General features: G+C 36.1%; 2 long non-coding RNA genes across 2 annotated transcripts; one reads left to right on the top strand and one right to left on the bottom strand.

The window, feature by feature from the left end:
• Nucleotides 1-40,759: 40,759 nt before the first annotated feature.
• Nucleotides 40,760-42,410, bottom strand: LOC137474968 (uncharacterized). The gene is made up of 2 exons (XR_010999592.1): nt 42,324-42,410; nt 40,760-40,836 (listed from the first exon to the last, which is right to left on the bottom strand). It is a non-coding gene; the product is annotated as an uncharacterized lncRNA (long non-coding RNA).
• A 4,927-nt stretch (nt 42,411-47,337) lies between these two features.
• On the top strand, nt 47,338-47,812 carry LOC137474944 (uncharacterized). Its single transcript, XR_010999568.1, has 2 exons — nt 47,338-47,581; nt 47,689-47,812. It is a non-coding gene; the product is annotated as an uncharacterized lncRNA (long non-coding RNA).
• The last annotated feature ends 24,277 nt before the right edge of the window (nt 47,813-72,089 follow it).

Here is a 72,089-nt window from a genome sequence, read left to right as displayed (position 1 = left end):
CTAGGAAGAGCTTTTGGTAAGATAGTCTTTCCTCACATGTTAATCTACTTTTCCAGTTTCACAAATGTGTGTATCATTTGCAGTAAATGCACAGGGTAGTATTTGTATAAACAAGTTGGCTTAATACAGTAGAATATTGCTGTATTTTTCAACAAAGACGTGTATTGGGAGGTATAAAATTACAAATTTCATAATTACATAAATTATAAATTTAATTTTTATTTCACTTCATCTTTTTTGCATTAAACGAGTCATTAGAACAGATGCATAAGTCAACAGATGTGTAAGTCATGCATGAAGAAATATGATTTTGTATTTTTTGATCAAACAAAGACTTCCAAAACAATAGGGAAAACCACATTGGCTTTGTAAATAATGGGAATGCCGTATGGGAAATGGAAAAAAATAATTTGAAGAAATTTTATGATCTAATTCAAAATGACCAACCTATTTATGCCTTGCCAACTCAAACACTGCACAACATATGCAATTCAGTTGGGAGAAATAAATTAATTTCCTAATGTTTATGCTTCATAACAGTTGCAGAACTTCAGCAGTGATTCTGTCCTTTTAATCTATCCATCGGTTCAAACCCCACTCCAATGAACTTTTAACTGAAAAGAGAGAGGCTGGATCAAAGAGGATTTTTGAAGAGTTCTCCCACCTCAGCATCACTTTTATTCAGTGAAATCGATGTTGTCCTCTTAACAAAAATTTCTTTGACAGCACCGACTCTTCTGAACTTCCTCAGAATTCTTTGTGCATGTATATTTAAGCTTCTGGTATGCTTATGTTTGGAAACGTATTTGTGATGATGGGTAAAAATATCTTTTTTCTGATTCATTCATGGGCAGAAAAAATGAATCTGTTTTAAGGCTTGATTGTGCAGACACACAACAGAAGCACAGTTATGTTCAAGTTTATTGTAAAATACATATTTTACAATAAAGTGGCTACTGACTGGACAACTATTTGTCAGGACACATCTGAAAACACAGAGTTACTTCTTGTAATCTGGAGTAGCTGTTTACCTAAAGTCTTCCAGAAAATATTGGTTGGATTCATTTGTGGCTATTAACTATTAGAAACTTCAAGGTATGTGGAAACATTATGAACATTACAAAGACTAACAGATCACCTAATGAGATTTTCTTTGTTGTTTTGGGGGAATTTCAAAGAAACTGAAAGTAACAGGTATCTTAAGATTTAATAACTTTCAGGGGATAGAATAGGAAGATCAAATAATTTAGTTTGCTTTGTGAATTAAGCATGGTTTCATTGCTATCTTTTGTTTAACACAGAATGTTAATAAAGTGAAACTGATACATTAAAACACAAGTTAGATTTTGATAAAAACATATATGCATAAGGGTAGACATATGTATACATACGTGCTTGAATGTTTTGTTATGATCATGTTTTGATGCAACTATGATGATTTCCTGACAAGCTTCAGAGTCCCTCATCTTCAGTTTTCTATTAAATAAGGGTGTCAAAGAGTTTTGACAAATGCCCCAAATAATCAGAATGTACATGTACGAGAATCATCTCATTATTAAGGTAACTCTTTAGACCGGTGGCATTACTGGATCTGGTATATGAAGATGCAGTTATATAAATTTGTCTATCCATCTGTGCCCCTGGACTTTACTACTTTACTTTTTTTTTCTTTCCCAAAGGAACTGTATACCCAGTTTACATGTACATTTCTATTCCTTTGGGCTTCGTTCTTGAAATTAATCAGGATTTGCCTCCTTAGGATAAAAGAAAGACTAATTTGGTTTTATATTTTAATCTCTTTTTATCCTAATAGCTGATTGCACAGTAGTCAGCATTTCTTATAACAAGTTCAGCAGGGCACCAGTTGAAGGTATCTGGCAGCAGGTTGAAAACAAAAGAAAGTAGTGTTTCTTTCCATCAAATAAAAACTTAAATTACTAAGCTGACTGTCACAGTCTTCTCAAAATGAAAATTCTAAACTAGTTACAGAAGGTAATAACCACTGTTCCACAGCAGCAAAATTTTTTGGGGGCTGCCAAAGGCATCTGCAGTGCAGAAGCCAGGGGAGGTGCCAAGGGGCACCTTGTGCTCCCACTCCTGGAAGTGTCTTCAACTGAGTGCAGTCATGGGCTGAACTTGGCACAGTCTCAAATCTTTGCTGATCTGAACAACTACCCTCAAATTTTTATCATATCTATTGAAGTTAAAGGTAAAAGTACAATGGCTCTGCTCATTCCCTGTATAGGATGAATGTATTAATATCCAACATGAGAGACAGATAGGAAAACAATTCAGTCAAATGAAAAGAGTTAGTTAAACTGGTGCAATGGCTATAACTGGTACAGAACCAGGTGTGAGGTAACTCCACCTGCAGCCTCCATTCTACACTGATTTGAAGAAATTACTTCCCCACATTTCAAAATACCTGTGTTTTCTAAAGTATCTAATGGTTTTGTTCAGCACTTTAATTGACATTTAACCAAATCTAGTAACAAGACTGTGTTTTCTAAAAGGCCCTACTAAACGATGTAATATTACTTCCTGTAGCTATGGAGACCTTTGCTCTCGTTAGTGCTGCTATTCCATTTGACTATAACCTTGAATAATCTTTAAAGAATGTTTTTAGTCATGGGCCCTTCACCTTCTGGTGATTTCATCCAGATACAATTTCCACAGGCTTTACTGGGTTAGGCAGAATAAAAGAAAGGACCATCTGAATAAAATAAAATGTCACCATTAAATTGGCTTTCGTAGCTTAAGGTATAATGTAATGATATTTTCCCAACAGCTGCTTTCAGTTGAATTTGAAGTTTTGAAAACCTTTGCATCTGATTCAAGTAATAAAATGCAGGTTGTGTTACTTCCTCCTTCTGTGTCCTATACAATAATCAAAACGTTGATACTTTACATGGAATGGGTGGTCATTAGTAATTTTTACTGTATGTTAATGTTATTTGCTGACCTCAACATTTTACAGATGAGTCACCCAATGAAAAGTTTGTTTAAAAATAAAGGTGTGGATGGGTGTTATTTTGGGATTAAACAATTCAGTAATTTTTCCCAATAACTCTTGCTCATAGAATTTTATTATCTGCACTTTTTTTTTGTAATATCATATCTTTCCATTTTTTTACAGCTAGATTGGAATGAGTGCAATTCTACATATCTTCATGTGTTACCTTTTATCCCAAGAGATTTTAAATAGAAACTAGACAAAGGGATTACTTCATCAAGCACTGAAGTACAGAAATCCCTGAGGTGAAATGTAGCAACTGCCTGTCAGTATATATACCAATATGCAAGAAATTAGGACTAGGAAGGAAGAATAAGAATATTCTTAGGTATTTAGTGAGGCAAAACCAACATTTGAGGCTGAAGTAATATGCCACAGTTCTGTGAGACAATCTGCCACAGTTCTTTGAGACAATCTTTTGTGAAGTTCAGTTCTCAGTGCATCTAAATGAGTCACTTTGTCCATCATATGTTCCTTACTATTGCTGCAACCATAGTAAATATTGTGCAAACACTGAGCATTTTCTAAACAAGGAAGACAAAGAGTTTAAAGGAGAAACTAGTCCAGAGACATGAATTCAGTCATTACACCTGTCTCATCTGCACCTTCCCCTTATGGTAATACCAACATCCTTGATTTTAAAGAAATACTTTAACCATTTAACTTATTCAACATCTGCTGCAAATTCTTCACCACAAGATATTTCATGGCATAAAAAGAATGGAAAAGATACTAAAATGAAGGCTTTAAATAGTAGAGGTTAGAAAGATAAAGATGTTTTTAGAGGTATCTGAAAAGCAGGGGAAGAACCACGGAATAACATAAGAAAGCAAAAACCCTGACAGCAAGATCTCATCCAAACTATGGGGAAAACCAGGAAAACAGGGAAAAAACTGCCCGGTAAGGTCAAAGCAAAGAGAAACAGAAGGAAACTCGGAAAGAGCATGAGGAAGAAAAAAAAAAAAAAAAAAAAAAAAAAAAAAAAAAAAAAAAAAGGATGTCAAAATATGCAAAATATGTGAGAATGGCAGTAAAGTATAGATGTAGAGTCCAGAAAAGTGGGAGAGACAGAAATTAAGAAGGTGCATGAGACAGAGTGGAGGAAGACTGGGAAGTCCGTGAAATGTGATAAGAACAAAAAAATAATTAAAGAAAAAAACCCTGATTATGTTTTCCTGATCCACTTTTGACCCAAACTGTTGAAATGAAAAGCAAAAAGCAGACTTGTTTTCATGGAGAACAGCTTGTCTGTTGAGGTGACTTTTCTCTTTCTTTTGCTCTTACCTGATGTTTCCTGGAGGACATGACAGGTTAATGCTGCTTCAGGTCCTTCTAAATGAGCTGATGCATTTGCAGCACTGTCAGTTCTTCACTCCAGAGAGAATGCCTCTGCATGAGGCATTGTCATTACAGAAATTAGCATTCACTGTGACTCAGCTATCTTCATCTCAGAAATAGCTGGAAGAGACACAAGTCTGTAACAGACACACTGGTACCCCTAAAGGAGCTCTTCAGGGAACTTCTTGATGACTGTGGTTTTAATTAGGCATTAGTAACTGCTGAATGATGCTTATGCTGCAGAAATTCAAGAAACTTTCAGAGAGAGAATGCAAGATCAAGGGAATAAAGAATTCTGAAAGTCAAACATATATCGATGCTTTTCAGAATTTTCAGGCTTAGATTTCAAAAAATTTTATGTACAAATTCCTGTCCCTCACCTCACCCTACCTTTAGTTTATATTTGCTCATAATCTCCATGGATATTTGAGTTTCTTTTGTATCTGATGACAGAAAGTGAAACCAAGTAATGTCTCTTTGCATTGCAATCATAAAAAAAAAAAAAAAATTGTCTCAGGGACAATGCCTTAGAATCTTGGAAGATTTATTAGACTTTCACAAAAAAAATTATATCCTGTATTGTTCCAAATTTGATATGTTAACAGGTACATGACTGTAGTCTGATATTCTTTCAGATTTAAGGAAATATAACTTAAAAATTTTAATTTTGATTTTGCCATAAAAGTTTTGGAATTAAAGCAATTCATCTTATCAAACTAATCCCTGCATAATTAAAAATATCTAAAATGAAGTGAAAGAATTAGGATAAGAATTTGCTACAGCCATTTTTACTGAATTTTCAGGAATGCTTGAGGTCACATACGTCTGCCCAAGGATCTATCTCTTTTTTTTTTGCTTGTTTGCATTTCTCCTTCACTTATTAAACTGTCTTTATCTTAGCCAATGAGTTTCTCCCTTTTATGTTTCTGCCTTCTGAGTGAGGAGCTGCTTGGAGATTAGCAGCTCACTGGGGATGAGCCACACCAGGCATAAAAATATTTCCACTGATCAATAGGAGTATTCTTGTATTTAAGAATTACTGATGTTGATTATGCTCATCATGCACAGCAAAAAAATAAAATCACTTTCCTTCTAATGATTGGAGTTTTTAATAATCTTCCTATTAGTACAAATATTCATCATTTTAATTACCAAATAGATCTTATTCTTCATTTAGCTGATTGTTTCCTGTTAAACATTTGCAATACATCCAGGTCCTGCTGTGATGTTCCACTGTCACAAAAGAGGGTAAATCATACCATATTTATTTATCTTTTTAAGGGTTTTGTACTTTTATACTAAAAAACATTCAGCCTAAACAAAGTGTCTCTTTTTTCTATAAGAGATCAAGATAGAAGTTTTAGAAATTAGCACATCTGCTCATCAGGTTGGCACTCTACTTGGTAAGGGGCAATCTAGGAATGGTATTGGTTGAAAGAAAGCCTCAACAGAGAGGGATAAAGACTGGAGGATCCAAAATATAGCTTAAACATCTGGAAAAAAATTCTCACATAGTAACACCCTCACACAAAAGTCATGGAATTCTCAGATCTTTTCCTTCAGTGATTTCATTCCACAATGTTTCAGGTCAAAAAAGATTAAATTCCCAAACCAAAGCATCCAAAAGCAATTCCAGAACCAAGAAACCCTTGTGTAACGTCCGTGATAAACACAGATTAAGCTGTGAGTTGCTTTCTTCCATAACCAGCCTGAGCTGAGGGATGTCAGGATGGACAGAATGGACACCCTCACCCAACGCAGACTGTGCTCCAGAGGCCTTTGGCTGGGGGAATGAAAGTTGTCTCTGATCCTCTCACCTGAAGAGCAGAAATTTCAGCAGTTTGAGCAACATCCTAAAGAGAGGAACTGACACAAAAAAATTGTGTGAGTTTCTCTATCTCTACATTTGTGCTCCACACAACCTCCTGTCCTACCCTTTACTTTGAGGGATGGGTTCTGGTTAGACTATCACCACCAGTGACATGTTCCTCTCAAAAGTACCTGTGAGAAGTTGCCATTTTCTTCACACAAAAAAAAACTCTGTCAAAAAGTTCCTGCCAACCTTTGTGCTAAATCATCTTAAAAACATTGTGGCAAGCTGCTGCTAAACCATGAATGTGTATTAAGCAGTCAAGTGGTTATTAATGATATTATTACAGCTGCTGGTATTATGGAAAGATTATGTTATTAATTTTTCAGGAAAACAACGTCTGCAGAAAATGCCTCCTTTGTGATCAGCTAGGAAAAACTTTCCACAGGTGTTAAAAATGGCATACTACCATTTGCAGTGGCTAACCTCATCTCTTTAAAGGCAATATAATGCAATTGCCTCATTGCCAAGTTCTGTAATGAACCAGGAATAAAATAGTTCAAAGAAGGGAAAGGATTGATGGTGGATGCTCAAAACTGTCTCTGCATATATCACTCAAATTTAAATATCCCTCCTCATCTATTCACCCACCCTACAGGAAGTTGTCTTCTGTCTACATGATGCAGAGAATACTTTCAAAATTTTTATCCAAAACTTGCTGAAACACATGGAAAAACTAATTTTATGGAATTTCAGGGAGCTTTTGACTAAACCTAGAAGTGAAAATCTGAAAGTTTAATTTCAAACAGCAAAAAGAGTGAGGAAGTTCCCTGTGAATATTATTTTCTTTCTGTGCCCGTGCATAAAGGAATCTGATCGAGTACCCATGCTGCTGCTTATTTCTTTCTCTTAGCACAACCTTGTATTTCTTCTAATGTATCAGATTTTATCATTTGTCCTCATATCTCTTCACTTTATTCTCTTGTTTTAAGATATGCTTTCAGCAACCGCATTTCATTCAGTGGCTGTGACTCAGTGAAGAGTACCGCACCTTAACTGATTTAAAATTTCTCTAATATTTCATTGCTTCTCAGCTGGTCTCTTACAAGACTGACCACTATATCCTCTGTCACATGCATGGATTTTGGAATGGCGTGCTGATCCTCACTTTACACACTGACCTTTATTTAACAATCCAACATTAATGAATTATGGTTATCCTTGACAATAATGCCAATTCAGATTTCTCTGGATTTTCTCTGAGATTAAAATGTATAAACTTAGTAAATGCTTCACTAAAGTTATATACATTATTTGATGACATAACAAACCTGTAAGAAGAATTGCCTTTTACAAATATATGTAATGAACATTTTGTACCACATAAATCAACTGGAGGAGCATGTTGTTGATGAAGGATCCTTCCTAAATTGGATTAATAGCACTTTTCTATTTCAAAAGTGAGGTGTAGATATAAATACATATTTGTGATAAAATGGCGTAATAGAGAAACTAGACCCACAGAGATATTCACAGTTCTGTCATCAAAGCATGTATATTGATATTGTATTTATACAATGATCTGCAGCCACCCATAGAAACGATGATGAGAAAAATAAACACTGAAAATTGTCTTCCCAAAGTTGGCACTACACGTGCAATGCAAACTCTGAAGGGGAAGTGAGCAAGTGACACTGATTCCAGATATTGCAACAGAGAAGTGATTAACTCCACCATAATAACAATAATAATAATGTTCTTTTACTGCATCTTTCAGGGGTGTAATTATAAATAATATTGCTAAAGTGCCAGCTGAGACCTATTATTGATGGTTCCATGTGCTATGTGCTACAGACACAATAAAAGTGAGCTACTTCATACAAGATCTGGATACAAGTCATCCCCTGCCTGTCTGTGTTTCTGTTTGTGTGGGAAAAGCACATGCTAAATAAGGACAGTCATGAACTTTAACTAGTTGCAGAATCTGGAAACTAAGAGATCAAGGTTGTTCTACAGAGCACATTTGAACTGCTGCAGAATAAAACAGTTTTTTTTTTTTTTTGCCCAGCTCCGTTTTTCATCTTTTACAAAGACTTAGATACTAGTTTTCCTTTTTCCATCAAAGCAGTTGTATGCTAATGTTCATTTTTCTCAAGCTTGCAGAGAAACACTGTGAGATTAAAACCTAAATGCTTTCATATGTAAAATAAAGGAGAAAAAAAAAAAGAAGGAAAAAATATCCAAGGGTCCAGTTAGTCAGCCAACAAATCCAGCTGGGGTTCCTCCTCTGTGTAAATGCTTCCAGCAGTCCTACTGAAGGTAATAGCAACTCTTCTGTGCCAGCTGGGGATCCAGCCCATGAGGACATAAAGCAAACAGGGCAAAAAATCCCATCAAACTAAACATAATACATGTAATTTAGGCTACCTCCAAGGGTTCCCAAACTAATAAAATCTGAATTGAGAGCAAGGACATAATTAGCTCTATTTGTGTCATATATAATTTTATCAATAATATAACTAATTGGCCCCTTTTCTATCTGTTTTCATTGTTTTCAGGCTTGACTCTTGCTTGTTCACCTGTCAGGGGTTTGATGGCATTGCTGTTCTCTGGCATTAATCACTGCAGGAAAGAAAACTACATTTATACCAGGGTGACTGAGAACACAAGGATGGATTAATTGTTCCTTACTGACCTGCTTCTACACTGACTGTAGCCATTGGAAAATTAAATATTAGCCTACCACACTATTTACATTTTTGCTTGTTTTTCGATATTCTGAAGTAAGCTTTACTGATTTTTCTGTGTCCATAAGTTTTTCAGTACATGACTATAGTGAAATAGTAACAACTGTTAAACATACCTGTCTGAAAAACAGGAAATTTATTTTCTGTGTTAAGATCATATTGCTGCCTTGAATTCACCATGCTCTTTCCCCCTCTCCTACTTTATAGTGTGTGTAAAATCCATACTGTATTTGAAAATTTGCCCCACTGCTGGTTTGCATTCCAGCATTCTGACAGTAATGAAGAAATTATTTATAAATTTAGTCAGCATCCTTGTTACAAGTTAGATTGCTAGATTGCTTGGTAGGCATTCATTTTGAATGTGAAATATATAGGATTTTACTATATTTGATTTCACCTAATATATATCATGCAGGAGAAACACAATATCCTCTCATGAAACTAGCTTAAAGATTGAAATATTATGCTGCATTATGTAGTATGGGTATAATACAGTTAATTAAAGGAAAAAGTTAGGACTAAATGAAATATGAACTCATTGAGACCTAAAATTTTATATATACAGAGCCTGATTCTAATTTACATGATCTGATGTAAAATGCGAGTCACACGAAAACCAATCAAGCCACACCTCTACAACAAGCAGAACTGATAGGATTACTATTTTCATTGTCTTGAAATGAAAAGAAGGGTTGTAATCAAAACCAAAGGAAGAAATACGGGTTACTGAAATTAAATTACTTCTGTACTTTTTTTTTTCCTTTGTGTAACTGCCATTGGATGTTGTTTCCAGTTGTGGTGCCCATGCTTGAGGATTTCCATGACTGAGCAAAGAGATGGAGAATATAATGTATAACATTATACTGAATCCATCTCCAGATTTATCATGTGTGTCATTAGGCACCTAATACAGGCATCTCCAGATTGGAGAGAGTATTACAGAGCCCTTCTACAGTTACTACTGGTCTTTCAGAGGAAGGAAAGAGTTATGTCCAGAGGGCAACAGTGTCAGCCTAAAAGATTAATCATTCAGAGGAGGTCCTTACCTGCCTTTGGTGAGTATAGAAAGGAAGCTACACAACTAGAAATTTATAGGAGATCAGTATCTGTAAAAAACACCATAATATTTTAGGAAAAAATAAAAAGGTATAAAGACTTTAAATTGCATGGGCAGTAATGTTACAAAAATGAATAGTTGAAACTGGAGTTAGAAAAATTAAGATCAGTAATTCAGCAATGGTAATTAACTGTTGTAGTAATCTGGAATTTTTTATCAAGTTTTCTAATTCTGTGACTATTAGATCTGAAATACTAATGAACTCAGAATGAATGTAATCCTATATCCCATAAGTTTGGTTAAACAGCTTTATAACTGACTGCCACCAAGTTCTTCCCCTTCCTTCCAAGTAATTAAAAATTGAAATTAAAAATATAAAAATATAATTAAAATAAGAATAAAATAAAATTAAAAATAGACCTCTTCTGTACTTCTCTCAAGACATTAAACCATGCCGAAACCAGATGGGACCTAAATATTCTTTTGAGCCAGCAACAAACTATGTTCTTGTGTGTTCCTAACACTTTTAATGTCTGTGTTATCTGAATGCTAGATCCTCTTTACATGTCGTAGAGGGTAAAACCATGCAGAATTTTGAACACAGCAGATATAGAAACAGCAATAATTCCTATATTAATTCCTATTTTTTACAGGCGAAGCAGATTTCTTCTCTGCCTCTTTGTGCTGTGCTGAGCACTCCACATAATGCCTTGGGAGCTGGCAGCTCTCCAGGTGGATGTTCCCAGAACACGGCACAGACCTGGCTTGGGGAGCCCAAACCAGCACCTCATGGCTTTTGGCTCCAGAGTGTGTCCTGGGAGCGGGGCCCAGGGCACTGCTGTTCTCTGCCTGCCCTTGGAATCACCTGGAATCACCTCACAGCTCAAACCATACCAAGGACAATGCAGACCTCATCCCAGAAAGGGAACCACAAGGGAACTACTTCATTCAACCATTCATTCAACTATTCGTTCAATACAACATTCCACACTCATATGTTGAGAAAGTGCATGCAAGCCTTAGACTTCCCAAAAAGAGCCATTTTCATGAAGTTGTACCACCACTGAAGAAACAAAAAATAAACAAACAAACAAACAAGCAAACAAGTAAAAACAGAGGAAAAAACACTGACTTCTTTAAAATGGATCATGCACATTACTAAAATAGTGTAGAGTTCACAGAAATCCATTATTTCTCATAGGCCTTTCAGTTTCACTAACAAATCCAGCCTAGAGATTGGTCTTTTGTGTGACTGAGTCAATATCCACTCTAACATTCTGTGCTTACAACCTTGGAATATATTTTAGCAATCCTCTCTGGTTTGTTTTTTGATTTTTTGCAAAGTTTTCCAGCTTTATGTAATGAAATTGACATTAAAAAATTATTTTCTGAAATTTCTTAATACTGATTTCCCTGCTTCTTCTACAATTCTGGTTAATTAAAAATAAATTAAATCCAACCATGTCACCCAATTACATTCACATTGCCCATTTTATTACATGTGTCTAGGTTGACAGGATAAAGAATTGCCTTCAATAGAAGAAAAGCAAATTATTCTCAATTTAAACTGCTGGGACGGCATTTTAATTCTTTAACACTTGATAAGCACTTAATAGAAAAGGACAAAATTACCTTAAAGAATCAAACCTTCTGTTTTTCAATCGACTTCAGTAACATGAAGCTTTTTAATTAAGCACACCAGAGCAGTTTATTGCTTTAGCTGGTTCTCTGTACCTTTGAGTCTTCTAAAGTATAAACCTTTTATGTGGTAATAACATTCCATGTAGGTTTTCAAACAGCATAAAGGTATTGCTTTAGCCCATTTATGCGTAGGTCTCTACATCTGCTAAGTAATTGCTTTTTTCTTACATGAAATATTAGAACACTAGAGCATGTGCTTTGTATGTATAGACACTGTGGATAGTGTATAATAAAATCATTCACGCTGCAATAATTAAAGCTGTGTCAGCATTTTCATTTCAAACTCCATTTTTCAGGTGTTTATAATTCAGCCATAAAAAATTGTCTTGGACTCTTTCCACTATAACTGAAGGCCAAGAATATAAATCCATAAAGAAGTTTACAAGTTTTGAACACTTGTTTTGCAGGTGTAGGACTGAAAAACAGTTTTGATTTACAAATGAAGTTTGACAAGTAGCCACTGGCATTTTTAAACCCAAACAAATCCAAAACACTTGAGATTGTCAGGTTCATAAATCCGTGTTTTCTGTGAGATTGTATTAATTGCTGCAAATGGGTGTTGTCAACCCTCATCAAATTTGTGATTGGTCATGAAAATGCTGATAAATGCTAACAATAAGTAAATTTGTAGCCTACAAGATCTTAAATCTAGTAATGTGAAGTGTGATTGACATATTATTTTATGAATGCAAGTATATATAGATTTAAATTTTTATAAAGGTGCTAAATAAAAACTGTGTGTTGAATTCATGCATTATGGAAGCCAGTGTGTATTTTGGCAGAAATTTCCTACTGGAGAGAGCAGTTATCTGTTTTTTTCACAGATCGAATCCTGCATGGGCATCAGCTGTGTCTGGTCTCCCTGTTAATGTGCCTAAACTTGGTGTGAGGGGAGCCATGGCAGTGATAACAGAGTAGCTCATTTAACATGTCATTAATTCTTTCTTCTGCTAAAAGAGCTGCCAAGTAAGGTCACCTGGAGAAATGGTGAAGCACAAGAAGTTCCATGAAACAACAAACAGGGTTTATTTAGCTTGGTATATCCCTGCCACCTCATACATGCGCTCATCAGCCCCAAATTTGGCCTGTGAGGAGGTGGAAGCGCTGATCCATGGACCATCAAGCTTTGCTGGCATGCTGTGCTCTTGTGGATGCCTAAGGAGCCCTGACAGAGCTGTTCTCTGCAGTGCTGGCCATCTGCACAGCCTTCTCAAATCTCTATTTCATCGAAGGGAAATTAACACCATCACTATTAAATTAAGGCTGGGTTTTTTTCCCACTAAATAGTTGGAATTGTGATTATCTTTTACTTCTGTTCTATCTCATTCTTCTCCATCCACACCACAGCGCTGGATCACTTTTCAGCTGTGCATTAGACAATGGAAGATTTGTTAGGGATGAGTCTTTGTCTCTGTGATCAAAACAAACCATAACATGCTTTTCCCTACAGAGCAAAAAGCTCTGCAAACCATTGCCTTCAGGCCCTGTTCATATCCCTTCTGCTTATTAGTTGGCTTGGAGAGGCAGAAGTCTTCACATGGTAACACTATGACCCTAAAAAACATTATTCTTTGTTTTGTTTCCATCTCGATTCATGTAAACTAATGTGAAGGCTCTGTTTCAGCTGCTTAAATGCAGCTGGGATTTTAATGCATGATGTCTGGGATCACAAGGTGAATGCCCCATTTTGTGTTAGGACAGGTTGGACTAGGAAAGCTTTCTGGACCAATGCTGAAGGACTCACATAGGACAGAGATGGTATTGTTGGTGACATACTCTTCTGTAACTCTTGTGTCCTTACAGAGAGCCTTTTGTCTTCAGAATCTTTTCTAGGAGAATAGGTCTGCCAGGCACTGCCCTCCCTCAGCCAAATACAAGACTTCCTATTGAACAGTAATAGACTTAAATAATAAATTAGTTCTTTAGGAATTTTATAAAATATGATTTAGAAAAACGGGGGGGAGTTTCCCCTCTCACTGTCAGAGAATTGAAAAGAAAGTCCATGTTTGTGTGGATGTATAGGGTCTTTGATTTATAAATCAACATTACTAAAAGTGTGTCATGTATCAGTTCTCCAGAGGTAAGGGTGTATTTGCACTGTAAAAAAACCTACTGTGGTAAAAAAACTTCCAGTGGAAATCACATTACCTTGTACAATGCCTTTCATTTTATTCAATGTAAATTTTGAGGATAACACTAACATTATTATACAGGTATGACCAGCCTCTGTGGCAGGCACCATGTGAATTTGCTGGGTGAATATTTCAAAGACTGGTTTACATTCATGGAGCTTTTAAAGTCCCGTACAACATTCTGGAAATGTAGCAAACTAATTTTTGACCTCAGTCCTTCCTTTGTGCAGTACTGTTGTCAATTTTATCCCAATTTTACAGGTTTTTGAATTTCAAAGTTGTCAGAGTAACAAAACTCGTAGCTGGTGTTACTTTAAAACCAATCAAAATAAAAATTGTGCCCTGCTGTTAACTCCAAGGAAGAAACTGAGATAACACCTAAACTGAATTTAAAATAGCAAATCCAAAATAAAATTTGGTAAAAAAACACAGAAGAATCTAATCTAGTTGAATATTTTTTTCACTCTTAAATTTAAAGGAAAGAAAAATAATGAAAAATAAATTATTCTGATTCATGGTTTCCTTACCACTGTTTTCTGAGGTTTTACACCAGAGTGCAAGCTACTGAATCAAACTCGTAGTCATTGTGCATGGGATTTGTGCATATCATGGGGTTCATATATCTTTATCACCCTTTAAAGAACAGCAGTAAAAAAACCCAGAAAGCCTTTCCCATTAATCATTTCAAGTGAAGTCACATTTTTAGAAGAAGGAGAGAGGCATGTTGCTCTTAAAATGCACTCCTTTGCTGTTTGTTTTAATGACATTTGCACTCCAATGCCTCATAGGAGGAAAAGGGTAGTATGTAGCTTGTCTCAAGAAAAGCATGATTTTCTATTTCTTCCTGAAGTTTAACTTACATTATTTCTGAATATTTGTACCTGCTGCCATCAGCATCTAAGCTCCTTTGAAGATCAACCTACCATTAATTATGAGAAAAACCACTTCACGAACTGGTACTAAAGTATCAGAATGATAAATCAGAATGACAGCATTATTTCATGCAAGCACTTTATGTGAACATCTGCAAGTCTATATATTAGAAGCAAAATTATCAACAATCAACAAATCAACACCTCTTTACTGTGATACCAACGAGTTAAATAAGCAAAAAGAACAGCTTTATGGTATTTAAAGGCTTTCATGTTGATATGGAGCAGCAAGACATAAAAAATAACATTGTCTGAATCCACTAGAAATTTTGAAAACCATCTTTTTATAGTTGAGGTGATTTAGTTTTAATATAGACATCAGCAAGAAATCTTATTGTATCCAGATTCCTAAAGTATTTGTTTATCTTTAAATCAGACCTACTTGGTATTAAACCTTATTTAAAAAGCATGTGTCATACATTCACTACCAAAAACCTAATTATCACTGGACTTAAGCTTTCTGGATCAAAGGCTTAGTTTCCATGGCAGTACCCAAAATGCCCTCTTAAGTAGCAGTTCATGCATCAAATCAGCATTGATATTTACTTAATGTAAGAAGAAGGAAAATCAAACTGTGTTCACTCCTACATAAATTCACAGAAGCACCCAAGACTGCAAAATAAAATTTGCAAGTTTGCTGTTCATTGGTGCAAGTGACTGGTGAGATTTTAATAGCACTAGCTAGCAATGCTTGCTGACTACACCTGCAGCACATTGGACTTAGCAGAAAAAGGATCTGAACTAGCTTAGAACTGATGCTTTATATGAAGAATAATAATACAGAGGAAGAGAAACTTTCATCAGTGATTGCTTATGGAAAATATTTTAGATTTGTGGAACATACATGATTTGAGGTTTTCCTGTTACCCTAGCTTATGTCCTGGTAATCTTTTGATGCTCATCAGTAACACATTGTTATGCCTATAAGCACTTTTTCTACATCTTTTTCAGTTTAAGACTCATTAAATCTTTAGCAACCATGAGTAATAGTATCAAGGAAGATAAAACAGGATTAATTTTGTCATACAATACCTATAGCTTCCACTACTCTAGCAAGTGGGAGTGAAATTAAAGCCTTCTGCTGAAATGCTGGTTATAGAAAGAAAAAAGATGTGGTTAATATTTCTGTCTATAGTGGTTTAGTTAGTAAACAGTATGGTAAGATTATGTTTATAAACAAAATTTTCAAAATTACTACTGAGTAGTTAACAAATTCTTTGTTACTACAGTTAACTGATGTGTTAGGCACTATGCTTCCATTATAAATCTGAAGTATAACTGACAATTTGCCATCGGGCTCTTTTTTGAACATGGAACTCATACAGCAAAAAATCTCAAATGTCTTTGCCTAAAGTAAGACACCCAGGGCTTTAAACATCATCCCTTTAAACAAAAGGCTTAGTAAAGAAAAATTTAGGTCTGAACAATTAGGTAAACAACATGTGCTTTTTGACCTGGATGTTTTTTTCAGATCCTTGCTCTTTTTTGAGTAATGGTAATAAGGGCATAAACCCAAAACTCTGTTAGTCATGAGTTGTGGCTGAGGTCAGGATTCAGCTTTATAATACAGAGATGCCATATTTTCTTCTTGTTGAAATTTTTTTGGGAACTGAAGCCAACAGAAGAAGTCTTGAAAGATCCCACATTCCATTTCAAAATGTGGAGAAGCATAGGACATAGTGTTTCTTGATTATATGTGTGTATATGTACATGCATATATCAGAAAGATGATAAAAGAGAGAAAGTAGGTTAGATTGTTACTCTGCACACACTCAAAACTCATAATCATGGTAAACAAACAGGAAGAGGAGGAATCACAATGCTTATGTATAATATTTAAAAGTTGTTCTGTTGAAAAAATGCACTGAGAAGTACTAAATGGTAGTGTAACTTAAATGCAAATATGTAATGTCTGAATTAAAAACACGTTAAAGCACAATAGCTAACACAGCACATATGATCAAAACACATGATGATTTTTTAGTTTTCTTGAATTAAATAAACAAGGAAACTGGGATAAATTTTGTCAGGTATGCTTATATAAATTGAAACATAAATTGATAGCATCATCATCCTTTTTTCTTCCTAGCCCTAAACGCCTTACAGAGCAATGGGTTGCCTTGAAAGCCAGTTATGAATTACCACTCAAAATTTGTTAGAATAGATGTGAATTTGGCCCAAACAATGTGTCCTGTAACTCTGTCACTTCACTTGTACTTGGTTGTACCTTAACTTCATGTCTATAATGCCACTTCTAGGGCCATGTTTTACACAGTAATATTATCTGTGCCTTGTTGCAAACTTGTATTCAAGATCCATACATTATGCAGCTGGCTTAAAGTAAGCAGAAATGTTTTGTGAACTCATTCTTGCAGTTTGTAACTATGAAAGAAGGCACTGCTGACTATGGGTTTTACAGTCTAAAAGCCATTTTCCACTGGGTTCAATTTAAGAGAGAGAAAATGCCTACTGTTATTCATTAGTTATGCTATTTATTAGTTCTTTGTAAATGACTTTCTACTAATCATAGTCTGTCCCAGCCATTAGGAGGCAGTTGTTGGAGGCAGGGAAAACTTCAGTACTTGAGCATAAGAGTTGGAACTCATACAGTGCTCACGAATGAGGGAAACAATGAAATTAGATTCTCTCCCTGTAGGGGGTAGACATTGACCACTGCCTGATGCCAGCATCCACGGGTCAATATATTTCATCTGGAATGGTTATTTTACCTTCCCAAACTCTCAGCTTTTGAATTGCCATATTCAGAATCTTGGTGTTAACAGACTGGATGTTTTCAGCAGCACATCAAGCTAATGGCTGTCATGCACAAAGGATAACTGTAGCAGACCCAAGCCATGGCTAATTAAAAGAACCATATATAATTGTCTGTTCAAGAGCAAAGAGAATAACTCTTCTGAAGAAAGGAAGACTACAGAAAATATTTTACAGGCATAACTGTGCAGACTCATTTCTTCCACTTTCAGTGTTGACAACAGCCTCCAACCTGAGTAATATTTCAGAATAAATTAAGTCTAAAGTGACAAGTGTCATCTCATTGGATCGCCCAGAAAATAAATTCAGACATACTTTTGTGCATTCTTATAGTGTATCATCATCTGCTTGAGGTGCTGGCAAATCCCTTTTATAATGCCTGTGTTTATTTCTCAGAGAGAACATTCCGTATATGCAACGGACACATTCTTTTACATTTTACATTCCACCTGAAAGTCCATCACAGAAATCTTGTTAATGTCCTTCAGGATATACAGTACAGTAGTAAACAGACTCCCAATAGCAAAGTAAATCTCTGGTAGGAGGCTCGAATAATATGTGCTTGCTAAGATCAAATCTGGACTTCAAGTTCAAGTGCAGTTTAACAGCGAATCCAAAGTTGTAAATGCAAAGTAAAGGCAATTTTAAGGCTGCTTTAAACCAAGCATGAAAGACTGAGTATTCGAAGTTGAGATTCTGTACATCTGGTTCTAATATGCCTCTTGCATTTTAGACAAGCAACCTTCTTTTCTTGTTTCGAGCATTACTATCACTGTAATTTATACAGTTTGTGAGTTTGGCAACATTCTTAGTATGTTTGAATTAATGATTTGGTAAACAAAATAATGCAGCTTTCTTTTTCACATTAAATGACTTCCCTTTTTAATAACTAATATTTCTAATTCTTGTTTCCTCCTTTTTCTCCTCACCCCCCCCTACCCCCCCCCCCCCAAAAAAAAAAAAATAGTAGGTTTGGAGTATTTCACTTTCTTAGTTTAAACATTTTAATTTATTCATTTTTTAATAAAAGTGATTAAACCCTACTTCTGCTCAGAAATCAGATGTTGTACAGATGCATACCCTAATAGAGAAATAGACCCAGTGTTACCAATACAATTATATAGCTCAGTTTTAGATAAGAAAGTTGCTTCAGCCCAGCTGTAAGGGCTGAGTAATCAGGCTGAAGTAGCAGGATAAGGGCACAGTATAAAATGATACAGGAAGATAAACACAAGGGAACTGCATGCAAACATTATTCTGCTTCGTGTCTGCACCAGCCTTTGGAGGATTCCCTCAAAAGTAAACACAGTTAATTAATTCCCAAGTAAAATAAGTAAATACAAATTTTCCACTTACTGTGTGCTGTGCTTTGTCCGTGCACTGAAGAGAAAAGGCAGTTCTGCAGCGCTCACCTAGATCCAGGTTGCTTTCTAAATTAGTCATACATGTGAGCCGGAGGAGGCACATTGACTTTTTAACTGTGCAAAGAGCAACCCATCTCTGTGCTGCCAGACAACCCTTCAGGACACGGGGCTGAACTTCAGCACAAGAGCACGGCATCTATTACGCTTGAGGCTCTACCATTTCACCTACACCTGGGTGGATCTATCAAGCTTCATCTCTATTAGGGCGGTTTGACTATGTGGTTGAAAGAAAAAAAAAAAATAAAAAGAGAGAGGGGGAGAGAGGGAAAGAGAGAGAGAGCGAGAGAAAAAAGGCTTGCCGTTGTCACACTTGTTTCCTATTAAAGAGCCTTACGGTGGATTGAGTAATTGTGTACGAAGGTAATCTGGCTGGCAGATGTGTGCAGCCCCAGTGGAGCACTCGATCTGAGGCAGATGGGTTGTACCAGGGCGCAAACAACATTGGAGAAAGAGAGGCGTGATTAAAACAGCAGGCCGCCGCTTTACGGCTTGGAAGTGGGGATAGTGTGAAAGCTCCCAGGAACTACATCTCCCCAAAATGGGAACTGCACAGGCAGAAGCAAACTGCAATAAACCAACCTGATAAAGCCCAGAGGATGATCGAAATGACCGAGTTATGCAACAATACTGAAACCATCATGATTATTAATGAACCTGTCTCCCCTCCTCCTCACAGGCACTTACATTAGAAATACTGAGTTGCAAAGAGCATGAGCATGAGTTTATTCAAAACAGAATCCTGGGCTACCGTACAATCTGAAGCATCTTTTGGAAATGGATTAGAGTTACTTTGAGGGTTTTACATTGTCTCTCATGTCTGGTTCAGTTTAAAAGAAAAAGAGAAGCTGAACAGTGGGAGTGAATCTGCCGTTAGCAGTTATTTCTGAGAATGGTTGAAGCAGATTGTCAGAGAAGTGAACAAGGAAACCTTATTACAAACTTCTGTCTGACATGCATAGGGCCAAAATCAGCCTAACCGCACCAGTATATGTCAGGGGTGATTTTGTCATGTGGCTTCTCCCAGGTTATTGAAACTTGGCCGCAGCAGATGGTTGGAGAATCCCTGTTATCACAACAATGTTTGTAATAGTACACGTTACACTCCTACGCAGACAGGAGAGAAGGGCTACTTGCGCAGTGCTGAAATGATCTCAAGTGCAGGGCTCCCATGTGTGAGCTCATGTGTGCACCGGCTGTCTACTTTGAGGTTTAAGTAGAACTTAAATAATGCTTACCTGCTCTTTGCTGGACTTCTACTCAGAAATAATGAGTCTGATACAATTCTCTCAGTGAATCTCGAATTAATTTTTTTCCACTTACAGTAAAACATACCACAGTGTAGATGCCTGCATTTGAGCTGATCACCCTGGGATGCCTTCATGGTCAAAGGTGAGAAACAGGCACTGCAAGATGGTGACAAGTCTGAGCCTATGGAGGTATCTAAAAGATCTGCAATCTAAAAGAGGCTGAGCAAATTGCATCTTGTTCCTGGTGATTATTGTGGCATCTCCTTTTGAGTTAACTAAGGTAAATCCACCTCTCCCTTTGTCTGATCCACAACTGGTTTAAATCAGCATTGATCAATATAGTAATGACATCTTATAAGAACTGAGATTATCCTCATGCAGCCCAAAACAATGCTACTACAGTGTTCTAGGATACCAGTGTAGGATACTATAGTACTTCTTATTTATTGTGTATAGGGAGTGCTGGTCCCTAATATCTACCAGCTGTTTGATCAGGACCTTTAGACAAGAGTGGTTTATATACAAAATCCTATGGATATTTCCCATCTAAGCTCTTGTTATTAATTTTTCAATAAGGCCCATTCATATCCAGGTAACTGAAACAGCAAAGGAAACATAAAAAATGGACAAATATTTTTCTTTTCATAGCAGTTTCTTTTTTTTTCCACCCCATAGAATTGTTTCACAGAGGTGTATTTTTCACTGCTCTCTCAGTATAAGAAGGTAGATTGTTGGCATGTTCTTTCCTCTTAATGAAATTTCTTAGTCACATGAAAGAAATTAAGCAAGATTTAGGGATTGATGAGCCTTAAAACACATATATGAGAGTTGCCTGTACCTAAAGTTAGAAGACATCTGCATATAAAGTTCATCAAACATTTTCAGTTCTGAGTCTGGCAGTAACAGAATGCCTCAGGCCTCATGACACTGAACAGTTTGCAATCCTTTTCATGCTTAATTTTTGGGATTCTTGGAAAGTGAAGGGTTTATCTTCAGTCTTGAAGCATTTTCTTAGAATTCTGGCAGAGTAGCCTTGTACAAAATGGACTTCCAATTTCCAAGGCAGCAAAACCAATTCTATTTCACCACCCTACTGTACAGTTAATAGCAACAAGCTATCTGCAATTAGATGCTTTTAATGTCTGCACTTTGGGTGAGATAGGAAAGGATTACCTGGCTCAGATTTAGCATGGGAAAGCTACGCTCTTTAGCCTGGTAGCAGAGACTCACCTGAGGTAAAAGTGATGGAAAATGTAAGTTTTTGTATTTACCAAAAACTGTTTAATCAAAGAGAGTTTGACAAAAAATATATTGACCATCTGTTACAGTATGGATTTGATCCCTTCAGGAGGAGAAACACAGGACCAAGTAAAAGGATATTTATATTTCCAAAGAGGGTTTCAACAGAAACATTTTAGAATGAAAGGCATCTCTGTTACAGGCATCAGTTTTTGCCTTTTTTTCTGCCTTTTCTGACCTTCTGAAGTGAAATAAGCTGACATAGACTTTCAGGAAAAAAACGAAAAGAAGGAAGACACAATCTGACAAAAAAAATGAGGCATCTCAGATACACAGAAGGAAGTGTTAAACAATGATCTCTTCTTCTTCTGTTTCCTGTGGCATCTCATGTTCCTGGTATTTTTGGAACTGTGGAAAGGGATATAGCTCCACTAAGGTCCCTCAATAGTCAGTGAAGGTAGATGTGCCTACAAGTGGCAGCAGACTGGGGACAATAGCAGTGTTTAGCTCTTGTAGTGTCTATGCTCTTAGTGTCAGGACACCCAAAATTATACAGTGTTTATTTTCTGTGCTAATTCTTTACCAAGGTGACTGACCTGTGTAAGGTAAAAACTATCAGGGTGTGTGCCTTCCCTGTGCTCCTCATCCAACCATTGGGAGATACTGGTAGATAGCACTCTGCTGCCTTGGGAAGCCAGTGACATATCTTGAGTCTCTCTCATGTATTTATGCTGCAGCTATTATTTTAGAACTGTTGTGGAGTTCTACTTTGTACTTTAAATTTTAAATAAGAATTTTTCTGGACAACCTGTCTTCTGCTATGTAGTTTCTGGCTTGTAGTTTTCCTCAGCTTCTGAGAAGAGAACCTTCCAGAACAGTGGGGTCTACTTTTTTCCCATTTACAACTCTCTGACTTCAGGGTAAGTCCCTTTCTGACATCTCCAAGAGTATTCGGATGGCCCTGTTGTCTATGAAACTGTTACATGACCACCCACTATTAAACAGATGTTCCCTGGCTCAAAATATAAATACAGTCTGGAGTGTGAAGCTGGCTGTGATTTATTTAGGTAACAGTGACCTTGTATGGAAATATTCTTGCTTTTTTTCTTTTTGGCAAAAAAGCCTTTGATTTTCCCATTTTGATTTTCTCCTGGGCTAGAAAAGGACTTTTCCTTCACATGTAATTATACTGAGATTTACCTGAGTTACAGGATGTAGAAAATACCTTTTTCATAAAAATATTGGAAGAATAGAAAAGAAGGAAAAAAAAAGTACAGAATATTTTTAGAAACTGGGTCCATATCCTCCCTTTAGTGAAACACTTCAGGTTACAGCTGCCTCACTACAAACTAAAAGATTCAAATGTCTTTTTAAAAAAACAACCCTAATATTCAGTCAATATTTCCCATAAGATATCTCTGATTTTTATCTAAAAATTCTCCAGAAATTGTAAGAACTAGACCACTGGACATTTGTATTGCAGGGGAGACTGATTCTCTGTCAGCAGAATCATGGCAAAATATGGCTCTGATGGGGAGGCAAGAGGAGATGAGGTGGCAAGTAGAAGATTCTCATTGAGTTGGTTGTGTAATGATGGAATTCACCTGGAGCAGTTGTCAACCTGTGGATTTCATTGACATCTCCTCTGTGGCAAGAGAAGCCTGGTCTTTTTATTGGGGAAGGGTAGAAAAGCTCACAGAAGCTACACAACTCTTCAGAGATTTGGGCCAGCCTTCTAGGATGGGTGATCACTCCCTGAAACCACTGGTGGAGAAGTGGTGTGACACATCTCTCTGCCACATCTGTGTGCTTGATCAAGCTCCATCCAGCAGTCCCAGAATTTTGGGTTACACACTGAGTGCATCTTTGTCCAGCAAAGCTGTGTGTTTTTTTTTCAGAAGCAATGAACTCATGGGGAGAAGTATGGAGAAAGTTGTAATGGAGGGAAAATGTAATGTTGGGGGGCAAACTTCAACATTGCCAGAACAATTCATCCTACCTCCTGCCTGCTCCTAAGCTGGCTATGATACAATAACCTGCCCTTGAAGATCCCATACGGCCCACACACTACTACAAACTGATTGCCTCTGACTTGGGCCAGAAGATTTAAACTGCCCTCAAATTGGATTTTGAGCCTGGATAATGAGTTTTGTGAGCTGGATGTAACTGAAGGGGGGAGGACAGTGCCCATAACCTTGACTGCCCCTTGCTGCTGTAGGAAGAGTTCAGGGCCAGGGCTGAGCCTTGGGGACAGCAGTCTCACCTTCTGTTAGTTACTTAAGTTTCCCAAGGTAATGTTTTAGAAAGCCCCCTGATAAAACTGTTCATTTAACTCCCTTTATGTAAACTTATTGTTTTTAAATGAGGAACTACTTCTTTTTCTGAACACCCAGACAGGGCAATTTACTTTCCCAGGTTTCTGGGTGAGGGCCTGAGATGATGTCACATAAGAATTTTAGCAAGAATCCCTAGAAATCAAACCCAGGCACACTCTATTGTGAAATTGTTCCCGAAAAAAAAAAAAAATCACAATTTTGTAGCTACTTAAATAGCATAGGAGACATAAAGCACACTACAACTCAAGATCATTTTTGTGGTTACAAAATGTCCATATTCCCTATTGGTGTACCATGTGTAGCAGGGATTCTATAACCCTGGTCAAATGTGGCAGGAGGTGGTGCAGGGGGGAAGATGCACAGGCATCATGTAACCACACAGCATGGTCTGGGACCATGCCCACACCAGTGAGTGAAATTGGGATTGTCACCTCTAAAAACAGTTACTTCAGACATGGACGAACATCAAATGTAGAGATCACTCAGGTCAGGGGACTAGGACATGCTAGAGGAAAACCAGATGGTTTAAATGGTCTGAGAGCTAATGGAAGAAAACTAACCAGTTGGTGTAAATATGGGTTTGAAACTAGCCAGATGAGCTGGGAATTACTGAATGTTCTTGGGGGGGAGAGAAGGGGGAGGAGGAATGGTCATTAAAGACTTGCCCTGTTGGGAGAACAGTTTGCCTCTGAGAGGTAACAGACCATGTTCTGCAGCTGCGATTTTGCCCAAGTGTTGGCCAATCTGATATTTTGGCTGTTCTGAACCTGGAGGTGTCTTTGCTCCCTGTACTGAATGGGGCTGAAGGGAGGAACTATAGGCTGCAGGCAGTGGAGAGCATAATCTCACCAAGCCTCAATTTTTTGTTATTTCTTACTGCTGCAAAAGATGCATTAATTTCTTGAGAGCTTTCTCAAATACCAGGTGAATATAGCCCAAAACAGGGACTTTCTGTTCATCAGTAGCTTCTCTACCAGCTTGACAAAGAGCAGAATTAGAGAATTTGGTCCATTTCTATGCTAATGCCTTTAAACACTAAATGGGGAATATATTTGTGATTTAAATTCCTTAACAATAGAAGATGAAAAAAAATTGCAGTAATGTTACACTATAGAACTTTCTAACATGTACTCATGCTGTGCCCACTTAGAGCAACCAATTTGGTTTTGTAGTGAATTTATGGTTGCACAAAGATTTTTATTTTTTTCAGCTATATTAAAGGGAGAAGGAAAGAATGTTAACAGGGAGAACATGTTCATAAGTTTTTACTACTGTCTCCTAGTGGAGGTGCTTAGGGAATTACATCATGGTGAGTCGTTCCAGCAAGAGCGTAGACGTGTCTTCCAGGTTGTTTTTTCAGCAATTACCAGCGGTTACCAGTAGGTAATAAATATTTCTGTAGTGACTTATTGCTGGGCTTCTTAGCAGTGCTGATAAACGTCACTTGCTCAGCTCTTGCCACAAACCAGTTGCATCAAAAAATCAAAAGCTCAGGTTTCAGAGTGAAAACGTATATAAAGCACGTTAGTATGTTTTAGGATTCATGCATCTAATCCTCCTACTCCTCCTCCTTCAGTAGCCCCTGTTAAACATTCTTCTTTTCTGTGAAAGTGGATGAAATCCAGGCGAATAGGATGAGTCTAGATGCATAGAGGAGCAGAGCCTTTTCTCAGTCCAAAATTATGCATACCACTCTCTACCTCCACATGAATTTGCAGAAATAATTCTGCAGACAGAATGTTTCAGACCACCCCTACAGCCTTGCCTCTGTATTTTTTTCTAATATGACTTCTTAACTGGACAAGCAGTGGGAGTTGGTGTTCTTTTGGGGTGATCTTGGGTAACTTGCTTTATTTTATTACTCCTTAGTCTCACCATCTGTCAAAAGGCAATGATACTGTCCTCCAGGAAGGTGGTTAGAGATTTATAGATGGCAAATTCAGGACAAGAAGTAGTTTTTATAATTACATTACAAGGTGGGACTTCCACAAGCTTAGTAAATGTCAGAAGATACATACTTTAGTAGGGCTTTATGTGTTTTTCAATATAATGTACTTTCTGTAATTCTTGCAGGACAGAAATCTGCAACAGGAGAGCAAAATTACTGGCCAGTTTCTAACTATTTTAAATTAGCATAGCTCTGCTAGCCAAGACCTGGGATTTTCTGTTTTACTACATGTAGGAATTCTCTATCTCTTTGAAGATCTGTTTCTTTGATGTTATCAGGGGAAAATTATTTTGGTCCTTTAAGTAATAATATTGGTACTTCTGTAAATAAAATCATAATTATAATTCTTCCTTAACCCTACTTAAAAACTTTGTGTATGTGAAGCTACTGAAGTTTATGGAACAAAAAACTTTGATTAAGGCACTTGGGCCTATTTACATGTAACTGTTATAAAAAGAAACAAATCTTGAGGCCTTTTTGCACAGGAAATTTCAAGTGGAAGCGGAAGCTGTTTCTCATTGTTCAAATTCTCATTCTATAATCATTTCACATTTCAGAGTGGCATGTTACATGTGTCCTTTAATTTATGTCATGGAACCCTACAAGGCAAATGCAACCTATTTAGTAAGTCCAGATTTTGCTATGACCACAACTTGAAAGCACAGGAAGTTCAGTTTCTTTAACATAACATTTACCTCTCTCTCTCCATTCATAATTTAGTGGTGTGTTACTGCCTGGGTTCCCATAGAGGTTTCTCATTTTGACTCTTTCTACTTGCAGTTTCTACCAAATTATTTTCTGTTTTTCCGCTGGCCGACTCTCCTTCAACATCCTAGTCTCTGCCCTCACATTTTGACTTTTCCCTGGTTGAGGGTAGTGAAGAAAATAAATCCTTTCCTGTTGAGAGTTGCCAGATCTTATTTTGGAACCAAAATGAAAAACTTGGGGTTTGGAATTTACTCCAAATTCAACTCAGGCTCCAAGAGGAATTGGTGGTTTGACTGAATGCACTCAGATTCATCTCATCTCTGCTCAGATCTCATCACAGCCTTTTGATTATTTTTCTAACTGAGTATCTCTGGACTATGCTCATTTTTAAGATCTCTTACATTGTTATAATTATATGATATCGTTCAGGTTTTAAATGCAAGTTCCAATTCCTCCCCATTTATTCACTTACCCCTTCTCCCTGCCCTTATGTCCTAGGTATAATTTTGTCTCTATTTTATGCTTCCATTTTTCTTTGTTACTACTCAAGCTTTAAGTCTTAAATTTCTTGCTCACTGATATCTTGCTCTCTCTTCCTCTCTCTTCTGAATTGTTTTTCCACACAGAATTTTCTCTTGAAATTAGAGCTGAAACCTCTACCTTTGGAACTAAGAGAACCTCAAGTGATCAGCCATAGCACTGCTCTGCTCTGAAGCTATAACTTTCCATATGTAGGTTTATACAAGTTGTTTTATAGTCTTCAAAATTAAAACACAGGACACAAAATATCTCTGATGGATCACTACCATTGAGCAAAACCACTGAATATGCCAAAACACATGAAAATCTTGAAGATCTGTTCTTAACCCTCATGAAAATGACAGTTATGAAAGTTACTTTACTTTCCTGAAGAAAGTTTTCCGCTTTTTTCTTACTTATGTTCACTTTAAAAAAATATAAATTTTCCCTATTTTTCTTTCTTTTTTTAATGAAATATTAAAGGTTAATGCAGGCTTGATAAAAAAAATGCCAAAATGCAGAGCATTTATGAGAGAAATAAGGCTGATTCACTCAAAATTTAAATTATTATATCTTTCAGCAAGTTTTTCTTTTCATCTCTGAAGTTTTTTAAATGGGTTCTACTTTCAGTCTTCATGGTAATATCAAGCTCATGCCAGTATCAATCTGCCTAAATTAAAGTTTGTTGTTTCAGAATAGTATGTATCTTTTACACACAAATAGGGATGTCATTACTATATTTATTTACTTACATTTGCCTTTAGCATCTTGCTCACCCTTGCTGCTTTTCCTTACACCTTTCTTAATTTAATTGACATCTTCATTGCAGGGGAAGACGAGACATTCCAAGCTCAAGAATATCAGACTTGAAAACCTCCTATGCTCCTCTCTGTTCTTTCCTGGAAGTTTGTTCTATTCCTTCTCCTTTTTCAATTACTTCTAAGCAAGATTCAAACATCTTCACACTTTTTTTCTGACTGACATAAGAGCTAGCTCAGACCCCCTTGTGGCAATACGTGTGTAGCCAAGAGGGACATAGCCTCTTTTCATTACCTCACACTTGTAAACATTGAATTTAGTCACAGTTTAAATCAATGCCCAGTCATAGCATTTACATCCTTTTGTAAAACCAAAATAGTTTACTCACCCTTCTCAGCCCTTTCTCTCCTACTACCCCACCAAAGAAGTACATCCATGAAAAATAAGACTCACCAGACACATGTAGCCACAGTTCTTTCTTTTAAAGCTCTTCACAGAAAAAGCTTTGTTTTCAGAGGGTCCCAAATAAATCAAATATGATTTTCCAGGGAATGTATTGTCCTTATATTCCATTGAAATACTTCTAATATTTTCATATATTAGAACACAGATCATGATTCCAGAGAAATAATAAAACACCAGAGAGAAAACAGACACCTAATTATACCTCATTTCATTCAAATAGAGTTTGTCATGAAGGCTAGTTTTGTTTCAAACACTTCTAGTAAATCTAAGCAAGATGTCAAATTTTCCTCCACAGAGGGGAGAAAAGGGATGGACTATAAAGTGATGCTCCTTACACATCTGAAATATCTATTTTATAAGGAATTAATAATCCTCTGAGAAGCTTAGTGCTTTCTTCTCACTACAGAATGAGAAAACCTCAGAAGTCAATATATTCCTTGTCCCTTCTTCAGTGTTCCTACCCTACCTGCCCAGAGCACTGAATTCATGTTGTTTCACCATCTCTAAACCTACTTCAAGCAAAATGCAGCCTGAAAATTATGCTGCAATTATCCATCTCTGGACTATCAGCTCCAGGTTGGTTGCTTTCCTGTTTTGGGCTATCAATGCACCTGTGTTTTCTTCTTGCAAACAGGTCTTGAAGATGCACAGCAGCTGCCACCACCTCAATGGCTGTACTGCCATCAACACAGCCAAGGATGTGTTTTGTATTTTAATGGAGCCAAAAAGTTCAAAGAGATAAGAACAAACATTGTATTCACTCATGCTGTGAATACCCTGTGCTCTCTTTCCTCCTTCCCGCTCCCTCAGAAGCTCTCATGCACATATTACTTTCAGTGTCCAAACAAATTGGAACCTCCTGCTTCAGCTAGTGTCTTGGCAAATTCCACTCTTCCTGGAGCTCATTCAGGATTTTTCTGGCTTTGTCTGTAACAGAATGGCATCCAGACAAACTTCACCTCCCAAACCAGCTTTTTTTTTTTAACATATTTTCAAATGCAAAGGCAGCATTTAGGAAACTGTGACTAGGCATAAATACATAGTGCAAAGGCATGCACATTTCTCCAATGGGATTGATTTAAGGCTTAATGTACTTGGAGGGAGGGTCCCCACAGACATCAAGGGGTTTGCATTAGACCTATTATTGGCATTCCTTTCAGAATACAGACCCAGGTACGTGGAGGTAATTCTAAAATAATGCCATGTTTCTTACTGTGAATTTATACAGCTTGTATTTTCGTAAAAAAAAAAAAAAAAAAAAAAAAAAAAAAAAAAAAAAAAGGAAAAAATAGTAATTTCAGGTTGGTTTATTTTGAAGTTGGAGGAAGGCCAATAGCTACAAAATGGAAGACAGACAAGTGTGTTATGCTGAGCAATGGAGTAGCTCTGATCAGTAATCCAGATATCTCCCCTGATTGCTTAAGATCAAATGTTGATAAAATCCAAGGTTGCTTCTGCTCAGCTCTAATGTGGTTTCAGATGGAAGTTAAAGAACTCAGCACATTTTTAATTTTATTTAAGGGAAAAAAAAGAAAGAAATAAAAACCAGGACAACTGATTCTCCCCAGGATAATCCAGGACAAAATCATTCTTTCCAGAAAAAATATGATTTAGTTTCCAAAGTTGAGGTTTAATCCATTTCTCTTTTTCACCATGGCTGTATCATGTTCACCCACCAAGATGTAACATTACTGGCACTAAACAGTGTTCTTTATAAGGCCTGTGGGATGTGCCAGGTATAAATGTCAGTCAGTCATATAAAAACTTCTGTGACAGCCCTACTCTGCTTAACCAGACTTCCCAGAGTAGCCTAAAAGCTGAGTGAGGTGCAAATGTGTGCATGGAGCTTAGCCTTACAGATTAAATTGTTGATGGACAGTGGTGAAAGACAAGATTGATCGAATGAAGCTCCCTACTATCCCAGTGATTTAACCCTTTTAATTCTTGCCTCTGAGCTCGGGTTGTCTTGAGTATTCTTCTTTATGTGGTTACCGGTGGCTGATGCTTTTCCATTTTTATTGTTATTGTTTTTGCTATTGTTATTATTCTTCTTACTGCTCTAGCACTTGCTGGCATTATTTTGTAGATGATGCACTTATAAATGTTTCTAATACTGTTATATGAAAATCAGAACAAATCCTAAATCCTCAAGGATGTTTTGAAACTGAGGGTGGATTCAGTCTTTCAAATTGTGAGTTCCAACTGCTGTTTAGGGCAAATTTATTTTGCAATCAGAATAGATACAGCTTTAATTTGGCTGTCTCCTATACTGATAGGTGTTAGAGAGCAGTGAATAGATATCAGTGCTGTTGAGACTGTAGTGGGCACCATCCTGGTGACAACAGTTTGGGAAAGTTCCCCCTAGTGCCCCAGCCTTTCTGACCATGGAAGACTCAACTCATGTGATATGGTCGTGAGAACAGTTTGGATTTATTACACTGGTAAAGCTGGGACAATCAAACACAGGACTACTCCCCAAAGACTGGATTAGTACCCAGTCCAAATATAATTCAATGATCTTAGTTCGGTTGTTCCTCACAGAATGCCCCTTGAACCACCTATGAAAGCCAGCCCTTCTCCCAGTACTGTTTGCTATTTTCTTGAGCTTCTTACATTGCTATCTCAAGCAATTTCTCATGTCATTGAGCAATTTGCTTTGCTTTGTTCCGTTAACATTATTTCAGGTCAGGGTCAGCCCCACAGCCCATCCAGTTGCCTGTAGCTTTAACAAAAACCACTGATAACAAACAGCATTCTGGACTTCTGTGCCAGCATTATATGTCCATCAGGGTTCACATGGCAACCCAGTCACTTCCATTAGCTGATAAAATGAGTATAAATAAAAAAATCCATAATAATTAATGGATCTGCTGTTTTCACATTGACAATTAATTCAATGTCACACGAGGATGGATAAACAAGGGTGAGAGAATTTCAGCTTGTAGCAAAGTCGTTCCAAATCTGTCCTGGAACAATGCCCAGTTCCCTAAATGATGCCCATATCTGATAACACCATTTTTCTATTGAATAGAATTTTGGTCCAAAATTCCCACACTCTCTCCTTCATGAAACCATAGGGGTGTGAGACCACCTCCCTCCATGCAAGCATGTTCTAAGTACTTCAGCTGAAAATGATCCTTTCATCTCACCCACAAGACTCTTCTAGTGTAAGAGTTTTCCCCTGCTGTTCCTCTTATCTTTAACTCCCTTCTAAAGCACTTTCAATTGTACTTTCCTGTATTTCAGCAAATAAGGATTCTTTCCCCCCTGTGTTTATGTATTTATGCTGTATGTATATGGATTTAATTTCTAAAGAGAACCAACAAAAGCACAACACTCCTTAATCAACATCTGGCCTCATATATTTTCTTTCACATCTGTAAAGTCCTTTCCAATTTATCTGCATCCTTTTGAATGGTCCCTGTGCTGCAGTGTGATCACTTATATTCAAGGAGACACAACAGGATGTTCCCAGACAGACCAATATCACATCCACCTAAGCCATCATGCTGTGTTATGAATTCCTATCTGATTCAAACACCTTTCATTATTCTTCCTTTACAAGTGATGGAGGTGTCTGATTAGTTTTCCTTTGTACATTAGAATTCATGTCTAACTGAATTTAATTTTATAATTTCCTGACAGACATTTATAATTTCTCAAAATGTTTTCTATTTCTAAATTTTTTTACTGCTTTTTCCTTTTAATTATTCCGCTGTAACATACAGTAATAGCTTTAATATTGTCACTGTCCAATTTTCAGGAGATTAATGAAGGCTTGAAAAAATCTTAACAGAAATTAAGAAAGAAAACTCAGCAGCACATGCAAGACAATTCAGCTAACTTATATCCCCTAAAATAAAATGCTGTTTTATAGTTTAATAAATCCTCCATTCTTATAGAGAAACAAGTATTTCTCCTGTTTTAACTGTTGGTAATTATCCATTTCTTTATGCAAATTTTTTTAGCAGGAAATTCAGGCAGTGGTGTACAGTACTTCCAATAGTCAATATTGTAAGATATTAATTAACAGGAGCAGAATAACAGCAGCATCTAAGACCAAAAAGCAACACCCTAAATGTTATATCTGACATAGAATCATAGAATGGTTTGGGATGGAAAGGAACTTAAAGATCACCTAGTTCCCTCAGCCTGTCTTCATTCTAGAGGTGCTCCAGTCCTCTGATCATCTGCATGGCCTCCTCTGGACTTGTTCCAGCAGGTCCATGTCCTGCTTTTGTATTAAAAAAAAAAAAAAAAGAAAACAAACAAAAAACCCCAAAACAAAACAAAACAAAAATAACAATAAACAAATAAACCAAACAAAACCCAATCAAACAAAACAAAAACCGCAAAACAAACAAAATTAAAACAAATTATCAAATAAACAAAACCCCCAAACTGGTTCCATGACAAGAGCAGTGCAGATCTTTCATAAAGACAAAGTGTCGTAGAGTAACGTCATCTGAGGTCCCAGCTGATGTCTGGTTATTTTGCCATTAGAAAGAGTGTTACACCATAAAGAGCTGTGTGGCTAACAGATGGAACTGTGAAGCTGTCAATACCCCTAACATGCATTTGGGTTTCCCTTACTATTTGAAACTATATACTTATTATATTTTCCCATGTAAAAGTTTTTTGTGGTTTCATATTCTCACAACTCCTGCATATTTACAATGGGAAAAGAACACCTGTAAGAGGTTAAATTATTAAATTCCTAAATGTTGGTGTTTTAGGTGCGGGACCAAGCCACCATTTATATTTATTTTAGAGGGAGTCCCCTAGACATGTTATTGAACCCAGTCCTGGTTACTACCACTAACACCTGGCAGGAGGGCTGCATGTGCAACAAAAGTAAATTACAAAATTCCATCACTTTTATTTCTTCGTTCTTAAGAGTATAGATGGACACTTCCAACTCCTGCTGAAATTGGTAGAAGTTGTGCCTATAACCTCTAACACAGTTTGGTGCTCTAACTAGAAACCTTCTGAAAACATTTCTTTAGGACATGCCAACTTGGGAACACAACAGAATTTACCAGGAAAGAGCCAATGTCAAACTGTCTTTCATGAAAGCTCAAGCAACTTTCCTGCTTGACAGCAGTAAAAGTGCTATGCTAAAGGCTATTCAATTTTGCTCTTTGAAGTGTGTAAGGATTTATATATATACATTTATATGTGTACATGTGTGTGTAAATATGTATATATACTCATATATAGTATATATAGACAGAACACAGCATTGGGGTTTTTTCTTTTTTTACCTCCTTCCTTTTTCGAGTATCACTGCAGTAAAATACTCAGTAGCTTTAATGATACAGAATCTGTAAATCTATGCTTTTCTGGAAACATTCAGAATCTGGGATCCTGAGTCACTCAGTAGACAGGACCTGGAAAAATCTGTACCCTTGCCCGAACTCAAAGTTCCTGTCTCAGTAAGCTGAAGACAGTTGTCTGATGCATTTTCTTCTGGAAAATGAGGACCCAAATATTAACAAACTCCCTAAGTAAGAAATTTTGGAGTGCCATAAAGATACAGTAATAGACAGGCTGGTTTAATTCCAAGCTTAAGAAATAGTTTTACCTGTGAAATTTATGAAAATTTACTACAATCTGAAATTATTTCACAATACAAAAGGCCAAAGGACAATTCAGAAGAAAGACTTGATGAACCCCTAATTGAATCAACACATAGGGAAAGCTTATATAGAAACTACTCGTTGTTCCAAAATCTACTGATTTCATTAGTGGTTTACCTCATCCACTTTTTACATATTGCTAATGGTCACAATTAGAAACATATTTGCTTATTTTGCTACTGCTTTTATCCCAGTTCATATTATGAAACTGAGACAAGAGTGCTTTATTTTTTTAGGGAACTTTCTTTCAGTCCACATGGTGTGAATTATTAACGAGCTTTACTTATTTTTACTACAAACTCATAACTGTACAAACTTGGATCTAATCTACCACAAACATCATTAAAAGAGTCACATAAAGGCCCTGTGCATAGGTGGATTTTCAGAGTAATTCCTCATGTCTTACAGGTATCCTTGTCTGAAGGATAGTACAAAATGGATCTAAAGAGACAAATATTTAAAACTGCAGGCTAATTGTATATGGAGGAGTTTATTCTATAGCAATAGGGCGAAGAGCATCTGGATCCAGATTTTCATGGTTGTTTTGATTCCAGTTATTGATTGAAGCTTCTTTCTGTTCCCTATTCATGTAAATTACAGTGCAATGGGTCAAAATAACAAGGCACACTTTGGAGTTGTGCTAATACATCTGCAAATTTAAACAGAAACAGATGGGAAATGGAAGATAATTTTGAAGCTCACTAACCATTCAGATACAAGATATCCCACCACCATCAGTCTTTGCAGTGTAACATCAGGCAAATAGCACTTATCTGCCCTTTATACACTCACAAGTTATGGTAGCTGTGCCCATGTCTTCCCATGTGTCATGCTGGAAATCCCTTTTATGCCATGTAATTGAAAATAATGAGGCTAAATGAAATACAGTAGCCTTAAGAGTGAAAAGAGTTAGGAACTCCTGGGGTCTGTAAGTTGTTCAATGCAGAGCAAATGCCTGAATCAGTGTTTCAGAAATTACGAGATATCAAAGAGCTTTTAAATGAAACCATATATGTGCATTGCAAGTGCAAATAATTTTTCAAATGTTTAGGTAATGATCTACATTTCTATAGAGGTTTCATGATTGTTTAGCTTTAGAAACTATCAATACATCTCATCAAAACATCTTTAGGCCTGTATCTAATATATTATAGTGCAACATGGCCATATGCAGCTAAATTAATTCCTGAATTTATTTTTGTGCGTGGCTTGAGTAATAAAAATTTTAGTTTTATCAGGTAGAGGTTTCAATAAAACCTGAAATATCATGATTGTTATGAACCTTCACAAATTGTTTACTATTAGTACTTCCTGAATTGTGGAATTTCAAATATCTTTGTAAGGTTAACATGAAATAGATGTAAGCAAACATATAGAAAAATAGTTTTTGTAAGAAGAAGTGCACTTTTGCTGGCAGAATAAGCACTTAATGAGTAATTTTTCTCTAATCTTTGAAGAATAGTTTTTAGAAATTTTTTAGGAAAAAGATAAATGATGAAACTATGTTTGGTTTTTTTAATCTAGTTTTAATAACTAATTTAATAACAAAAATATTAAAAAATTTGGTTCTGTTTTATAATTAAAACCAGACTTATTTTTTATGGAAAAAAATCTATTTACTACAAAATGACATTCATGGAAAATCAGACAGAATTCTACTGCCTTGAGTAGGTCTGTACCATATAACCATGTTTATGTAAACTTTTGCAGAAGTTACTGCCAAGAGAGAGAAATAGATTCTTCAAGGGCCTGAATCATTTCACTGGAGAATAAAAATGCAATGTAACTTACTCAAATTTCCTCTTCAAAGAGCCCATTTCTGTCCATATATTAAGGAGTCATTGAGACTTAATAAAAAATAATAAAATTGCAGGTAAGAATCTCACGGTAAATATCTTCAGTGAATGTAACTCCCATTATGAACAGACACATAAGGAAAGCACTCAGGTCCTTAGAATTCAAAACACCCAAAAAAAGAAAAACTGAAATATTAATTTTTCTTTATTAGAATATTCTTTGTCTGACATTATAATTTTAAAAAATTACATGGTAGGGAATGTTTCCATACTATATTAATTTTTACATTTTTGGTGATGGATTGATGTTATCTCAATAATACCATTTTTAGAAAAACTTGATAGCCCATTATTCTAGTGGTAAAGTTTTCAAATATATAATTTCATCTCATGTATTAATTGTAAAAATAGTTTTGAATATTTAACTTTCTTTTTAAATTTTTATTTTAAAAAACTCTCAGTATTGCTTTATTCCTAAATCTCCATTAAAACAAAATCCTATTTTTTTAGTGATGACATTTTGAATATCTTAATATTCTTTTGATCATGGTTAAAATTGCACCTCCAGAAGAACTGAAGTGATATGACTGTAGTAGCATGGATCAGCTTACTGTATTATGGTTAAAGTTTTGTTTTGACTTTGTAAATTTGCTGTTGTAAATGTTTTAATTCCAGAATTTGTACACAAGCAAAAAACCCTGAAATTTCTGTCTTTAATGTTAAAGACTATCATGTCACACCTTTACTAGAAATGACATTATGACAACTGACTTAAAAATTTCATAGCTTAATTCTTCTGGCCTATAAAGCAATGAATCAGACAGAGGAGAATTATGACAGAGATTATCAGATTTTAAGTTTTCAGTTTTAGAATGCCTTCCTTTTTATTTTTTTTTAACCGGGAACAGCAAATCTTTTTTTTTCTCTTCAAAAAGGGGAATCTGAAGTGACATCTGTGTGAAACACTTGTAATACCAGCAAATACTACATTAAATCAGGAAAGTAAGTGAACATAAGGAGCACTGTGTCTACTGAACATTGCGCATCACTGACTGCCAATTTTGCTGTTCAGCAGTTGGTCGAGGCTTCTCCAGAATGATTTAGAAATGACTGGTGCATAAAACACAGACAAACCTCCTGAGGATATTTTAGCTGGCATAGGAAGATGATCATGGCTTACAGAAAGGGTTTTCACCTATGATAAAAAAGCTATAGTAAATTTCATTAAAATGCTACACTTCAAGTGCTGAGCTGAAGGAAAAAAAATTCATTCAACATAATCTACACTCCAGTCACCCCAGGGTGTTGTAGCTGGTCCCTGTGACCAGGTGCTCTCCCTGGGGACAGATCACCCTTCACCCTTCACCTGTGTCTTGGACCCAAACTATTTGAACAACTAACCTCATATGTAATTATTTTAAGTCATTGACAATCATTCAGATTCTGCCTACTTCAAAGGAAAAAGTCCACATAAAATTATTCGTTGTGTGCTCTCATCCTGTATAGATTCCTCTCCTGAGATTTGAGAGCACCCAAAATAATGCTTGTCAGTAGTGTAGGATCATGGCAAGTAAAAGATATTTCAAGATTCACATGAATATAAATGGTATGAGGGTGTGATTTAGAATTCATACTTGAAACATTTCCAAGTGCTGCAATTCCTGTGGGTACATTTATGCAACACCTAAGCAGAGTTTCAGTCTAAGCTGTGTATGCTCTTTGTTCTTTTCAAGTATGATTTGATACCAAAAGATCTACTAAAATCAGAGAAACAGAAGAAAAAAAATAAATTCAGAGAAAGCAGAGAGACAAATGCTTAACTCTGTAAGCAGATAAATTAAAAGCAGAATAAAAATGTGATTAAAAACATCACTGCAGAGTCTTGAGACAATTTGCTTGGTTGCAATTTTTGTGCATTTATTGAAAGAAATTGTAGCAGTCATATTAAAGTCTATTTACTTTAATTGGAGATATATGAATTACAATCTCAAAGTCCAATTGAGTGCAAATTTCTGGATTCTATAGAGTCTGGGGAAAAGACCATACATGAATGGAATTTTTAGATGAACCCACTTATTTAACAGCAAAATACGAGCTTCGCATAAATGTTTTTTTCCCTAGCAAGACAATGGACTTCTTGGCAAGAAAAAGATGATGAAATGAAATGAGAAATCCAATACTGAAAACATGCAAAGTGTTTTGAAACAATTTAAGAATACAAATTTGCCAGTTATTCAGGAACACATTTTTGTCATTGAAATCCTGGAGCTAGAATCAGAGATCTAAATTAATTTCTAGCTCTTTTATAAAGCAACTAGTGAGAAACGTTTTTGATTAACACTTAAATAACAACTAAATGACCAGTCACACTACTACTCTAATGTTCAACAAGGACTTCAGTTTTTAAATGTCTGTCTCTCACTGACCTATAGATTTTAGAAATTTCACAGTGGAATTCCATTGATAAAATAATACATGGTCTGGAGAAGGTGAAGAAAGTTTCTTTTGCCTTTTATGTGAGAAGAACCCAATACATAAAATATTAATTTTGTCCTTCGCCTTACAAGAAACTGAGCAGTCCATAAAAACAAAACTTCTCCAGTTACAATCCATCTCTCTGTTTCCTCCAATGTCAGCAGTTTCTGTGGCAGTGAAGTCTAGAAAATAAAACTCAAATTAATTATAAAGTTGTAAATAAAGCTAGAAAGATAACATTCTCCTCGAAAGGATTATGTGATCAGAACTAACAAACAATTTACACCATCAGGGTAGAAATTTTCCCTGGCCAAACAATGGATTTTCTGCTTTCAAATCAGAAGAAAGCTCTGCATGACTATCAAATTGACCTGTCATCCTTACTGCTACTGTCATTCAGGAGAAGCAAAGCAAAGACCATGTAGCTCCAGGTAAATATCCACCCCTGAGCTTGTCACTTCAGGCTCACTTCACAGTCCAGGTGGAGAATCAGGAACATGGAGGCAATGAGTCATCTCATCTCAAACGAGATATCCACCAAAAAATTATGCGACCTGCACTGTTAATGAGTTTTTTGACATCTTAGTTTGAAAAAGACCATATCACAGCCAGTGGCTAATGTAACCATGATAAAATTCTAGGATGTTGTCACCAGCTTTCTGATACAAAAGATTCTATTGCTGGCAAGAAACAGTGTAAACTTAGTGATTCAGCTCCTTGGCCCATGAGCTGATTTGTTTGCCAGCTATTTTGGGCCCTACTTAAAGCAAGCATTCATATATATAATTGGACCACATGCAAACAAGCCTAGAGAAATCATTCTTCAAGCAGGGTAATTATGTCCCTTTGGAAGGACAGAATATTTTTCCTATTTAATTGAGTTTAATTTTCATTACATCTCAATTTAATTTCTATTATTTTCTAACTAGAATATAAAGCACATCTAATTCTTTAGCTAAGAGTTATTATGGATAAAATTAAAAGCATAGGAGCATTTAATTCAAAGCTCAGTAAGGACAGTAGACAACTTTCTATAAAACTGAACAGATCTTTGATCAGGTCAATACAATGATCAAAATGCTTGAGTGGAACAAATTTCATGAAGGACGTGACAAGTGAGATGGGAACATCTGTCCATCCTTTGCTCCTTTAGAAAAAGAAGACATGAATGATAGAACATGTCTTGATTTTCATTGCTACCCAGAAGACACCCAGTGTTCATAGGTTTGAACTGGGTGTGTCACTTTTTTGCATGTCTATGCATTTTAGACATTCAGCAAACCTATTAAATGCCCTTCCCTGAATCCAGTTCAGGACTTCACAATAAATGTCATTATTGCTACAAAATTCTGTTAATTATTTTTGGCATATATCAAAAAAAAAAAAAAAAAAAGCAGATCTCCTGGCATCTTTAATAATTCCCATTTGAATAAAACACTGAAAAGCATAAGTAATGTGCTCATAAGCATATTACTTATAAAAGTCAGAGCTTTGGGTAATCCCAGACTAAGTATACTTGGACTTTCGGTAGTTATTGCAACACGTTAAATATTCCAGCTTTTTTCAGAGTCTTCTTGAAACTGGCTCTGTCCTTGAGGTGTCAGATTAACACTCCACTGAGAAGACAAATTGTTCATGGGCATGCTGGACATATGAGAGCCATTAGACAGTGTGATCTACATTCTTGAAAAATGAAAAATTCTAGGCAACATTACATTTTATAAATGCAAGATGTTTATTATTACTGCACTAGCAATAAATGTTTAGAAACTGGAGAGGGTTCACAATGATTCTGACTAGGAACATATGAGTATGGAGCCATTGAATTCTGGCATGAAATAAAAGGTCTGGAAGCTATTATGCATTTAGCCCTCTATGAGTATTTAATTATATCAATAGGAGAACACAATTTCTGTTGCGTGCTTTGTGATGAATGTCTTCATTTATTCATGTTACAATGAATGATAGATGAGTTCAAGCCAGATGTGGGAACTCATTTGCAATTTGCTTAAACTATTTTAGTGACATTTCTTCTGAAGTTTGTAGGACACCTCACTGAATGTCATGGGAATTAATCTGGTATATAAAATTTGGTTTCTTCTTGAGAAGTGAGTTTGCTTTTTCTGGGCTTTATGCAGATAGGTGGTAATAAGCATCAAATGTGGTGTGGTTAACTGCTTTTAAGACAGTAATACTGATTATAATGGGAAAAATGGATTTCAGCTTCAGAGTGTCTCATCTAACCTGTCATATGAAAGAAAGTAGCTGTTAAGCAGTTTAGCAGTACTCAGGTTAGCTTAGTAGATGATTCTGCCAAAGGAACTTATTCCAGGTAGGGGAAAAATATCCTTGATCACAAATGAAATATCTCCAAGGGTTTTATCATTTAAAGGTTTTTGAAAACTGTAATGACACAGAAATTACCAGTCTTTTTCTTGAATTTCAGTCCAATAGGCTTTTTAATAGCTTATATTTCCAGTGATAAAGTGAAAACATACTTCACGTTGTTGGTGTGAAGGCATGTACACTACACTAGAAAGCAAAAACATGACTAAGGAATGTATGGTTAAGAGGCCATAAAACATAAGGGATGAATTGAGTCATTCAGACCTGCTGATAGTTTAGCTTTTTTTTTAAACATATTGATAAAATCATTAAAGTTTAACCTGTTTCTATATTTTACTTGTCTTTATACAGCAACCATGTCCACCCATTCATTTTTATTTTCTTAGATTGTTTATCCATCCTTTCACTTGAGCCACCTCTTTCATTGTTGCTTCTGTTTGTAAAAGCAGTCCAAAGAGACAAGTTAACTCACTCTTCTAGCATACTTACCTGGTGTGCACATTTTCTATTTCAAATTCTACTTCTTTCAGTAGACAGAAAGATAAACAGATATTATTGCATTGGCGATAAGAAGAAATTTTCTTATGATATGCTGTTATCAAACCTTTTATATTCAAGAGTATCCAACTAAAGGAAAGAAAAAGAAGCACCAAGAGGAAATTTTTAACCCTTTTATTTATGGTCTTTTGGCATGTTAAATTTTTATTGTATTCTATCCACCACCTATCCTAACCTGAAAAACAGGAAACTTGAAAACATTTTCAGAGAGCTGTAATTTGAACAGACCACACAATTTAACTATCTATTAAATTAAAATTAACATTCTCAAATGACTACTACATTTGGTACTTTCCAACTTCAGCCATCCAGTTTAGAGAAGTGGGTCCAGTCTCAGCACCCAGGCTGCATCAGTGTTTCAAAGAGTAATTCTAAATACCTAAGTTTGGAACATGTATCTCTCCAGTTATTGCATATGCATGTCATATACTCAAATATTGCTCATAAAATCTGATGATAAAACTTGCAATATGCTTCTGATTGCCACTTCTGTACCTACTTTTTTCACCCTACTATCCCTTTCCTTCTATGAAATTTCTCGTTTAATTCTGCCTTATCGAGAAATGATGTCTTTAAGTAACATATGAATCTGACAGAATCAACAAAATAAAATGATAAAATGCATTGAATGGTTTCCTCAAAGGCAATATAAGATTAAATTATGAGCAGGTTGACTCCAGGAGAATCTTTCAACAATGTACACCAAAATATCTTGTCTTTTAATGAATGATTACTGCTTAGCCTCAGAGATTAAGGTGGGGGGTTGTTGGGTTGAGTTTGCATGCGTGTGTTCCTCATGATGGTGATACTTTACCCCAAATAGAAATGTATAATGGTCTGTCCTAATATTTCTTTCCATTAATTTTGCCAGTTTGCTATTTGGGCAATATTTTTCTGCTGCATACAAGTGTCTTGCATTCAGTTCCTGGTCAAGAACTTCAGGGTAATATTTTCATGGAATCATAGAAGAAAATATAAAGATCATCAGCTTCCAACCCCCCTGCCATGGGCAGGGACACCTTCCACTAGACCAGGTTGATCAAAGCCCCATCCAACCTGGCCTTGAACACTTTCAAGAATACGGCATCCACAGCTTCTTTGGGCAACTGTTCCAGTGTATCACCACCCTCACAGAGGAAAGATTTCTGTCTAATACCCAATCTAAATATACTCTCCTTTGGTTTAAAGGCATCGCCCCTTATTCTATGAGTACACAACACCCCAGCCCTATGCAAGAGGCTTCCAAAGGTTATTGTAATTAATTTGGGGTGGAGAGATCACACACCATGAGGTAGAGTGTGGGACATATCCATGCAACACAGGCCACTATAATCCCTAGAAATTAATGACAGTGTTATTTACCTTGCAATATAATGAAAATTAGACTCATTGAGGGAAACAATGCAGGACACATTTGGTTTTCATACCAAAATCACTTCTCATCGAGGAAAAGGTATATTGCTAACTAGTGATCTTTTTAGCAGAGTTTTCTACCAAATACGATGTGACTATCTATAAATTTGACTTGTCTTTCTATATCTACAGTGCTAAAAACTATTTTTGTAATTATTGTTATTCATTATCTCAGTACTGTTCATTTGCTTCCATTTTTCTTCTCTTTCTTCTTTCACCATCCCTAACCTCATTCTAGCTAAACCCTCTATACCCATTTATTCTGAAAATACCTCTAAGACATTGATTTGTCAGATTAGGAAGATTCCTAGTGAGATGTTTATTAGATGTTTATTAGTTATGCAATTAGACTTCTCCAGGGTCTAAAACTTTAGTGTATCACAGTACAAATGAGGGATAGTTCCTGAGATAGGTGAATATTGATAACCTTTTCTCTCATAAATGATATTATCTATTTTACTTGCTGATGGATTGCACCCCTCCAAATTATCTTCACCCATCCATTTTTAGCTGTCAATAGCTATCATTCTATGCTGTCTTTTTGGCTGCAGGTGACAATTAAAAATTTTCCCTGATCTAACTGGAGAAGAAAAAAGAAGTAAAAGACCAGAAGATAAAACAAAGCTAAACAAAATAAAAGGAGTTTAAACTACATGCTTATGTAGCCTGTAACACCTTGAAAGCATCTATGCTTCTGAGGCATTCAAGTGCCTTGTTTCTATTATCATCAGTTAGTATGAAACATGATTTTTACTGTTTCTTTCTCTACCTGTACCACAGATATTTATCCTGGAGATGGAACATTACAGTGTTATGAATTCCATTACATTCTACATTTGTTAGCAGATATTTTAGCTGACATCTACTATGTAATTGACACCATTCTGTATGGTCTGAATGCCAATGAGATACGAAGAATTCCTTTTGTCTTAATTTCTAGTGGGTTGGGGCGATATGATATATTGCAAAACTTCATTATACTTGATCTCAGTACAAATGAACAAGAAAGTCCTACTTAGCAAAATCACCTTTCAACACTAAGGATGATTTTTTTTTTGAGCGATATCAGCTGCCATTTTATTCTAACACAATCAAGTGGTGGTTTTCTCTTCATCTCTTCATTTTTAAGACAGACAGAAGTATTAAGCTTTCTTTGTTGCAATGTAGTCCTAGTAGAGTTAAACCCTAAAGAGCCTTTTTTTTCATTCTGGCATAAAAAAGGAGAGATAATATCAGTGAAAATCCACAACAAAAGTATCTTTTTCAGTTCTGTTTAACGTGCTTTTTTTTTTTCTTTTTTTTAACTCTCTTGGATTTCAGACATGAAAAAAACTACTGCTAAATAGGTGATGAAGTTTATTAAAGCATTGTTCCTGTTTCTCTTGGACTCTTTGCAGTTTTAAATACAAGATTCCCGAACATAATTCTTTATCTGAGCTTTTCTTAAACAATGCTAGATGAAAAGTGACAAGCCATCACTCAAGACTAAAATGATTTAGCAAAAAATCTTTTAACTATAATGGCAAGCTTTCCAGAAATTTCTTCTCAAGAAACTTTGAACAGCTTTAATTGTAAAGCTATACTGCTGGAAACACACTTGGTTTACAGAAATGAAATCACAGGTTTTACACACTTTACTTTAAACATGTCTCCATTACATCAGTCTTAAGGCATTTTAGATCTATTGGTTTATGAAGGTAAAGAGAATTTCAAAGGGAAAAATTATAGGGAGTGACATCAGTTAAAATGGACTTCTTTCCAAATAATGTAAAGAATAGGTCTGTCAGAAACCTATTTCCAAAGGGAACTATCTTGGCTTCTAAAATAAAATAAAAAGAGCAGTACTTTCCATTGGTTTGTGACAAAGGTATTGGCAAATTATATATGATGGGAGAAGAGACCACATGACAAATATATCCTGCTTTAGAATTTCTCCTTACATTCTCACAGTGCAGTTTGTATTTAGTCTTCCATGCTGACATCCTGTAATGACTAAATAATGATGAGGATTTACATGCAGGCACACCGAGGCTTTTTGTTGGTTAAATGGTTTTGAGGGAATTTAATTAAATAATAACAAGCACATGGCAGCAGAGATTATGTGGAACAATGTAAAAACAAAAAGTTGGAGAATAGGATTCTTGATGTTGCTTTGGTTTGTTATTCTGCTTTTCTGTAACTTCAGTACAGTGATATTCACTTAGCTGGGCATGGTAGACTGACTTTTAATTCAATGAAAATCTAAAGCCTGCAGAGATCTCAGTTGGAAACTATTCTTAATTACACTTCTACAAAAGGAGACTGTGATTTCTTCATATCAGCAGTTTCCAACACTTTTCACTTAATACTTTTACAGTACAACTTACATTTGTATTGTAAATATACGTTTATTTTCCTTTCTTGAATCCCTGAGGTGTACATTCCCCAAAAGACCAAGAATAAAAGATTTAGATCAACTGAGCTTTACCATAGTTAATGTCAGAAGAAGCTTTCCTGGTGGAAGAAGGAAATAGTGTAGAATGAAAAGAAAATGTACATCAATGCAAATGTAAATATTTCTGCATTATTGTCTATTTGGAAGGAAAATGCACAAGAGTTTATGAGTATGATTTATGGATAAATAATTCAAACAAGGACAGAAGATGATCTCATTCAGTGTCAAGAATTTGGCAACAGGCTTTGGCTTGTGGTACTTTATTCTGCTATCTATGTGTTACATTTTCAGACAGGCATTTTCTTACTTCCTCCCATGCTGCTTCTTATGTTACTTATAAAGATAGACAAGACAATGTAATTTTTCCCTTTTCAAATTCTCTCTTAAAACTCTTACTTCCATGCTGATTAAAACATGTCATTCTTAAGCTCGCATTTTGTCTTCTGGGTTTTTTTTTTTTTGGTTTGGCCTATCCATTCTTTGTATCTCTTTATACGGCTGTCTTTGATCTGTGTGTTTTGAAAGCATCTAGGGCACTGACATCTCATCTCTGTTACATTTGGTGTGATAGCAGAAGGAAGATAAAAATGGAAACTGCAAAAACAAAATCAATAAAAGCATTCAAAAGATTTTGCTCAGTTTGAGCAGGCAGAAAAGTGCAGTTTGACAATTGTTTCTGTTACATACTGATTTCCTATTCTGTGATACTTGCTGCAGTCTAGGTACACGGACATGTGCATTATTTGGTCAACCAAACAGGAGTCAAAATTTCAGTACAATTTTAAAGACTACACTGCTAAAAATAAAGGTCTCCTATACTCAGTTCTCCAGCTCCCTAAGGATCTGTCAAAGCACCAAAGTATGGAAATTTTGAATTAAGGTTTGTGAGTTTCAAAATCAGCATGCAATTAACAACAAATGTTCAGAGAGTTGTTTTTTTTTCCCACTTCATCCCAGCATTATCTACTGAAGGAACGCTGTCCTGTTTGCACAAGCTTAAGAGTTTGTGTGTAAATGATACATATACAACAAGCCCCAACCTACATGGCTATCACATCTATTGAAGAAAATTCTGTATTTCTATTCAAAGATTGTACCAAACCTTCTGCAGAATCAGGTCCGTCTTTTCACCAGCAACCCTATTTCTCCATCACAAATGCAACACAAGTAATTTATATCACTGAATCAAGAACGATAAACATTGATGCTAACCCAATAAATACTGCATTACTTTCTTAAGGTTGACTGATAGTGTATTATTAACAGCTTTATTACCAGGGCAAAGTTCCATGGGCAACAGCAGTGAACTGTCAAAGATTCTCATAAAGAAATAACAATAAGCTTACATTTATAAACCGGTTTTCATCCCAAAGGAGGCAAGAGTACTTTCCAAAGTTGATACAAAAGAAACATAACAACATCTGTTACTGACTAGAACTGATGCTGAGAGGAGGAAAAAAAACATTGTAAGGATGTGAAATGTGCTCCATTTACTGGCTACAAATGAATTGGAAATAGCTTTTTAATAAAGAAAAGTTGAAGAAAACTGGTTACTGGTAAAACAAACTATGATAATCTTCGTTGCGTATTAGTCCAAAAAGAGTGCCATCTCATAATCACACTGTTTGCCTACATTCCAAAGTTGTTTTTTTTTTTTAATCAGAATTCTCAGAAGACCAGATCAATCTATTGTAAAGACCCAAAAAGCAAGAATGCTGCAGTCACAGATACTGAAATGTAAGAAACACTCAGGGAAAGCTCAGACCACTTGAGATTCAGAGAAAGAAAAAAAAGGAGAATATCTGACTGTATGTTCAGGAGGACATGGGTACACAGCTGCATCTGTACAACGGTACCTGAACATTCCTCTACTATGCAGATACACAATCAGTTCACCCTTAGGCAAATGTGAAGTATGGCCTGAAATGAAAGCAGTTAAGAGGAAGGAATTTTTTTTGGAAATTTCTAGGCTAGAGTATGGAACTCTAGGGGTCTAGCTAAAATTTCTTCAGTGAATATTTCAATTTAGTATAAAAGCTAACTTTTTTTCAGTTTTTTGTAGCAGTGGTGAATACCACTCTCTTTCCTGTAAAAGTTCAGGATAGGCTTTCTTGATAAAAATGCACATCATAGCCCTGACTAAAAAAAAAGGGGAGGCTCCTGTGTGGTTCTGGAGAGGTGGCAAGAAGTCTTCCAGAAGGTGTTGATAGGCAGCAGCTACAGATTCCTAAATACAGTCATCTTAAATGTATATGGGGACACATACATGTATAGGCTTAAGCATGCACACAGATACACACCCAGCCACATGCACATACATTCAGAATTCTCTCTATACATTTAACACCACTTTTCACATTCATGTTGCTTTTCCTCCATGGATTTTGGAGCACTTTGCAGACATTAGCTAATAATCTCACAACCCAGGGTAGGTAAGGGATATTCCTGAGGAGAGTATTTATCTACTGACCTAGTGGGAATCGTGGTGTTTCTGACAAAATTCCATCAACCTTCTGCAGGCAGGTGAAATCATAGAAAGAGAAACATGGAAACAAAAACCAGCCCTGCTTCATGCCTTCTTGTTGAAGTAGGATCACACCAGCTGAGGTCACAAGTGGAAAAAGCATTTGAATGCCAAGCACATAAAAGTCCCACAAAGGCAAACATCATAATTAGCAATAGATGGGAAAGCCAGCATGAGGCAAAGGGGCCAGTTTGATCTTCAGAGTTATCATTCAAGAGTGTGACACTGAGATTACACAATGTCATGCAGGTAATGCAAATGTTAACAAGTCACCCATCTTGAAATTTCTTAAACTCCTGCTTTTACAGCTTAAGATCAGACACTTTTTTGATACTAGTAGTGTTTTTCTTTGTTAGATTCCCTAATGAATATAACAGTCTTTAGCAGGAAATCTGGACCGACAATTTGAGGCCTGTTTTCTTTATATCTTGTGGCTCACGTGTTTGCTTTTGGACACCTAATAAATCATTCACTAACATCTCAGAATTTGACAATTCCTCCTCCTTATAAACTCACTGTTAAATCAAGGAGTACAAAAAAAATAAATCTTGATGAAATCAGAGATCTTTTTCATCAGGTGTTCTTCAATCTTAGGTTCAAATTTTACCATTACTTGTACTGCAAGTGGCATTACAAATAAAAATTCCATAATTTTTTCTGTGTGTCATGGGGTTGTCACAGATTTCAGCCTATGCCCCACTACAAGTCAGAGAATTACAGGCAGATTTTTGGACTGGGGGGAAAATTCTAATCCTTGTCAAATCTTGCTATGATTAATTAGTGAAACCATGCTTTCCTTTAGTTGGAAGGCAAGACAAAGATAGTGGCAGATCATGATCTGCAAAACACAAACTCTATTCCCTACGGATAACATGGGGGAACATTAGACCTGTTGTGCTGAATTTCTTGGAGACATCTAACACCTGAAGCTATTATTTTCCTTCAGCTTGTGAGAGTAAGCAAAGTGAAGGATTTAGACCAAAGCTTGTTAATAATATTTATTTATTTAATGACTGTGTAAATACATAATGATCTCACTGAAGACAATGCAATTATTCTCTCTATTGATGTAATGAAAGCAGAGTGTGACACAAAAAGCATGCACACATCTTAAAAAGCTTTGGAAATTCAACTCATAAATAAGTTACAGCAAACCAAACTGTCATTCCCTTCCCCAGTAAAATATTCATGTTTGGCTTTCATGGAATTCCTCCCAGACTAAGGTAAGAGAGGCTGTTCAGCTGATTTCCCTTTCTATAATACATTCTGAGGGCCTTACACTCTCAGTCGTCAAGGGAAAATAGTTGCCTACATTGTGTATTTACTTAAATCAGGATTGTCTTCTGAAGGATTGGTGAATATAAAAAGCACATAGAATTTCCTTTTAATATTCCATGGTTTCATCTGATCACATTGAAGACAATACTGAAGACTGCACAATTTTCTTTAAAATGAACATTAAGTGGAATAAATTAATATATATATATATAATGTATGCATTAATGAAGATGTACATTAAAAAGCAATAGAAGAAATAGAGTTCTGTCAAAAGGAAAGTATTTGCATGTTTGTATGTAAGGAGACTTTGTGTCTTTCTAAGAATGCTAAGTTTAAACATTTTTTTTACTATTTTTAACTTGTTCCTTTGAATTTTATATTAGCTGGCATTTTTTTCTTACCAAAATAACTAAACCCCAAAATTATTTTATACTTTTTAACTGACAGAATTATACAGAAAATTCCTTCCCACTGACATGTTCCTGTTTGGCTGGACTCTGTCAAGAACAGTCATTGAGGGCATGTGCAGATCCATGCTAGTGAAACAGGGAATTTACTGGAATTCTCACTAGTTAAATCAGCACATAGGAGTGCTATGACAGTCATCTGTCATTACCAATCACACAAAAGCCTCACACCCCAAGGAAGAGACATCTATCCTGTGATCAAAGGGACATGAAGATTTAGAAACAAATGGAGGGAAAGGAGTGTAACAAAGGTAGAATTTACCACCATTAAAGACATGAAAATCACCTGACTGCCAATGGTTTAATTAAATGAAGTTTTAATAGATTCCAAAAGAGTGAGTGAGGATGGAGGACACAGGATTATGTGGTGTCAGAGTCTGGATGCTTAAAGAGCTACAGGGCAAGAACTCTTACATTAGTAGAGGTGATTGGTCTAGTTTTCTTCCTACATCTACAACATCTGGAATTTCATTTCTTGAGGAATGTGAAAGGGGACTTAAGAAAACTTGTATGTGAGTGAAAACTCACCTGCAGAGAACATTGCCAGGTTTGTGTCACCTGTTTCTCTTGTTTGAATCTTTGCCTTCACAGCAGACAGAGGATTTATCCCTTTACTCAGAGCAGTTAAAGAGGCTAGAGAAATTATGAATCTGCCTGACAAGTACATCATGATGTGCTTAGTTCCTCCCACGAGATGGAGCAGCGGAGCTTCATCTTTTGGCACTGCACCTTCAACCCAAAGAAAATCCCCTTTCCTGCAGGTGCAGAGGTTGACATTCACCTTGCATAGGTAGTCCACTGTGACATGTATCTCACACCTAATCAACTGAACTAAAATTGCACACTTTGAATGTCTCCAAACTGCTGAATATTTTATATAGGTTAATAAATTTGGACAGGTGCTAAGAATGATATAATCTACCAGCAGACTTGTTCTCATGAACAGAAAACCCCTCCATGACTCTGAACACAAAATGAGTATGAAATTCTCTTAAGAAATTGGAAGCGATGAAATCAGCAAGGTCATTGCCAGAGGAAGGAAGGGAAATGAGACACAAGATAGACTGATTTGTTCTCTACCTCACAGCTTCCAAGTCAGTATTTAGATAAACAGATTAAGCTCCAGTTCAGGTCTGATAAAACATCTCTGAACTGGACAAAGATCAGACCTCAGACCAGCTGTTGGGAAGCAGAGGAATGCTTGAGGCACAGGGAACTTAAAACCCCTTAAGCATCTTACAATCCAAATCTCTGGTGGGCAGGGGCTCTCTGGTGTTCTTTGCACATGGCCTCGCTCAGGAAAAAAAATATATGGATATAGCTGTAACTGTGTACTGATGGCATGAAGAGGCCTATCAAAGTGCCTCAACAAATTCAGCTCTTCTTGAGTGAAAGAAGAGCAAAAGAGATTCCATCTAAACCTGTTTTCCCCAGAGCCAGCTACAAATTCCGCATGATATTCATCTGTTGAATGTCTAAATGTGTTGTGCCAACATTTATTTTCAGCATCTATGCTGATGTTATTTGCAGAAGTGAATCTCAATCAAGTTACAATCTCAGTTAGAAAAACAAAGGAAACAAGAACAAATAGGAAGGACAGGCTTACAGAAAATAGGAAAGTATAAGTAAAAACAATTAACTCTTTTAATTAAAGGTTGGATTAAAAAAAGTTTAGGATGACCTATATTTTGGAGTGGCATTTCCTGTTTCATTGCACCTCCTTGTTACAGTTTGTTTTCTTTTCAAAGCAAATGAACAGGTCCTTATTTCTCACATCTTTAAAATTTTGTTTGGTTTGACATTTTTAGTAAAAGGAAAATTATACCTTAAAATCACCCAAAATAACTGGTAACATGACTGGAGGGAGACTGATTTGCCACCACGTCTCACCTCTGTCACGAACTAGCTGATGAATGACATAAATGTGCTCTGTTCAGGGTTTTGTATCAAGTCTTTTCGTTAAGATACACGGATACAGACATGAAGTCTATTGTAAGGTACATTCCCTGTAAAAATATGACAACAAATCCCCAAAGGACAAGACAAAAAAAAGAGTTTTGTTCTTTGGTAAAGGCATTGATAAGGAAATCAAGTCCTTGATCTAACAAAAAGAGGCCTTCAACTGTTTAATATGAAAATAATGGATTTAATTTTTTTCTTTTCTTTTTTTTTTTTTTTACTAAGAAATCTGGGAAGCATGGTTAATGAGGAAATTGAGAGTTTGTACAGAAGAAATTTTATACACTAGAATACCTCAAAGAGTCATGAGAGCTGACATTCTGCAAGCACAGGAGCTCTCTTGTGAAGTCACATAAAGGGAGAAGTTATCACCAAAAACTGAGAGTTAGACATATGACAACAATCTAGTCACAGAAGAGGAGAAAATCAGCCCAGTAAGAGGAAGACAAAAAAACTTGATTTGGATTTGGTTTAAGATTAAAGTAATTGGAACATACTTTCTTCACATATATCATTTCTACCCTTGCTCTTTTGTAAGAGTATTATCTATTTTGGCTCTTTTGAGAAAATAAATCTAATTTCACTTTCCTTTAATCTGGTTGAATTAAGTGGGAATTTAATGGCTGTATAACAATAAAGCATATAACAATAAAGCATTAATTCCTCATGCATAGATGTGAAAATCTCTGAATTTGGTGACTGAGGTTCTAGAAAGTATGCACCATCTTCCAGCTCATCCTTCAAATTATCTAAGGAGCAATGGTCTGCATTCTCTTCCCATTAACCTTTGCAGCTTCCTGGAGTAGATGTGGATCTATCCCTACAAATTCAAGACAAAAGTATCTTTAAGTGACTGATGGTGGTTAGGAGAAGTGACTGGCATGAAATGAGACTTTAGATTTCATAGGTAATTATTTCTTCCTCCTTCTTGCTTTTGGGAGGCTTTTTGTTTGTCTGGGGTTTTTTAATCTGATTACTACCATGATGTCCAAGGGATGCCTGGGACTCCATTGGGAGTTAGAAAAGAAAGTATGCTACAAAAAAAATTTGTGTTTATTTCAAGTTTGTCCTGATTTTGTGTGTTTTCACTCTCTATTAGGTACTATCTTGTAAAAGCATTGAAATAAGTGACCAGTCCTTTTGCCTAACAGAAATTAAAGTCACTGTGCAGGAGTGTAATTTTAATGTATGTCCTGGGAGTGAAAGTCCACCAAGAAAGCTACAGTTAATTTAGCAGACCTCATGATATACACTCATTTCTTAGCCATGGGGACTTGACTTTAAGCTGTCTGAATGTCAAGCATACAGAGACTGCTACAGAATCCTTCAAAAACGTGAGCCACATCACACATCTGCCACTCCTCGCTTAGAACAATTCAGCACAGTTAGAAGCCTCCCTCTAAAAAGAAGCTGAAGATAAAGTAAACACAGCAAATGAATTACCCTTCTCCCTCTGGAGAGGTCACCTTTGAGGTTCACTGCTGATGCAAGATGGTGAAGCTTGCACCAGTGCCCACCTGCCAGGGATTAAACAGAGAGCTACAGTCTCCAGTGCAATCAGTGCCTAGTCTTTAATGGGCTCTAAATTCAGCACCGGAAGCTCTGACAAGCCCATAATCCATTCATTAATGTGTGTTAATATGTGCCCTGTGGAGCTGTCCTAACTTAAAAACAAAAGGCAAGGCATTCACATGTGTTATTTGGAATAGGATGGAATAGGGAACCCTTAGCGCCATGGAGAGAGGAACGTTTGCAAAAGGGTTTTATTGCACATCTCCCAGCAGGATGTTTAGAAAATAAAGATCCAACACATGCTGCAGCAATAAAGCAATTCCTCCTTGGCCAGATCCAGACAGTGCTATGCAGTTGTTCCCTTGACTTATTTTAAATGAATAAACATGTTTTCTTGTGTGCATCAAGCAGGTGTGCATAGGTTCAAAGCTGCGATCCTCTGTATGTCTGGTTTGAGGAGAGCCAAGACATGAGGAAGGTCAACAGTCAGAAAGTGAAATGCTAAGACCCTGTCTTCCTTCAGCCTTATGAGTCATGAAAATTCACTCAGACTGTGAAAATTTGTCAGGTGTCTCATTCCAAAAAAATGTTGAAGACATGTAAAAATTCTTCCCCAAAGGTGTGGTCCCTACTTATTGCTGGCAGCTTGGTCTGGTCTCTGATACAGACCATGGATCAGAGACACAGCTGAATGCTAATTAAAATCATCAAATTTTGAGGACGTTGAAAGAAGCAGCATAGGTGCAAATAAAATTGAATAATATAACAGCCAAACAACAGGAATCAGCTCAAATCCATCTTGCTTGTCTCTGGAGTTGAGACATTTATACATATATTATTATGCTGTAATATTGTTGTATTGGTTTGATTATGGTTTAATTAAATTTAACATTTACTTGCATCAAAAGTAAAAAATTAGTATTTACTTTTAAATAATTATTTTAAATTATGAACAATTTGCATACACACTCTTGCTCTTTGTCCATATAATGGGGACAGCTTTCCTTACATTATTTAAAGAAAGCCTGCTGAACTTGTTAAAATTGGATTCACTATGATTATGAAAGAGGAAATTCAATAAGAACTTCTACTGAGCACTAATGAATTTCACAAGATATGGATCCTTTCTATCATCTTTTGCCAGTTTTGAATACTATTTTCCAAAATAAAATGTCACTTGTCATAGCATTTTCTCCACGCTTTAATAAAATTATTCAGCAAAAGATATTGAGAGAAATAGATTAGGAGGTCCTTGGAAACAGTATGAAGTTCTTTTTATGGACAACAGTATGAAAGGATGGTGCCACCTGAAAATGTCATTATTCTTTTAGATTCTTATAACTAAATTTTAAATTATTCCAGGCTTTACCCTCCTACTTTGTAGAGATAAAACTTAGGCACTGTCTACAAAATTTCATGAAAAAACACTTCTAAAAGCCTAAAAAATCATGTTGGTTGTGGTCCATAGTATTTCAGGTCTGTTTAGTTCAGAGGCCAAGATGGTTTCATAGCTATTTCTCTCTGACTGGTCTGGTTGCAACAATTTCTCAGGTCCAAAAAATACCATCAAAATGAAAAAAAAAAAAAAAAATTGAGTGTCATTCTGAAGAAGATGCAAACTAGGAATTACTACATAAAACACTTCCAGGAGGCTATTCAGAAAATAACCAAATGGAAGTGTAGTTTACCTCTCTCTCAACACTGACTATAAAGAGAATGTGGAATAATTAATATCCTACACTAAGTTTTCATGGATGTTCCTAGCATCATGCAGACTTCTTTTTGGAGGACACATCTTGGAGGTGCTTCTGCAATGACATAGAGGAATCTGCCTTATTTTCACTGTATTCAGCTGAACACTTGGTACTAAGGAACAATAAATACATCATTTACTTTTTTCACCTAAAGCAAAGATTACTCTAGTACTGCTTTTTAGATTGTAGCCCATAACTGAACCTTAAAAAGTTCAATCCTTGCTTTGCTTGCCCTCTTTTTGATGTCTCTGTATCAAATTAACTGGAAAGAGTAGCCGTGATGTAGACATCTTCCCAGCACCTACTGTGGTGAAGACAGATGCAAGTAGACCATTCATATTCCTTGCAATCTTGTGCTTTTTGACTGGCTCTCTCTATTCTGAAGGACCAGCAGACCCACTGGCTGCCTCTGCAATACTTCTGATCTGTCAGGATAATTTAAAGCATTTCTTCATCTTTATGTCTTCAGTTTTTTTCTTAACCTTCTTCTACGTCTTATTTTTCAAACCTTACATTCCTTTATGCTAGCTCTATTTCTCCTGTCTTTTTAGGATTTAAACTGGGATATGTAGCATCTCATTCTTGCACACGTAATTTATCTCTTTTATCCCTTTATGTTTCCTTTCAATGCACTCAAATATATATATATTTTGAGAAATATAGGGATCCCGTATTCCCTGAATAAATTCCATGATGATTTTCTGCATTTTAATTTCCTGGATTTCTCCTTAAATTACTATTTACAAACATCCTCTTTTTGAATATTGGTATCAAAAACCTGATTCATCATTTCATGCCACTACAACACAAATACAATATTCAGTATTTACAACAAACCATCTTACAGTCTGTATTGAACAAATCTCTATATCTTGTGCCCGATTTAAGTCCAGGTTAGTTTTCTCCTTACATTCACAGTCCAATCATCAATCAAAACCATAGTTGGTCATTCTACTTATGTTCTGTTCTTACTTTGTAATTAATCAAAACACACCTTATACTCATGAGGAATAAATTCGGAATATAAAGAAGACTCAACTTCAGATGAATTTTAAAGTGCAAGAATCTAAGATTTACCTCTCCTGCTACCAAAAATACAAGTGAGACAATGTTAAAGGAAGGTATGACCCAAGTTATTTAAGGCTTTGATGACCAAGTCAATACCCAAAATGAAATCCTTGTAGGAGCACCCAGGTGTTGTGTCACAGATGGATACTGTAGATGCTTTATTGGTTCTGCAGTCTTGACTCACCAAAACAAATGACTGAAATTGAAAGCAACCTTCAGCTTTGTTTTTCCAAAAAAAGAACAGTTCACAAATCTATTTTAAGGGTAAGGTGAAAACTTCAATAATAAATCAAGTGTAAACATATTTGAAGAATCCTGTGGTCTTAACATCTCTATTCCATTTTTAAAAGTAACATATACACCTGAGCCCCCTTGTGCAGCTGTATCATCTGTATCACCACTGCTGGTGGACCATGGAGGGTCTCTTTGCCCAGGGCAGAAATGGATGCACAGTGACAGAATATAAGAAATGACATTTATTTGCTCTACAGTATGCATTTACGTCTGCATAAAATGTGTACAAAAACCCCACCAATTTAACTCAGTAACTACTTTGCTCTGTCTGCAATGCATAGAAATGTTAAGTGTCTAATGACAAATCCATAATTATTAAGGTTTACTGGAAAATATTCTGGTTTAATTTACCAAGCATGGTGTTAGTTAAAATTAATTACTTTAATACTGCCCAAGTATTTCTCACCAAAATTACACTCTTATGTCAATACTCCTCAGAATAAACTGTCTTGAAATAAGGCTGTCTTTCAGTGGTCTGAGAGAATATATTTGGTGCTATAAATATTTATATATAAATGTGATTTATCTGCTTGACATTCTTTGAAGATCTTTGCCTTCTCTAAGTATCAATGCATCAAGGGAGGAAAGTGTCTGAGTGTCATTTTAGAAAACAAACTGTTAAAGGATGACCCTTTTTTATACTAACCATAGAATTATTGTGATTTCCTCCAAGCACTCTGCCATAAAAAGTCATTCAAATAAAAAGACTTAGCCAGCTCTTAGACATGAAAAGAATTGTATTTTCTTTGTGGTATAGCTTCCTGAAAGGCTCTGTTACAATGGAAGATGCACAATAATAAAAAACTGTTATAAGAACACAAGCAAATAATAATGATAATAATAATTTTAAAAAATCCTGTCTCCTAACAAGGAAAATATATGTCAAACTGCATTACTTATCTATCAGCAAGAAATAATTATTTCCTGATGGAATGCACAGATTCAAGAATTCTGTGGAAAGGAATGGGGTATTTCACTGAAATCTGAATAATTATTTTTGTGAGGCACATCAACTACTTAAAATTATTCAATTTGTTTGTGCTGCACTCTGAAATCTGTAATCAAGCAGGTGAACAGAGGAGGAAAATTCCTTTGGTGGCCCACATTTACTTTTCATTTCTGTTCTAGTGAATTCACCTTAACCATTTAGAGGAAGGTTGGTCTCACAGCCCAGATATTTTTCCAATATTGATGCCAATTAGTGCTAATTGTCAAAGGTATTTTTAATTATATAAACCTCTGTCCATTAAGAAGTAGAATAAGACCACTAAAACAGTGTACTGCTCAGTGTACACATGGGAACAATTTTCAGTCACTAATGACTGGACTGGAGTGCTGTCTGAAGAAGAAAAGTTACATTTTCATGCTACTAATTTAAATTGTTTATTTCTTTGTCTATATGGATATCTATGAACAGTTCATCCGACCATATAAATCTGAAAATTTCAAAGTAAAAATGTGTTAAACTATTTATGTTGAGCATCTGAATAGTTTACCTGGGTATCTATTTAGCGTAAATCCTATTTTAAAGAAGAAGAAATGAAATATGAGGCAAATAAATAATTTTCTTGAAGGCTGTGGGAAAGCCATTGATACTGCTTTTAAATTGAATACTAATCTCCAAAGCATCCATCCTTGCTTGTAGGATTATTTTGCTAGTTTAGCAAAACTTATTAAAACTAGCTTAAAATGCAAGAGTATTTTTCAACCAAGATAAAAATACTGTCCAGGAACGTATCACTGTCAGTGACAGAGGTTTGATAGAGAAAGTGAATATGCTTAACTCAACTCCATATTCTATATTGTTGAAGAGTGGTATCATGCAAAATGTATCTAAAAATTACAGATATGAAATGATAAAGGTTTGAACAATATAAGAAAAATGTCACAGTTAAAATGAAACATATCTATGATTTCAGTCAAATTGCTTTATTTGATGACATTTAAGAGTTTTTCTTCCAATTCAAAATCTGTTTTTTTCAGAACTGAAAATTTAGGTTGAAATCCTAGAAGAAAGTTTAGGTTGAAATCCTAGAATCCTAGCAGGGTAAAGGGACTCTTTTGTCAAAGAAAATACTTTAAAGTAACCTTTTTGAAAAGAAAGACAAAATGTGAGTTAGTGTGCTTAACCCAATATCCAATTTTACTGAAAGCAATAGAAATGAAATGTACAAACAAGCTTAAAATCTAGAGGGAGCCTCAGTTGATTTTTTTCAGCCACCACCATATCCTCCTCACTGGTTTTCTCTGCCATGCATCACCACTCCTGCCAAATTTGGAGTGGCTGAAAGAAGCTGAAAGGAGCTGAGGTGCAAAGCAGGAAGCCACATTCTTCACCATCACTAGCATTTCCTTGTGAATTCCTGTCTAAACACTCTTTCCTCCTCCCACCCCACTATTTTCCCTTTGGGGCTACCATTTCTCAGCTTGAAATAAGGCTGTGAAGAGTGGAATGAAGGCAGGAAGGAAAACAATTGAAGTGGCCCCCAATTCAACACACTGGGCAGCCACTGATGTGACCAGGAGGATCTATCTCAAAAATCCTGTTTAGAGATGGTATCCTGCATGTCCTCCCCATAAATTCTGCTGTGACCTGAAACACAGAATCATCGAATATCCTGAGTTGGGAGGAACTCAAGAATCGTGGTGTCCAACTCCAAATCTGAATACAGATATATCTTGGAGAAGTAATGGCAGGATTTGAAAAAAAAAATAATAAAAATCAGCAGAGTCATTTTGGGAACATCTGCTGATGAGCTGGGAAATTTCAAAATTATTTTTACCACTGCTGAGTTTTAATTTTGCTCAGGTAATTGAAGACCCTCAAAATATCTATTAACTGGGAGACTGAATGAAGTATCTAAATTAGGTGAGATGGATTGTATCCTGGAGATACTGATTTCCACACTATGTAAAGAATCTAATTAAGTGTCTTAGACAACATTTTGTCTGAAAAGACCTAACATGATAAATCCTGCACTAGGTGATATGCTTAAGAGTACATATGAAGATTTTAATAGGACTGGGAATATTTTTCAGATTTTGAGTCAAAAGCCAAATTATGAAATTGGCCAGACCTCTGCCTGCTGCTTTTCTTCCATCAGTATCAACAGCTGATGCATTGCACATTCCCACATGATTCAGAGAGCAATGGATTCCTAAAGTACAATGAAGCCAATAATGCTGCAATAGCTGAAGTCTGCTAAATCAGCAAGAAATGTTAGATTGAAGAATTTAGATAAAAAGGTTTCCTAAATCTTGAGGATCAACCATGACCAGCAGGGAGAAAGGACTTGATTGCCATTTAAAACTTATTATACACCTTTATATTAAGGGCCTATAAAAAGAGAACGTTCTGTCTTTAATACAGCAGTAGATAAGATTACCTCAACAGGATTACAGGTATATTATGAGATTTATGTGTTACTCATTGCTGGATTATGTTTCGGAGAGCTTGAAGCATAAAAACAAGAAAGACAATTTCTTGAAGGCCAGCATTTAATTATAGACTTATCCAATAACCTATTATTGAACTGGTTTGTCATATAGGCTCTGTCCAAAGGATTATACTTAACTGTGCAATTTTTCATTGGATTTAGTTTTAAAGGCTGACCAAAGGTTTTAGAAATGAAAGCAGGATACTGTCAACAAAATGCTCAGATTTTACCACTGAAGTATTTAGCAGAACATAATTCTCAGTCAGTTGGTTTGCTGAGTATTATCCTTTGTATATAATATAGTGTATTATCCTTTGCAATATTCTTTATTTTTTGAATGTTCCAACAAGAATTTTAGGCATTTTAACAGAATCTTCAAAAGAAATTTAACAACCCTACCTAAATCTCTCTAGAAAAGCTGGAAGTATTAATTTTATTAATTTTAGGTAGCTCATATCTATAACTCACGTCCCCTTGAAAATAGAGGGGAACAATACAGAAGCCTGATTATTCTTATAACCTAGCAGACATGAAAATACAAGAGACCTTAGAAAATTGACCGTAGTATTGCATAGGTCAAACCTACTGTTAATAAATGGGAAACAATTAAAATAATAAACAACTCCTTTCTAGTATATAATACAGTAGCATGTAAAAAACCCAAGAATGCACAGAGAATCAATGAGAAATACACCACTAACTTAGTCACTTCATCTTCTTAATTAAAACAATTTCCCAGTTTAGCCCTAAGGTAAATAACAGAACTGCAGTTGTTGGGTAGTGGACAATTCAGCAAAAATCCGCCACTGTATAAATCAAACCAAATCGGAAAAACTTCAATCTAAATAAAATATTTCTGAGAACATTGAAAACTCACTCTCCTTTGACAGATTTCCAGAACATTGATCCAGTGCAATCCAGAAATTACAAGTTTGTGTGTTTGTCTTCTGTAGAAGAGAAGGTAAGAGGGCTGCAGGAATACCTGGAATATTCTGCCTTCTTTCCCAGCCTAGAGGAAAATACAGAATGATGCATCATCACTAAATTGTCATCCTAACCCAGTCTGAAGAAAAGTGTAGTAGAAATGTGGCTTGAATGTGTCTCTCAGAGGTAACATCTCTCAGATGCACTCTAGGGTCAGGTATGTACTGACATACCACCCTCCCACTGGTCTAGTCAACTCATACCTTGAACCAGGGCTCCCAAATGTGAATATGCCACCTTCAATGTCTTTCAATGACTGAATTGGAAATTTTATCAAAACCCAGTGGTGCTTCCTACCATGACAGATAAAACTACAGTTTGCCAAGGGAATGACACAGAACAAAGGAAAGCTCAAATAGTGTGGCTCTTCTGTCAGAAACTCTGCCTTTAACCTTAAGATAAGTTTGCCATTGGCACAACAGGATGAGCACATGTGAATAGGTTGATAGCATCAGCAGAATAATATGTAAATGCTTCAGTCCTTCTGGGATCTTGAGTAATAAAAGAGTTTCGTGCCCTGAACTTTTCCATGATTAGGGAATGGTCTGTTTGCTCTTGTACATTGCATGCACTAGTTTATTTAGCCAAAGTTTGTTTGTTTTTTCCTCTGTTCCTGAGAGCTCACATCTGTAAGAATAGATGAGATTACAGATCTGTATTACACTTAGGCAATTCTTTTGGTGTATCTTGCTGGGACAATAATAAAGCCCCCTCTTGAGCACAGTAAAGATCCAATGATAAAACATTCTTCCATGTGTTGTTACTCATTTTTCCTTTTGGGAAGTTATTTTCTACTGTCTAAAATAACCCTATGAGGTTCACAAGTGAAAGGATTACTCAGTCCCTAAACTTTTGCTCTCTGCTATTGTAAAATTCCATTCTGACTATTGCTTTCTCTTTGTAGAAACTCTCTCATGATGAAAAGTTCAGTAACAGATTCTAAATCATTAGATCCTGAGATGTGATGTAAGGGCACACACATTTTTGATGGAGTTTGTGTTGGGTTCCTACGACCTTAAACAAATTCATAGTCATAATTTGAAATTGCATCCAAACCTGAAAAATACCTAATTGCTAGTTTGGATTAATGTTGCCAAGTGTGCCAAAAGTGCTCTGAGAGCAGCATGTTTTGAGGTATATCTATTTCAAGAAATAGATTTTGGGTTGATAGCTCTCAAGACATTTCATGGAGCACAAACCCAATAACACACTTATTTTGACCCAGACATAAATAAAAAATTGTGTTCAAACGCACCATTAAATACAGCCTCTCTGCCATGACTAACTACAGAGATAGGTTTTTTTTGCTTGTTTCAGCAAAAGAAAATACTTGGAATGGTCCCTACTCTTTTTCCTGTACCTTCTTTTTGCTGAGAGCAGCACCGTGAGCTGAGGATGTGAAATGGTCACATGTGACAAGCTGTGTCAGTGTCAAAGCACGGAGCCTGACCTGGACTTGCAAAGGGAGGTTCATTACAAGCACACTCAGGCAGCCTTTCAATCTCCGGTATCGCTTCGCTCAATCCGTAGTTCAAACCAGAATAAGCAAATACCCCTCCAACAGTCTCCCTTGAGTTGCTCTGTAGGGCTGAAGTGTTAAACTGTGCAGCTCTGTTTTGAGTTTGTTCAGTATTTGTTTAACCTGCAATGCCAGAAACTCTGTAAATCCCTCATTCAATTTCGCATGTCCCTTCTCATTTACTAAACCTTCTAAAGGTCAGAGCATGCACACTCTTCCCTGAAAGGATTGCCCTTTCTTACAGTGTTCATCCAGGGTGGGAGATGGCATGGGATGTGGGAACAGCAAAAGCCATTAGGAAATACAGATTGGAAGAATAGCCAAGACTAACACACCTGCTGAAATATGTGTTCCGGTTATTTTTTCAGTAGCACACCCACTGAAAATACCAAAAACATATTTGACATCATCCTTTCGACCTAGGTGTTACAATGGCACTGCATCACAGGAAATGATAGTTACAGCAGTTAAACCCAAAATGGCAGGAAATTAGTCAAGCATGATATCTGAAAGATTATTATCTGCAATAATCTGTTTTCAGTAGGTGGATGAAGAGGTTGAGCTATCAGTTTTATGGGAAACTGTATTTACTTTGTGAGTAACTAAGCTCAGTATGGGAACCTCCATTTGGGAAGGATGGTTCTAAATCCTCTGAATCCACATCAGACACTGAATATCAGCTCTTCAGCTCTTCATGGGAACAGAAATCCCACAGGAATCTTCTGTGATCCTATTTGTATCTCAGTAGAATAAATTTTGGGTGTAAATGGTAAATAATACCTGTGGTTCAAAATCCCTGAAGCAAAACTGGGCTATGTTTGCTGCAGGGCCTTCTGCAAGCTTCAAGTCCTAGGACCCTTGTACAACCAACAAAAAAACCTCACTTATTTTCTGTAATAGCTATTGGCTACACAGTTTATATCTATGAGAGTATAATAAAAGAGAAATATCCACTACTGTACATGAAAAATTAACTAGTTTTTAGACTTTAAAACTTTTTTCAAGTGTTTATTGGATAAAGAAAAAAATTACTAAGAATCAAATCTTCCAGATACAAAATCTTCCCAGGACAAAATAAACCAGCATTATTCACCAATGGGAATTACAGAATCTCTTGTAAGTATGTTTTACATTATAGTAACTAAGCGGAGAATCAGTCCCTTGGATTCTGATATAAACAGTGCTTTAAAGTGTACACTACTAGGAAATTAGAAGTCAACAGAAGGATTTGCCTAGAAGCTGTTTGTTCTTAGAACAGCTTTCAGAGACAGACAGAAGCCTCATACATAGCAATGGATGAATAGTAAAGTAACACTTTGTTTCATTAAAATTTACCTTGTCATAGTATTTAGAGATTTTTTCCAGATTATTTTGCAATAAATCCAGGAATTCCATTTTGGAAACAAAAGTAATCTTCAGTATACTTCAGACAAAGTATATATGCACATTTGCAAAACTAGATTTCTGGAACTCTTCTTTAGGACTATCTCATTTTTCACAAGATATTGTTAATGCAAAAGTGGTTACTGGGCTAGATATGAGTGTCCTTGTTTCAAAATAATAGACTGCTTAGACATTTTGCTCTGCATACCATTCTGATAACACACTTTTCATAAACCAGAATCTTTTCTGCCAAGGAAAAATTTCTGTCACCAGAATTAACTCAAGTGAAAAAGGAACTAAAAAAAAAAATCACAGAAATCCCTTGCTTGATGTGGCTACTGTAGGAGAATAAAGAATGGAATAGAAACATTTAAATCCCAAAGTTTTTCATAGGCTATTTTAGACTGCAGTACTTCCAGAACTTCATGGTAACTTAATTATCTCTGCCACTTGATATCTGCTTTTTAAACAGAATTGGAGGAAGCCAACTATATCCTGGGCTGGATCACAAGAAGCATAAGAGGTCAAGGGAGGTGACTCTACCCCTCTGCTGCGCTCTGGTGAGACCCCAGTGCTATGTCCAGTGCTGTGAAGTGCTGTGTCCAGTGCAGTGAAATGTTGTGTCCAGTTCTGGGATCCTCAGCACAGGAGGGATGTTAGAGTGTTGGAGCAAGTCCAGAGGATGCCAAGTTGATCAGAGGGCTGGAGCACCTTTCTTATGAGGAAGAGCTGACAGAATTTATATTTTTCAGCCTGGAGAATAGAAAGTTCCAGGAAGACCTTATTACAAGAAAGTTTGGACAGACATTTTAGCAGGCCTTGTTGTGATAGGACAAGGAGTGATGGTTTTAAATTAAAGAAGGGTCGATTCAGATAAGATAAATACTTTTTTTACAATGAGCTGGTGAAACACTGGAAGCAGTTTCCCAGGGAGGTGGTAGATGCCTCCTCCCAGACAACATTCCAGGTCAGGCTGGACTGGGATCTGAGCAACCTGGTCTGGTGGAAGGTGGCCCTGCTCATTGCAGATGGGTTGGCCTGGATGAACTTCCAAGGTCTCTTCCAACCCAGACTACTATGTGATTCTGTGAAGAGTGGAAACCTGAACTAGCTTTTATAAACTAAAAACTGGAAAAGGTCAATTTTCTGGCTGGTTTTAGGGTTCCTCTCACCATTTATCCACTACGTTTTTATCAAAGGTCAAGGTATCCTTAGTTCTTTTTGTGATGTTAGACAAGTATCTTTTCATTTCTCAGTCTCAATTTTTTATATGAAAAATGATGTTTCATACATTTGTCTTTTATAAATATTTAAATTTAGTTTCTAGGACAGAGCATCCACTTTTTTGTAAGCATGAAGAGTGAAAGGATTCCAACTTGAAAATGTTACCAAAAAGTAGCAGCCTCTAAATGAATGATGTTTTAAAAGAAATTGCTTATTAATGAACTATGTATCTAATTATGTGGGTATTAAGCATCCTCTTTTGCCTAATATAGAGTATCAAAGTACATAGAATGCAAAATAAAATCCAAATAAAGGTCATATTAAGAATTAAATGTAAAACATCAAAGTCAGCCTTCAGTATTCAAGCACATATATTTGAAAAAATAAAGTAGTAACACGGGGTGTAGGTGCATACATCATGCAGTTTTACAACAAAACAATATAGAACTTTAGAGGAAAAAATACATTTTATTCTCCAAAATAGTTCACAGAGCTTTTTTCCTGGTATTTTATGCAACTGAATCCTATTTATAACTCCTCCAGTACCATGTATAGTTTTGGAAGTGTGCAGGGCAATTGTGAGACAGCTTTGACATCTGCTTGTGCCTAAAAAGTTTCCTGCTCATTCATCTCTGTTAAATAAAGAATGATTCCTTGGACTTTTGAAGAGGAGCCTGTCCCTCGGCAAATTTCTTCTTTACCAACTTGTTTAAACGTGCATCCTAAAAATCTGGTGAGAGCACATCACTTGTTAAAATCCCTGCACGAGTGATCAGCAAAGGAAGAGGTTTAGGTATGCATGTGAGTGTATATTAGTGAGTGTATATTAGGGTGCAGAGATTTCCCCAGACTTTGTCTTAGAAATTCCTTTGCCGTGAACAGAAGTTGAATTTACTTCCAGAAACTGGGATGCCCTGTTATTTTCCATCCCAAGTGAATTTTGACTCAGGATTCTGTTTAATGTATCTCTATCCAGACACAACCTCATGTACAACGGCAAAAGGGAGCAAGGGTTAGAGAGGTGGGGGTCTGGGAGGCTGAAATTTGAATGATTCCAAAGTCATCTGAAACAAAACTGTGTAATAAAAGTGAGGGGAAGAAAAAAAAAAAAAACTGACACAGCTTAACAAAAATTACTAAAGCATCGAACTAATCTTGGAATAATGCTAACAATTTCTACTTTGTCTGGCTCTGGAAAGGTCCAGAGTCAAAATAAACCAGAAGCAAATCTAAGCAGACCCCCAAAATCTGATCCTCCTCAAAAGGAATGAGACACTTCCTTACTGCTCCTTTTTATCAATATCATGTCTACTGTCCCTGCTATGTGAGGCAAAATACTTTGGTGCAGTAATTGCAATTATAATTTTGGTCTAGGAAAAAGAGTCAGAAGGTGAAGGATGAGACCCTTTCCATCTCTTCAAGAAAAAGAGAAGGAATAGAGCAGATTAAGGGAAACCTGGACACTGTGAATATACTGTCAAAAAACCCTACTCTGCTGGAGTGACTCTAACATGGAAAGTATAAGTAGACTGCTACAGTGAAAATGAGCCCTCGGCGCTGCTTAAATTGAAACTGGAGTTACTGTTTACTCTGGAAATATCCCTGGAACAGAAAGGGACAGTAAAGGCACAAAGCCATTGTAGTCTTTGTAGTCTTCCAGAACTAGAAACTCTCTTTCTTTCAACATACAGCTTAAAATCACACCCAGGCATATTGCAGTGAGGGAAGGCAGGGAGAGGAGACACCAGAAAAGGAATCCATACATGCAATTGGACAAGCAGTGACTGAGGTGGCTGAATCTAAAGGCAAAAGTTTATTTGAAAATGCAGCTTTAAAGTTGAAAAATTTTCATGACCTCTAGTCAACTCTTTTTTTTTAACCCTCCAAATAAATAAATAAATCAAACTTCTGAAAACTGCCTTAGATAAGATTTCAGGCCAAAAACATAAATGCTGTATAGAGGCTTTGGTTTTAATGTTCTCAATTAAAGTAGTTGTAAAAATACATTTACATATGTTTAGTAATTAATTCCATAAAGTATTCACACACAGACAATGCTGGGACAGTAATTATGTCTCTCCCAGTCTGTCTGTGCAACTATTTTTGCCATATGACCTTTCTTCATATTTTTTTTCTCAACAATCAAAACTTTTGCTTTTAATAGTTCCAATTACAACTTATTATGCCAAGATTTTCCAATAGTTGAAGTAATTATCCAGTACTCTGTTCTGATACATTTAATTATCTTTGTTGAGAGTGACGTACATATGAATCAAATTATATGAGCTGTTGCCTTCAGTTTCTATACTGATTGATAAAGATGATTGAAGTAGACCCTCATTTGAGTTTCATTCCTTCTTTTCTACACTATGTTGCCCATAGTATTGGGTGGTTTACGTAAAATATCTTTCTTGGCAAATAGAATTCTCTCAGAAGACCAGATTAGAGAGGGCTATATAGAGAAAGAAGCACACCAAAATCTAACACAAAACTTCCTATGTGAAAAGCAGATTGAAAGTTTTTTGATATTTGACATGTATATTTAGTACAGCCCACTCTAGACTTAAAATATTTAGCAAAAGTGAACACACTACTAGGAAATGTAATGTCATTATTGCTTTTCTATCACCTTGTGTTGCAATACATTAATTATTTGGTGTAAAATATCTTATTGGAATGCAGCATTCATCACTTCAGAGCTGTGGTCTTATGGATGGTCTCCAGGGACATATTTTCTACTAGTGTCTGATCCCATTCCTCCTCACTGGAAGGAGCTGCTCCAACACAGGTTTTTGTCAGCTGCAACAGACATGTGATATTAAACCTCTTTTCTTTGACTAAAAGGTTTTATTGTAATTCTGACTGGATTTAGCTGAGATGGAAAGTAATCAAGCTACTGTAGTAAATTCAAAACTGGGCCTAGCATGGAAGTATTAATATCCACTGTAGCACTGCAGAAACTCTTTTGCTTTATCCTTTAAATCATCCAATTCTTTTTTGGCTTGTGCTGGCGAGAGTTTTCCTGGCTCTTTATGGATCATTTAAGAGGAAATGTTGAATTCTGCTGGAGTCTGGAGCCAGAGTATTTTGGCTCTGTGCTCTTGAGCTGCAGGAAAGGAAATTCATTGCCACAGCCTTAGCATGAGCCCATCTCCTTGGCGTCAAGCACCTTCCGTGTGTTCCTGCAGGCTGTGCTGCCACACTCCACTGAGCCTGCCGGGTGCCCCTCCACTGCTGAGATTAATTGATCTGAAAATACAGTCTGTCTGCAAAAATCAGGAGACCACTACTCCTAACACAAGCTCTGAACTGCTGACTTGTTTTGCATTTCAAGCTTAGTCAGAATGTTCTGTGTTCTATGGCAGCAGCAGAGTTAAACAAAAGGAGTTGACTACTGCATTGCATCCATGATTGCTACGGCAGTGCTGCTGTAGAAATACATTATGAAAATAGCAATAATATATATTTCAAAGGAATTTCACTAAAATTCTGTGACAAAGCATGTTTAGAGGAATTTTGAAGGGATAATAATTGATCAAGTTTGTTGGACTTATGACGGTGTTGTCCACCAGGTGTTTTTCAGTACTTTCCAGAATAATATTTTCCATGATTTTACTGTGCATTCAGTGAGACTGACAGGCATCCTTGTTCTTGCCCTTCTTGAAAACTGGGACAATGTAAGCCAGCTTCAACTTAACATAATTCCCAATTTCTTTTTACCTATTTTTCTTTCATCATCTTTAAATGTACATTTGACTTTCCCTTAGGCCTTAAACATCTGGCAAGATTCATAAAAGCTTTAATGAGTCAGAAATTAGTCAGAAGACATTTGCAGCTTGTAAAAGCATCCCCTAGTTTCAAATTGATGGCATCTTTGTAGTCAATCTGCTAACTGGCTTGTATTCAACAACAAGCTATTTATTAAGAGAGAATTCCCCACTGTGGATGTTGTTATCCCAGCAATAACAGGAATGTGCCATTGAGTGTCTAATATTAATTTTCAATCTCTATCTATTACATAGTTAAATGCAACTGGTTTTTAAACTGTCCTCTTGTACAGATAAAGAGCAGACTAAATCACTTCAGCTGATAGAGTGGTATATCTCTCCTGTGATGAAAACTCACAGATACTTCACTGATTTTAGTGGATTTAATCTGAATTCATGCCAGCTCAACAGATGAGAATGTGTTATGGATTTTCTGTCTTTCTTTGGAAACTAAAATTAAGTAAAAAATTAACAATTTACAAATATTTGGAGACAGGACACTATTTATAATTTCTCTGCAAAGTAAGTGGCGTTTCTTTGCCATTTTATGTTCATGGATGATGACAGAGCTCATGAGGAAATAAATACGTAACCAGAGACCTCAAATGCCCGCAGCCTTTGCAGTAGGGAGAAGAATGAGGATTCAGCAGGTGCTCAGAAGTCTGGAATTTCTTCATGTTTCAGTGTCTAAAGAGTCTTAAACATTTGGACACATTGCTGGATGTGGCTTCCTGGTTTTTCACATGATAGAAATATAACCTAATTTTATGGTAGATATGTCATTAAAACTTTGAGCACATGGAGCTACAATGAGGGCAACCAACAGGTTTAGGAACTTTCAACTGCCCATATATCTCTCATCCAGGTGAATTAGGTTCAAAGAACTAGCAGTTGCATGTTTTCTGGATTTAACTGGAATGAAGAAGAAAAATCTTAGATTGCAAGAGGGTTTTATACGTATAATTATTGTAATTTTTTCCATTTGTAATTACAGTTAGAGATACTCTTCAGTAATGAAATCACAGTGAGTGTAATTTCTACATAACTAATATTGCAGCCTTTGTCTATGCTTCCTTTTCTGCTATTATTATGAAAAGGAGATTTTTATAGGTAATATCTTTGTAGTGATAATTGAAACTAAGTGATAATATCAACATGAATAAGATAATAGAGAAAAAATGAGATCTGCAGAACTTCTTACAGCAACTGTGTCAAGTCCACATGAAAACCATTGGTTATTTACACCTGAAGAGAAGGAATACTTGAAGATGATTGAATGAAATCTAATGTAGCTTTGTTCACATGCAAAATTGTACCCTGAAATTTATTTTTTCTCCTGAGAATAATTTGTTAGGTGTTGAAAAGTGAAGTACTGAAAAATCTATACAAGAAGGGAAGTAGAATCATATGCATAGTTCTGATTTTGGCAGGTCAGTAGTTTTTGGCTGCATCTGTTTTTTAATCAACAATTGAAATCAGTAGCTGAAGCAATTCTTTATCTGAATATTAATAACCCTTTAGTAGCTCTAATTTTTTACATTATTAGTTTTTAATACACTGTTAGGTTAAGAATTGTGTGGAGACTTCCCATTTTTAATGGATAAATCACTGTGGTGAGTGTTTGTGGAAAAGGAAATGTGATGGGGCATTAGGTGTGTTTTTCTACAGCTCTGAGGTATGTGGGGATGTAGTCTACATCCAAGTAAGGACACTTTTTGATTTTTTTGGAAAATCACAGAATTTTCTTGTTGGAAAATCCTCTGGAGATCATCTAATTTAACCCTCCTGCTTATTCCTTAGTTTTTTTTATGAAGACACAAATTCTGCATTTAAAAATCTGCTCTAACAGTGCTCATTTCCCAGTAACTGGGAGGTGAGAGGCAGAATGGACTTGGAGTGAAAAACCCTATAAGTAACTTGAATCTGAAGCATAGCTGGTGTAGAGGGAGTAGGGAAAAGCAATGTGATAAATTTTTACTGCACATAGAAGTAACTTTGCTATTTTCCTTAGCACTCCTCCTTAGAGAACAGTTTGCATTTTTCTAAAGCAAGCTTTTGAACATTGTTTTCTAAATTTACATGTTGTTTTTTGCTCTCCAAAAATAAAATATTTTATAAGTTTAGTAAGTCCATGGACTGTTTAGATAATCCAATATATGCACAGTACATATTATATTAAGGCACAATATTGCACCCAAATTTCACAAATACTGGCCAGCTGATGCACATCCTCTCATGTGCAATTGCTTATTCATTTAGAGGAAACTGGAGCCCATGAGCTTTGATTCATAATTCTCATTTTGATACTCAGAAAATTCTCTCTCCAGTCATATAGTGCACATTTTTCTGATTTAAAAAGATGATTTCAGGGGTAGGTCACTGTTTTGTGCCCCTTGCATGAGTTAAAAAGTTCAGCTGGGACACAAATACTCAAAGCCTTTAAGTGTCTGAAGCAAGATGTTGAGAACTCTTAAATTACTGCACTATCAAGATAGATGAAATGGTAAACAGCACTTGAGCAATCAAAACTCTGATTTCATGCTTCCTTTTAAAGAATAAAAGGTCCCCAGAAAGTATTTCTGCATTCCTCTTCACTCAGTTTTCCCTTGCAATTCAAAAGCAAGTATGACTTGTTTGATATAACAAACTGAGGTGGAGGTGAACCAAAAGACCCACTCTTACATGACAATCATGGAACACACAGCCATGAATTATGCAGTGAACTTAATCTGATCCCGTGCAAGGAGGGGACCTAAAGCACTGCAGTGTTAAAGTCACATTGCTTCTCCTGCTCTGGTATAGTAGAACTGACATAAAACATCTTGGAACAAACTCCTATTAGACCTTAACAATTTGCCATGCAGGTTAGATTCTTGTCAGATAAATGCAGAGTTAAAACATCCCATTTACTTGGTACCTTGTTTCCCAGAAAAGGAAGTTTGGAAAAAGCCACAGAAATCCAATCTGTGAAACATTAGGGGAGTCTGAAGAAATTCCTCTTTCCCCCAAGTGTGTTCTCCTGTTTTATATGTCTGAAAAGGGGATGCATACAATTGTGGTGAAAGGGTTGAAGATATCTCAGTGAATGGGACTAGGCACAAGGATACACAGCACACTCTTGTGTAGACTTATCAATGTATATATACACACATGCATTTTAACCCTAATGTTTAATATATTTTAATTATGAAGCCCATTTCTATTACTATTATAAAGTAGAACTGAGGCACCATTATTAATACAGCTCTACCTTTTACACATCCCCACAGAAATACTTTTATTCACAGTTTCATCCACAATAAAGATCCCCTTTCTGCCTTCATAAGGAAGATTTTATTAATTATCTCCCCTTGCCCCTTATTTCACCCTTGCCCTAAAATCTGCTTTGCTTTTGCTGTACAGGGTAAGGTGGCAAAGTATTAATGCATGGGGTTACCATGTCAATAATGTGATAGCAGTTCTTGGTCATGTGAAAGGAAGTGATAATATTGGTTTATTCTTGCACTGAATACTCAACAGATGACTGTTTAAAATTGTGGTATAAAAGCAAGGAGAGGATAGGATAAAATACATATCCTTCCAAAAGGAGTAAGGATGAAGAAAGTCCCCTCCTCGATTTTAAGTATGTTAATTTATGAGTAATCCATTTAAAGTTTTATGCTATAGCTTTATGAAATAGAAGCATGTGGATTTCAGGTTTCTGGGACTGGTCTCCAGGATCCTGGACCCTTATTTTATGCTGAAATTTCTTTTTTTTTTTTTCACTCTGCAAAACTGAGTCTTCTGATTCTTAGAATTGTGTTACAAACTAGCCACCATGAAGATGGGACTTTTTCTATGAGACATACCAAAATGAGCCTTTCTTTAGTACAAACCTACTAAAAAAACTACTGCATGCAATCCAAAGAACAAACTGAAATATATGATTAAATTTATCTCCAAATTGGCCTGTGTTCTCATATTCTCTTATCCACATTTTGCCCTTTCTTTCCTCTACTCTGGTTTCTTTTCCTCACTTTATCACCTCTTAAATATGCTCTGTTTTCTGACTGCTGGGAGAAGTTAGCATGTCATTCTGCCATTTCCCAGATGTTGATGTCATTTACCATAC

Source organism: Anomalospiza imberbis, chromosome 5, assembly GCF_031753505.1.
Source record: "Anomalospiza imberbis isolate Cuckoo-Finch-1a 21T00152 chromosome 5, ASM3175350v1, whole genome shotgun sequence".
NCBI classification, from domain to species: domain Eukaryota; kingdom Metazoa; phylum Chordata; class Aves; order Passeriformes; family Viduidae; genus Anomalospiza; species Anomalospiza imberbis.
The sequence above is the reverse complement of the archived record's forward strand: the minus strand, read 5'-3'. Positions and strand labels throughout refer to the sequence as shown.